This window comes from Amborella trichopoda, chromosome 9 (assembly GCF_054954075.1).
Source record: "Amborella trichopoda isolate Santa Cruz 75 chromosome 9, AtrichopodaSantaCruz75HAP2 v2.0, whole genome shotgun sequence".
NCBI lineage: Eukaryota > Viridiplantae > Streptophyta > Magnoliopsida > Amborellales > Amborellaceae > Amborella > Amborella trichopoda.
This window is the reverse complement of record NC_142344.1, coordinates 52,434,939-52,496,049: the sequence shown is the minus strand read 5'-3', so window position 1 is coordinate 52,496,049 and position 61,111 is coordinate 52,434,939. Positions and strand designations below refer to the sequence as shown.

The 61,111-nt window shown below is 34.6% G+C and overlaps 2 protein-coding genes across 5 annotated transcripts in view; both read right to left on the bottom strand.

Moving 5' to 3' along the window:
* Positions 1-2,768, bottom strand: part of LOC18441582 (protein yippee-like At4g27745) — a 2,828-nt gene extending 60 nt beyond the window's left edge. The window contains exons 1-4 of the mRNA XM_011627762.3: positions 2,681-2,768; positions 1,108-1,364; positions 892-1,013; positions 1-494 (exon numbers count right to left, since the gene is read on the bottom strand). The exon at positions 1-494 is cut by the window's left edge and continues 60 nt beyond it. Coding sequence (XP_011626064.1) covers positions 267-494; positions 892-984 — 321 coding nt within the window. The 5' untranslated portion in view covers positions 985-1,013; positions 1,108-1,364; positions 2,681-2,768 and the 3' untranslated portion in view covers positions 1-266. The remainder of the gene's footprint in view (positions 495-891; positions 1,014-1,107; positions 1,365-2,680) is intronic.
* A 47,926-nt stretch (positions 2,769-50,694) lies between these two features.
* Positions 50,695-56,719, bottom strand: RS31 (RNA-binding (RRM/RBD/RNP motifs) family protein). 4 transcript variants are annotated; one of them, XM_088846141.1, is made up of 6 exons: positions 56,631-56,719; positions 55,558-55,673; positions 52,967-53,079; positions 52,179-52,408; positions 51,323-51,577; positions 50,695-50,950 (listed from the first exon to the last, which is right to left on the bottom strand). In XM_088846141.1, exons 2-6 carry the CDS (start codon positions 55,661-55,663, stop codon positions 50,920-50,922), a joined length of 735 nt encoding a protein of 244 aa, XP_088702267.1. In that variant the 5' UTR covers positions 55,664-55,673; positions 56,631-56,719; the 3' UTR covers positions 50,695-50,919. The 4 variants fall into 4 exon arrangements, with proteins under 4 accessions (XP_088702267.1, XP_088702268.1, XP_011626070.1 ...); XM_088846142.1 differs by having other exon boundaries at positions 55,558-55,694; positions 56,687-56,719; XM_011627768.3 differs by having other exon boundaries at positions 56,687-56,719.
* Positions 56,720-61,111: the final 4,392 nt, after the last annotated feature.

Sequence of the window (61,111 nt, the reverse complement as noted above, 5' to 3'; positions counted from 1 at the left end):
AAGCAAATACACAATTTGATAATCACATTCCTATGGAGAATGACCCATAAGATTTCACATGGAGAATGAAAAAGAACTTCCACACACGACCCAATTTCTAGACATGGTTGTATAGGCAGGACACAACCATAAAGCCAACCAAATTTTGAACAGATTCATATCTGTACACACTGGACACATGGCCACACTATCCATCGCAGATGTTGGCTAGCATGGAACAAACACATGGAGATATGGATTTACAGCAATAAGAAGAACCACAGAAGCTACCAGTTTTCCTTGACGATTTTTGACTTCTCGAGAATGTACTTCCCTTCTTTATACTTTTGGGTTTCTTCGTAAGCTCTCTCATATTTCCAGCCCAACACCTCTCGGCACTCGCAGCATGAGATATCGGCAACTGTGTGCAAACCAGTCATGAGGTGGCGGTCTTCCTTTGGCCCTATGATTATATTCATTGCATGGCCAAACAGAAAGGCACGCCCATTTCTTCCCTGGCAAAGTGGTAGGAAATTCAGTTCCTTCCATTAGTGTCTTAAACATAAATTCAATTTCAAGGTAAAATTTCCAGTTCCCACAATGAAAAACAAACACTGGTTCGCTTTCAAAGGGGCCAATAAGCGGAAGCAAGATAATCAACAGAGCATGAGAAACATTGAGACTCCCAACTTTTCTAATCAAAGGGCACAAAAGGAAGAAAGATTAGTAAATACTGATGGATGAGTTTTTTGTTATTGCAGAGCACCTAGAAATCAAAGCATAATTCCATTAAGTACGTCACCGGAGATCCTAAATTTAACATCAACCATCAAAAGAGAATCAAGAAGAGAGAATATTACTTCATGCAAAATTTCAAATCAAAACAAAGTGAAGCACGAAGGTCAGAAATACCTGGAAAGCTTTAGAAATTATGTCATCATGAAAAGAAACATTGTTTCGACAATTACAGCAACTGTATATTCGAGGCCCAACTAATTCTGCCATCAAAACTGCTCCAAACCACACAAAGAAACCTAATCACAATAAAGAAGCAAAAGTTACACTAAACCCACTTCAAATATCCACTTCAAAAACCATAATTCAGCAAGATAGTGGCTAAAGATGGACCTGAGGAGACAAGGTGAGTCTTGCTTCTCACAGAATCGACCCTTTCTTGGAGAGAACACCCACTGTGGCCCTTTACACAATCCCCGTATTGCAAGAACCCTAATGATTGGCGGTTGTTTTCTTAACTCAGGATTCAACTTTAGATTAACAATTTGCAAAGGGGTAACGCCAATGGTCAGGGCAAAAGAATCGACGAAAAAGACTTGAGAGAATGGGTCATAAGGATATAGAAATGGGAAAAGAAGCTCTCTGTGGTCCTGAAAAAGACAACAGGTACATAGAAAAGTAACAATCAGAAGATTAAAGACGAGAAATGAAAGAGAAACACGCCATATCTTTCATCGATGTAAAAACCCAATATTTCAACTAAAAAATAGAGGGAATCAAAAGAGAAAAGGGTCTGTTTTCTCTCTTAATGTACCCAAATTCCCATAGAGAGGAAAAAAACAAATATCCCATCTTTTTATATACTTTGTTCCTCTCTCTAAACACCCAAAACACCATGTAAAAAACACAGAGCATAAGACAGAGAGTGAAAAAACAAGAAACCCATTGCATATATACTATTCTCTCTCTAAGCACCCAAATTTCCACACAGTACACTGAAAGTTCTGTGCAACGACGACTGGTTAAAAGTAGACAAAACCATACACACATTTATTATGCAAATATTATGATAGGATATACCACAATTCACTTAAGAGTTTAATGGAAAATGATGCGGATCTGACCTGTATTGTACAAGAACGGATGAAATTTATCCTGGGTTATAAGTGTAAAATATATATACATATATATATATATATATATATATATATATATATATATAAAGCGAAACTCTAATGCCGCACCTACCCCAAAAGAAAAATAAAAATAAAAAATAAAAAATAAAAATATCGTCTAATGCCTTGCTTGTTGCTTGGGTCAAGTGACTTTAAAATGGCTTTCATGTGATTCAAATGCGTGAAAAAGAAGCCTGGTAAAAGTAACAGAAAAGCTAAGGTACTTGCCCAAAAAAATTTAAGGTCAATTCGCATCAGAACTCTTTGCAATAATTAGGGCTAGGTTTTCTTGCCTAATTCCCTAGCTTCTGATCATGGACATGAAAATGCCTTTGCTTTCGCACCAAACCTAATTCCTCTGCTTGTGATCATGGACATTTGAGAAAAGCCATGGTTTTTATTTCAACGACAAAGTTAGGTGAACCAAATCACCAACCAGTTCGCATAAAAAGATGCAATTATTAGGGTTAAATTCTGGTTTGGGTTCGTCCTGATGCTTTCAGCTTCTAATCATGGACGTAAAATCGCTTGCAAAATTTAGAAATTTTCAAGTGCAAAACTCATGAAATATGCACAAAAACCAGTTCCCAGTGCTTATTGTGAAATTAGGTTAGGGTTTTCCCAAAAAATCTTCACTTCAGATAATTTCACAAGAATGGATGCAGAAAGATTAGGGTTTTGCCTCAAACTGACCTGGTCGAATGCAAAATTAATAAAACTCTCAACATGATTAAGGGTTCTCTGATCATAACCAAGAAATTAGTTCAAGAAATTAGGGTTTCGAAGCAAACCTAGCCTCTCTAGAGAGAGGATGAGAGAGAGAAGTCCAGTAGTTTACTCAAGCTCAAGGTCTAAAACATGCTTCCTCTGACTCAGAATAAGATCTCACCCTTCATTAAATGGCTTGTTTCGTTTGTTAAGCTAATCAAATGCCACGTGTCAAAGCGGGGATCCAGAGTCACTGCTTAGTCTGCAGCAGCATAATAATGCGCACTAGTAGTATCCAAGACAATTGAGCAAGGGAGTGTGTACTATGATCCATGGACAATAGAGATTATATAGTCATGCGTGGCGTCGTTACAGAATCAATGGATGGATGGTGATAGAGCGAGAGAGGGACTTGGCACTCTCTCTTTGCTGCTGTCGATTTAGTAGACGGTGATGACACTCTTTTTGCTATTGTAAGTTTATTACACAGTCATGGCATGTAACATCATAGTGTCTGTATGATCACATGATCATAACACATTTTTTAACATGTTAATGGCAGAAATGGCACATTTTTTCACATGTTAATGACATAAATGGAAGTTTATATATTAGTGTGACACCGTCACCCTCACCACCCAAACCAAAAGTCCAGTCTTGCATGATTGTAATATGTTATGAGCGGGCCAGGTGGCTTGTCTTGTGTACAAGGGGAAAGCCTTATGTGCAAAGTTAGGGCTCATCTAAAGTGGCTCAACGGGCCCGGCTTAGCTCGGTCCTATGTTCAGTGGTCACAACCTTCTTAGCTCTATTGGCTTTGCCAAAGAAGAAAATTGTTCCATACCCGCCCCACTTATACATAGATCTTATAGACCATTTTATAAAACAGATCGATGACCCAGATCACCCCGGCCCAATTTAGAAGATCGGTAGTCCGCATCGGGGATAAGGCCAAAAGAATCGACCAATAAAAATTCAAAAAAATAAAAGTGGGGCCAGCCATTTCATAAAGGGAACCCGGAGATTCTTGATATTTAGCAGGAACTGGGTTGGGTTGACATACTCCCTATCTAGATCGGCCAGTTCCAGTCTGAATCACCATTTTTGCTGTAGATTATAGCCCTTGAGATTGTGCTTGTCCATTTTATATACTAAAGGGCAGCACATTAGTCTCGCTTCTTGTAAAATGGTGGTGGCGAGGTATTTTAGTTTTTAATACATGCAACTAGATCAAGGGGTGACAACGGGTCAGGTCAGGTCCGACACAACCCAAATCCGGGCTGGAAAATTTTTTTTATGGGACCCAAAATCCAAACCCGAAGTTATCGGACCTAGACCTGACTGTACCCAAACATGTACCCTACCCAAAAATAAAAAATATAATATTATGTTAAATAAATATAATATCGGATCCGGTCGTTGGATCCCGGGTCCATTGCCATCCCTAGTCTAGATCTCCGAGCCGATGTTTTAAAACTCAGAAGCAAGTTTGAGTTGGTCACCTGCTGAACTAGGTCTCGACCATTTAGATCGGTCTGATAAGTTTGAGGGTAGTGATCTAATGCAATAGTTGTATCATAGTATAATGCAACTACATTTATAGAAAAACCATGTTTGCGGTATTGGTATGACCCAAATTTTATAATGCAACCACACTTATATGTATGACCTAAAATTTTACACATACACACACTCTTTTCATTTCAATAATAAATAAATAAACCTATTTTTCAACCTATATATATTCAAAATGAGTCCCCTCCAACAGTGAATCTAGATCATCCACTTGATTAATTTCAAGATCTAGGCCTTTATGAATTCAAAATCATTTTAGTTTTATATAATGATAATAAAGTTATATAAATATTTGGAAAGAAAAAAAAAAAAATTTCTAAAGCCTAAATCTAAGCATCTCACCAAAATGGACGGCTTACCGTCCATTTGATTAATTTCAATATCTAGGCCTTTATGAATTCAAAATCATTTTTTTTTATTTTTTAATAGTGCTAATATAATGATAATAAAGTTATCTAAAATATTTGGAAAGAAAAAAAAAAATATTTCTAAGACCTAGATCTAAGCATCTCACCAAAATTGACGACTTATGTTAATTGGGCTAAAAAAATACTTTCTAAATTGCATTTTCGAATTTTTAGAATGAAAAGAGCGTATATTTTAAATTTTGGATAAAATAAATGGCCCTAACATGATTTTTTTGCATATTGTTGCATTATATTTCTATACAACCGTTGTATTAGATCACTACCGTATGTTTGATGTGTAGAACGACATAACATAAAAAAAAGAAAAATAAAACCATAAGGAGTCGAGCGGGTTTCCCTAGACTTGCATGACCACTCCTTCACCAACCACTTCCGGGTCCAACACGGCTCTATTCTAGTTCCACCCATTGATTTTTAGTGCAATTCTCTCATCAAAACAGTATGATATCCATTTTGCATCATTGGATAAAAAAGTTGTAGTGCTATTTTCTTTTCTCTTTTTCTTTTTTTATATTTTTTTTTATTTTTTCTTTCAGTGAATGATTATTCTATCAATATGAGTGTTTTATGTCCGATAAATTCCCAAATGCTCGTTTTGAAACCATCGCTATTAATGTAGTGGTAGAAAAAGTATATTGTTGTGCTTGGACTTCAAACTTTAGTTTTGACCATACACATGGTCCTACGTTATTGGATTCGTCAATAAAGAATCAAATTTGCTTTACAATTAGTAAAGGAAAAGCTTTCTATATTTCCTACAACATAGAAATTCTATGTTCCCCTATCCAACCGTCCATTTTTTAATGGAGGACTAAGATTGGCCCAATCACAATGTCACGTCTTTACACTGTTTTATTTTAAATTTTTTTTCTATAAACTGTTTTGACACTAAATTTTGGATCCCCATTCCTCTATTAAACTCACACTAACGAAAAATATAAAAAAAATATTTTTCAATAAAACAAAACGACCAAAATACCCTTAAAAATTCAAGGGGTATTTTGGTCATTAGTTTTTATCAAAAAATTGTTGTTAAAATTTTTTTATAGGTGCGCCCCAATGAGAAGTTGATGTACCAAATTTCATATTAAAAAAAATTATATTAAAAAGACTAAAAATAAAATACTTTGAAGCATCAGATCTAAGACCAAACAATGAGTGGCTCTCTTGATAAAAAATAGATGGCTAGATGGTAGGGGGAACATAGAACTTCTATGTTGTAGAGGGAACATAGAAAGCTTTCCCATTTGTAAAAGAGGAAACATTTCCGAAAACAAAATCAAGTCAACCTATCGTGTTTATAATAAGTGTGTGCTTTGTATAAGGCTTAGCTTAAACAATCAAAGTAAGGCGCACTTATAAATAATGTCGAAAGATGTTGTTTTATTACTAAAAATATTTATGATTGCTTGAAAGATTATTTTTATCTTTAATTATAAAATTTAAAGCTGCAAAAATAGTATAGATTAAGCAGATCTATTAACATTTAAAAATTGACGGTCCATAAATATAATACAAATTGTACTATTTTTAAGACTTGAAAACCTATTTTTCTCGTGTCCATACATTTTAAAGTCGAGATGTTCAATTTGAGAACTTTTGAGCATCAGAACAACCTCTCAGTGAATTGAATTTTTGATATGTGCCTTAATTTGATTGTTCCAGCCTCACCTTTACATAAGCTTTTTTCTTATAATAATGGTTAATCTTATAACAACGGGGCATCGTTGTCCCCGAGGGGTGCTATAAGTCACGTCTAATCGCCCGTATTCACAGTGGTTTAGTTGAGCCAAGCCAATCTGCACCGTCAATCTGTGGGCCCAATTGATCTCCACCGTCACACAAGAAAGCGTGTCTCTTACATAAGAAAGTGTTACGCCTAAGTCATACGTTAATTAATCATGGGCATCTTCATAATTTCCCAAAAATGTATCAAATTGAAAAGGATATATTATTATTGTTGTTTGCCTCCTTCTACACATCCTAAAAAAAAAAGAAAATATTATTTTTCTTGACATGTTAACGGTGGGAACGGAGGATGGGACGTTATGTCGAGGCATCGGCCCTATAAGGCCTTCACGTGACAATAATGTAGGCCCTTTATTGCCATGAAGAGTCAAAGAATCCGTCAATTGTTCGAAATTCAAATGAGAGTCCTACCATTTCCATTACGCCTCGCAAATGAGCGTCCTACCATTTCCATTAACTCTCAAATGAGCGACCAACCATTTTCATTAACTTAAACCGTTGTTAGTAGCATACATTCGTCATTTGTAAATACAAAAAAAAAAAAAAAAAAAAAAAAAAAAAAAAAAAAAAAAAAAAAAAAAAAAAAAAAAGGAGAAAAGGGGAGAGTTGTTGGGTAATTCAATAGGGAAGACAGATCCCTACATTTTTTTTTTTTCTATTGAAATAGTTTAGGAGTTAGTTTTTTGAAGATGTCAATAGGAATGGTGATTGTGAAAAGTCTTAAGTTTCTCTGAAGAGACTAAGTGTTCATTAATTGATATGAATATATCAGACTTGTCTTTTATAAACAAATTACAAATGACACTAATAGAAATTAAATCATAGACACCTAAACTATACCAAGACTTACTATAAAATACATGAAACAATAACATACCCTTCCCATATTTACTTATTACAATATACGCCATTTATATTAACTGGATATACAATATATACTTTTATTTCACACTCCCCCTCAAACTTAAGATGTTATGAAAGCGAGCAGCTGGAATTTGAACACCAAATTGTGGAAACGAGTAGTTGGATCTTCAAGTGCATACTCAGATTGCTTGATCAACAAACACATAAAGGTGATGAATCAACAAGCTTCAAGAACATATGACTTCAAGAACTCTTGGAAACATGACACAATATCCTACCCTTCTCATATTTACTGATTATAATATACACACATTCTATATCAATCGGATATTCAATATATACTTTCCTTTTAACGTGATTGAGAAATGGGGGTGCTACCACCACCACCACCACAACCCAAGCCCAGGCTTAGAAAACAGACCATATGTATAGTGATCATGAAGATGTTTCCGGATAAATTCACTATTTAATGAAGGTCATGTAAACTATTTTATGTTCGACCTGACCTAGATTTGATCTGTTTGTTGGCCTACTTAAACTTCTTTTTTCACAATTTTTATATGGAAAAGGATACTATACGAATCAATTTCTAAGAAACTAGTGGCTTAAGCATGTTTAGGCTTTCTACTACATTTATTTCAATTCTTTAGATGCTCCTAGATCACCACAATATTATATACAATAGCTCTTTGAAAGCTTTTCATTTTCCAAAACTTTGGGGGAAAAGAAAAAAAAACGAAAGTATTCCTCATTGTGCTTCATGGACATTTTAAAATGCTAGTAGGGGATAGATTGTGGTTTGAGCATTTCAAAATTCGAAATCAAGCTCCGATTCTATTGGTTTTCCCATTTTAACTCGAGTGATTTTGAGTTGACCAAGTTATACTTAACAAAAGACATGAAAACATCGAAAAACTAAAAGACTCCGGCAATTTGAAGGGCTGTGACATTAATGTACGACTATAGATTCTAAACAATAAGACGAGTGAAAAGTTATATTATGATGCAATGGACCATGAAAACCAGAACCAATTTAAAGAATGGAATTGGGGCATCGGTGTTTAGGGGTGGATGTCTCAACATAATGCCCTACCCTGCATTACCATAATTAACAAAAAGAAAAATAGAAACTTCTAGATTTTTTTTGATTAAAAGAATAAAAATAAAATAAATAAGTAAAAGGAAACCAAAACATAGCCAGTTTAGTGATGGATGGTGACTAGGAGCGAGTGGAATCCAATAGCGATATCATCTTGGGGTGGAACCCACTCTCATGCCATTATTTTAAGGGACAATGAGGACCCATTGTCCTATAAATTTCCCCGTATTTTTTCCATGATTGATTCATCTGTATGAACTTTCTCTTCAACAAATCCCTTGCCCAAAGTGCCCATGTTTCTCTCACATTTGAGAGCTCTATACACTACAGTATTAGAAAATATGTGCTCTGTGCTCCAGTGTAGGTATATGGTACTCCAAAGGTCACCCGCTGTTACTCCCGATAGCGGAGGGTGGAGATTAATTGGCTGGGCACATCATGAAATTGTAGTAAGCGTCAACGATGCATTCATTTATTTGTATCCCCCGAGGGATAAAACATCCAATTTAAGCATTACTGCAAATGCGTTGTCTTCCAAAAAGTTAAAACCGATGACCTAAATATCTTCTTCATAAAATTATCATTTTTAACAGTGTAGATCGAGCAATGTGGTTGCAATACCGGAAATCTTTGTGATAGCCTTAAAATTATCATTTTCAAATAGTGTCGAGAAATGTGGTTTCATTACTGGAAATCTTTGTGATGGCCTTAAAATATATTTTCATCTTTAATTATAAATTTAAAGATTAAAAAATAGTGTAGATCGAACATATCTATGAAAACTTGAAAATATCAAAAATTGAAGGTCTAAAAATAATTAACAAGATGTACTATTTTCAAAATTTGATATCCATTTTTTTTTGTCGTGTTCTTGATGTTGAGATGATCAATTTGAGTATATTTAGGTATCAAAACAACCTCTTCTAGTAAAATTTTTGAGGTGGGCTTTGATTTGATGGTTTAGAGCCTCGGCTCTATATAAACTTTTTCCTAAAGATTAAGCTCAAAATCCATCTCAAAAATGAATTTAGGTGGGGACTCATTTCAACACATGAGTCTTAGAACTCATAGAAGAACACGGTTCTATGAGTCCATGTAGAAATGAGTTCCCTCTTAAACATTTATTTTTTAGATGGATTTTTGGACCTATTTTTTAATTACATATAATCTATAACATGGAGAATCATGAATATGAAAAATAAATATATTTTAAAGAGATAATATATATATATATATATATTAAAAAATAAATATCTTTTAAACATGTGTACCTTTCAATCTTTAGAGAGATGAAAGGAAAATGAATCCATGATATATATTGCGCACTAAAATAAGGAAAAATATTATTATGGGGCTTAAATTGGTTTACAATATCATTTAAAAGCTCAAAAAATCTATTTTATCACTTAAAAGTTATTTTTAAAATTCCATTTCATAAAAGCTCCTCTTAAAAAATTAAAAATTTCCTAAATTAACCTTTTTGAGGGCTGAAAATCCCAAACAACTAAAGGCATTTCGATAATTTGGCTCATTTAAATGAATAGAGGCAAATTATGAAAATACCTATGGTATTTCGGTTGGAATCATAAAACGAAAATACGATCATTTCTAACCCTAAATTATTAAGCTATTTTGGTCATTTGGAGCTTTTATTTTTCCAACCCTGAACAACTAAGGATAGTTTTTGTAATTTAGATCAAACCATTGAAGTAAGGCAAAATTGCCAAATGCCTCTACTTGTTTAAGATTCCCAATGTTGAACAAAGACAATTTTGAAAGTTTTGAATAAATTTTTAGAGAAGGTACATTTATAAAATAAAAACTTAAAAAATGAGTCATGCAATGATTATTTTGAACCTTTTCCATGAGACGTGGACGAGCCCCAGTGGATCCAATAGTTGAATCTAAGCCTGAACGTAGATAGAGTCGGATCCACGGGTCAATCAGAACTGCTTACCGCCGCTACCTCTTTCTCTAGAGTAAAATTTGGGCGATGAATGCATCAATGCAGCGAATTTAGTGAAACAATCTCATCAACCTGCTAGAATAAAAAAATCTACTATTTACTATATATATCCATGCATGAAACAAATGTTTCTTGTACTAACTTCGTGTTGAGTCGTCAGAATGGGGTTGAGGTCGTGGTGGTAGCACCACCTGGCTCTCAGATATCGGTTTATGTTTTTATTCCCACTGAAAACCACCATCTATCTTTAAAAACAAGTAGTAGCATGTATTCGTCACTCAAAAAGAAAAGAAAAGAAATAAGAACGCTGGGAGCCCATAGGGACAAGGAGTATGATTGGTCAAATATAAATAATACAATAGGCCGTTTAGGCCGAACATGGCTTTTGATTCATTTTAAAGAGAATTATTAGGAATATTTGGTTATTTAGAATGAAAAATGGCATGGTCTTTTCCCCTAGGGCCACATGCTTTCTTACTATGGTGCGCCCACCGAGAACATGTATGTAAGATTTTTCTCATTCCATTGAGTGCTATGCCTAATTTTTTCTATTTTTTTTTTTTGTTAACTGCACTTATGCTATTTTTTTTTTTTGTCCCCCCCCTCCTTGAAACTTTCATCTCTATTAGTCTATTGGGTTCACTAAAATGCCTTGCACCTTCTCAAGTTTAAAACTTTGGGACCATTACCCCTTAATTATGTAAGGGAAAAGTTTATATGAGGTTGCAACTTTAAAATGTAGAATTACAGATGCACCTCAAAAATCTATCGAAAAGGTTGTTTTAATAATGGAAACCCTCTATTTGATCATCTCAACATCGAGATCTATGAATATAAAAAAAAAAAAGTTTTTGAGTCTAAAAAGTAGTGCATCTTGCAAGACATTATCCAGACCGTCCATATTCAAGATTTTCATATGTTTATAGATCTCCTTGATTTTAACTATTTATGGAGTTTAAAAGTTTATGATTAGATATGAAAATAGATTTTAAGATAATCCTAAGAATTTTTTACAACAAAATTACATGTTATGATAAAATTTGGAGGTGAGCCTTAATTGGATTGTTTAAGGTTGCAACCTTATACAAACCACACCCATTACGTTTTTCTTTGTTTTTTTTACAAATTTGATTTTTTTTATTTTATAAAATGGCAAACCCATACATTAGCCATCTGTATATTTTTTTTGTGACTTGATATATAAATTTTATTGACGATAATAATAATTATTTTAATAATTATAATAACAACTATAATATATTAATTGTTAAATAATTCATCTCTTGCAGGTATTTTGATAAAAATATTTCAATAAATGAATAAATAAATAATAATAATAATGCATTAACAATGGTAACAAATATCTTGATTAATCATTTTCCAAGTTCAAAAGATATTGATGCAATTGTAAAAAAAAAAAAATCATTTTCTTTTCATGTCTAAATTTATAGAGTGGGATCTATGGAAGTACGATTGGTTTTAGGCAACGGAAGAGAAAGGGAAGGTAGCATTTTGTAAAACAAAAAAAAATCAAATTTGTAAAACAAAACAAGAACAAAAACACAATTAGGGGACAAACAGTCCCAAAATTTTAAACTTGAGGGGGTACAAGGAATTTTGGTAAATCCAATGGGCTAATAAGAATGGAAGTTCTGGGGAGGGGGTAGAGATCATTTTCTCTATTTTTTTATTGATACATGAAGAACCACCATAAGATATACGTGGGGCACAATTATTTTCTCAAAGTGTTCTTCTCTCTCTAAATTTTTCAAACTCCTCTTGCAATCAAGTAGCTAATATCTTCATCAAGCCTTTGCCACGAGATGTTTTCGAGATTTTTGCTTCAAACTTGGGCTTCAAATGCCTCATCAGCCGAATTTGAATGGGAGTAATTGAAGCAAAATTCAATTAATATAAGAAAGTATATTGTTTTTTCCTTTTGAGAGGAGAATATAACAAGATACGAAAACATATATTATATGTAACAAAATAAGAAAGTGTACATTACACTATTTAAATACCATTATATATACAATGAATAACCGTCATAAGATGTATGTGGGGCACAATTATTTTCTCAAAGAGTTTCTCTCTCTCTAAATATTTCTATAACATATTTTGTTCCACTATGAGATTTCCTATTTTTCTTGGTAACTCCCTTAACTCCCGATAGAGTAAGAAACAATAGTTGCTCGATCAATTGCCAAAGTTGAATGCCGTGCACGATACTACTATGAAATTATCTGGTTTCGCCCTCATCTATTCTACGTAATAATGAAAGTCCTATTTAAATAGCTTACAATGATAAATTACATTAGTGAACGAGGCACATTAGAATAGGTTGTCATTTTACTTGCTATCATGTTTTACATGGGACCATTACACTTCTTTTTGTTTTTTCAGAATATCACTTCATTGATCTTCTTACAAAAGACTCTTCCTATTGAGTATTTTTGCTACTTATTATTCAAACTCTAGATGCTCTCATTCAAGACACTTAAGTCGGAAAGGAGATACTTGAGTCTAAAAGGAAATATATTTTTTGAAAATACATACAATTTGTACAATCCGATCCATATATATATAATTTTTTGGTGCAGATATTGGCAATCGGTTATATATAGCAAAGTCTTCTATACCTCTTGTATATTTATATCACTTCGTCTCTTCATCTGTCAAAGAAATAAACAAAAATTCTCTACCTCTCTTAGCATTATCAATACGCACCAAAAATGGGGCCAACATATGTCCCCTATTCTTGCCAAATGCTACCTAAAATTGCCTCCTATCATTCAATCTAGGCAGCCTCACCTGTACAGTTTGAAAAACCTTCGTATCAAGCATCTCAGCCTTGACAATTATGGATAAAAAATGAAAAAAAGAATTTCAAGCTTTAAAAATAACATAGTTGAACCATTCATGTTTAAACCTTCAACCCACTTAAACATTTCATAAAAAGCTTCTAATGACATAACTGAAATTTCCAGCAAGGTTCAGATTTACCTTTTCTTTTGAGGAGATTAGGCCTTATATAAACGAAAAAAATTTATAAAAGTATGAGGCTCTAAACAACCAAATTAAAATGCACCTAAAAAATTTAACTGCAAGAGCTTGTTTTAATGCCCAAAAAACCTCAAATTTGATCATCTCGACCTCAAGATGCATAGACATAAAAAAAAATAAAAAAATAAAAATTTTAAGCTTTGGAAATAGTGTATCTTGAATGCATTTTTGGACCGTCAATTTTCAAGATTTTCATAAATATGCTCGATCTATACTATGTTTGAAGCTTAAATTTTATAATTAGAGATGAGGATAAATTTTCAGACTTTCTCATAGATTTTCAATATTAAAACCACATCTCTCGAAACAATTTGAAGGTGCACCTTACTTTAATTGTCTAGAGCCTCGGACTGATACAAACCCCATCCTATAAAAACTGCATCCTAAGTTAATTTTATAAAGAGAAGACTTATTGTGAGAGGATTTTCCTTTTCTTTTGTTCGACAAATTGTGGTGGTAAACGTCTTCTTCGTGAGGGGTCACTTTTGTGGTAGCGTTTGCCTCCCTCTCTCTCTCTCTCTCTCTCTCTCTTTCCTCCACAAAAAGGGTAACCTGTTCACACTTCACACAAGTGCCTCTCTCTCTCTCTTCCAAAAACGGTGCTTTGCGCGCATTTCACACATGTGCCTCTCTCTCTGCTAACAAACGGCGCCCTGTTCACATTCTCTCTCTAAAAAAAAGTGCTGTTCATACCAATGTTGTCGTATTCGTGCTTCGAGTTTTTTTTAGTTTGGTGAAAAGTTGAAGCAATTCTACTTTTCGGTTGATTCGGGGGAAAATTTCGGATTGTTATTATTTATTTAATATAAATAAATTAGATATTTATATATATAAATAAATTTTTCAAAAAAATAATAATATAATTTTTATATAGTATTACTTTGCTTGGGCCAAAAAAGCCGAAGCTTCGGCCCAATCTACCCGAAACAGTCATGACTCGACTCGAAACGGCCCAAATCTGGCTAAATCAACGGCTCGCTTCTCTTCGATTTATGCCTTTATCTCCAAAAACTTTGACCTCTTCAACTGAAGTGAAACGAATTTGACAACACGTTCACACTTCACACATGCCTCTCCCTCTTTATAAACGGTGCCTTGTTTCCTAAAAAAAAATCTATACCAAAATAATAATTGTTTTGTGCGGGCTCGACCGTATTTCTACAGTATGCGGTCCAAGGGCATAAATCATTTACTTTAAAAATGTATGGAAATAGATGGTCCATTTAAAAATAATTGTAATTAACTGTCTAAATATTATTTTAATATAATTATTTTTTTTAATTTTTTCATATTCATAATCTCTATGTTAAAATTATATATTCTCTAAAAAATTAAAATCAAATTATATTTAAAAATATATTTATTACCGATCCCACATTTAGAAAAGTGTTAGCTTTGGCACATGCTAAAAACCATGCTCTCTCCTCTCTCTCTCTCTCTCCCTTCTTGAACTCTTTGCCACACAAAGGCGAACAAACAAGACCGCGGTTTCATTTGTCATAAGCCTCACCATTCCCAATATTTGTACCCAAGGTTATTCAATCTCTCTTCCTCCTCTGTGCAAAAAATTTATATAAGCTTACAAATACAAAATGTGGAATTTAAGTTCACCAAAAAAATCTACCAAGTTCGAAAGTTTCCACATATAGATATATAAATATGAAAAGAAGAAAAGATTCCAAATCTAAAAAGTAATGCATTTTGCACCGCATTATCTAGACGATTCATTTTCAAAATTTTCACATGTCTGAACCAATTTTAGAATCTAAAATTTTATAATTAGATATAAAAATAGGTAACTCGTCCTAAAAAAAAAATACACTACAATAATATCTTATAATAAAATTTAAGGGTACACCTTGCTTTTGATTGTTTAAAATTGCAACTTTATACAAACTATACCCCTCCTCCTCCTAAAATCCCCCTTGTATACACTCATAGCCTAACCTTCAACTCTCTCTCTGGAAGCATACACCCAAAACAGGTGGAATTGGCCCAAAATTTTTTCCTAAGTAACAAATACAACACAAAACATTAATAATAACAATTGTCCAAAATTCATCAACCCCAATGTCAATTAATACTAATTTTCCGGGCTGTAATACAATAGCACCCAAATACACAGTTATATAGAGAGAGAACACATAGAGAGAGAAAGAAAGAGAGAGTAGAGAAATCGTACTCCGCACAAACCCAATCAGCTCTCCATAACTCCCTGAATCTCATGGATTAGAGCTTCTTCGAGCAAACCTTGAGCCTCTCTCATGAGATCCGGGCTTAATCTCACCATTAAAACGCAAAACTCTTGCTCATTCAAAGCTCCATCACCGTCCGTATCTCCCTCTCTAACCATGCCCATGAGTTCTTTATCGCTAAGACCATCTAAGCCTAGAAGAGCAGAATTCTTTTTCAAGCTCTCAAATGTTATCAAACCCTGCACCGGGTCAGCCAAAAGCTTGAATCCGTTGCAGAGCTCCGCCATGAAAGCATCGGCTTCCAGCTTTTCGGCCATGATAGGAAGCAAATCTTCGTATTCCATTGGCTGGTTATGGCCGTTTTTTGCCGTTTTATCGCCGGTTTTCGCCATTATTTCACCGGAGAAAGAATAGGGTTCTTAATGGCGTTTGGTCGAAGGGGACGTTTCGAGACGGGAATTATACGAGCGGGGGAAGTATTTTATTGGGGATTTGGGCTACATTGACCTTGATATTTGGGCAGGAATATCTACTGTGCCATTGCTCTTGTGAGCATCAATTAATTAGTCACACAAGCCCTAGCAAAAGCCCAAAAGACAGAGAAGTTAGGCCCATGATCTATTTTTTTGGGGATTTTATGTTAAGCAGATGTTTTTTTTTTTTTAATTCTATACTATGAAATCATTTATCTTTGGTATAAGAAAGTCGTAGTTATTTATGATTGTGAGATATAAAATACGACTGATTGGGTTGTTTTATAAAGTTCAAAAGAAATATTTTTGATCCAATAGTGTAAAGTAAATGATCTTATATTTATACTTTTTTTTTTTTGTAAATATAAATCTCCAGTCCATCCTCTTTCTCTAACACACAAATATACCGTCTTAGCTCTCATTCTTCATATGAAAAGTGCCACCAGCATAATTCAAACAGAGATCTTTAGATGCCTAGATGGGGGGTAAAGTCCATTTGATCGCAGTTCCCTTTCTCTTCGATTTTTAAACACTAAAGTTGTAGGTTTTATTGATTCTAATATTTTCAATTAATCTAACCAAGTCCATTAAAAAATGGGTTTAAAGTTCGAAGGTTAAAATACAAAGCACCACATCTCAATATCTTGAGTTTTATTTCCGCTACAAATAAATAACTTTTTGTCTACATGACTACCAAAAAAAAGAAAACAGGACATCCAGCAAGGGTATTATAGTGATTGACCTTATCCCAGAAGTTTTGGAGGGTCTCTTAGATATAAAGATTAAATTCAGGGGTTTTTATCAAGATGCACCTTCTTGTGGGTTTCCAGGTGACCCACATCACATGACAACGTCCATTGCGCCCTTTCCTCGAACTTTCTCTCTCTAACGGCTTCTTTAATTTGTTTCAACAAAAATGACGAAAATGACCTTCAATAATTCCAAGAACCCCTCTACAACTACGAGGACAAATCCGAAAGTCCCAGCTTTTGATTGAAAGCGCCTTGTTCCATATTCTCTACCCTTTAAAATTGTTTATGCACAATTAATATTATCAAATGAGTTTTTAAAACATTTTTTTATTTCAAAAAGGACGGCAGATGTATCTCTTGTTTTCTCATAAATTGTAAATTTCAAAATTTAACGTTTGGGGAAATAAACTTAAACATCCCTTATTATAGAGATATTAAAAAATTGTGATTGTGTACCATGAAATTATTTATCTTTGGAATAGTGAGGTCACAATTATTTACAATCATCCAACGTGAAACAATATGAAATATTATAGTTTGAGTGTATCATAAAGTTCGAAAAAAGTTTTTTTTAATTTTGAGCTTGATCAATAAAATAAATGCTGCAACCCAATTTCACATCCAATGGTTAATAAAAAATTACAGATTTTGAATTTGATAAAGTTATCTTTTTACGACGTTTTTTCTTTCTCAAAATGGTCTTAAGTAAAGTTGTAGCCTCGCAATTGTAACAATAATATTACATACTCGTGGTATCGAACATTGTCTTGGCTCAATATATTATGGGCAAGCTTAGCATGAAACTTATATGCTTCCCCTTATCCAACCGTCCATCCTAAATAGACGGTTGAGATTGCCCCAATCACAATGTCACGTCTATACATTATTTTATTTTTAATTTTTCTATACAAATTATTTCCACAGTAAATTTTGGGCGTCCACTCCTCTCTTAAACTCGCACTTATAAAAAATATTATCAATAAAATAAAATGAACAATATACCCCTGAAAGTTTCTAGGGCTATTTTGGTCATTACATTTTATCGAAAAATTATTTTTAATATTTTTTGTAGGTGCGCCCCAGTGAGAATATGACACGTAGTAAATTTCATATTTATACAATTTGTATAAAAAAGTTAAAAATAAAATATTGTGAGGCGTCGGATCTAAATCAAACTGTGAGTGGCTCACTTGATCAAAATTGGACGGCTAGATGGTAGGAGAAGCATAGATTTTCTATGTTATAAGGAAAGTATAGAAACCGTTCCCATATATTATTCGGTACTATGAGAACTGAACAAAATAGTGTCACACTTATTTTTCTTTCTTTTTTCTTACAAAATCAAGTTCGATAGTCAAAATATTGAATTGATTTTTTTAAAAAAAGATAAAGATTTTGTTCACAGTAAGAACTTGATTATGTAAGATAAAAAACAAGGATATGTTTAGTACTGAAAATATTGAATTGGTTTATATTTAAAAGGAAAATATTATGTTTAGTACTAAGAGCAATAAACAGCACATTAAGACAATGTTAAGTACTCGCAATACCTAACATTATTTTTGCAGTTGTGAGACTACAACTTTAGTTTGGTACCATAAGTATTGAACTTAATAGCATTTTATAAAGTACGAGGTTTGTATAAGTTGTCAACCTTAAACAATCAAAGTAAGATGCACCTGTAAATCTCGCTAAGGTGCACTTCTAAATCTTGTTAAATATGTAGTTCTGGTATTGAAAACCCTTATGATAGACTAAAAATATATTTTCACCTTTAAATATAAAATTTAAAACTTAAAAATGGTGTAGATTGAGTAGATCTTTAAAAATTAAAAAGTTTTGAAAATGGATGGCCTAGATAGCATGTTAAAAGATGTACTATTTTTTGGACTTCAAATATTCCATTTTTATATCCATACATCTCAGTCAAGATGATCAATTGTAGGGCTTGAAACAACCTTTTCAGATCAATTGTTGAGATGCACCAATATAAGGTTGACATCTTATCTATAGCTTTTCCTTTTATGAAAAATTAAAATATAAGTTAGAAAAAAAGGGTCATATTCATGAAATTCAAACTTTTTGAGATATTTTCTAATTCCTAAATAAATATGTTTACATTAATTTCCTACCATTCAAGGTAAAAATAGTACTTTATTCAATTTTCCTCAGAATTCGTTTCCCTATTAAAATTTAGGAAATTATATGAAATATACCTTAATTTTCGTTTAATTGAAGAAAAAAAACCCTCAACTTTCATAAACCTTGCCCACATTATTTTTCCTCATTTTTGGTATTTTTTTATTAAACTAGCCTTCATGGTATTCATATTACCATAATGCTTAGCTTAGTCATTACGGTACTTAAGTATTACAATACTTAAGTACCGTAATGACCAAGCTAAGCATCACGATACTTTAAAGACCGTAATGCTCACTGAGTCTCTTTCTCCCTCATTTGCCACGTTTGAACATTATAGTCTTTAAAGTACCATAATTCTTAGTACGGTAGTTATTACGGTAATATGACTGCCGTAAAGGTTATTTTGGTAAGAAAATTGATAAATAAAAAAATGGTGTAGATGAAGTTTATGACACTTAAAGGTTTCTTTCAATTAAATGAAAATTAAGGTATATCTCTGATAATTTCCCTTAAAAATTTAAAGTTTATAAACCTTTAGAGCTTAATAGGAAATTAGGATTGAATTATGGAGTTTAAAGTCTTTCACTTCTTCTAATTGTAATTTTTATTGAAATACAAATACGTTTTTACTTAATTGGGGAATTTCATGTTGGCCACGGAAGAAAGTGCCTTCACCCTTTATTTAGATAATCTCTCTTTTTCCGTATCCAATGTTTTTTCACCATCTTTGAGAGGATCCAATTCTCAAGTCTCTATTCGTTTTTTTCTTTTCTTTTCTTTTTTCATTTTTTTGGTTGGGTTGTTAAATAGTATTTTTTTCGTTTTTTTTTTTCAGTTTGTTTGTTGGGTAGTTCAATAGTAGGAATGAAACTTGGGATATAACATTACCTAAGGTCAACTACTAACCACTCAAGTCTAGCTATTGTTCAGTCTCACACCATATTTCTTTTCAACGAAAGAAAATGAAGCTCACCATATGAAGGTTCGAAAAATCGCCAGAGTCGACTTATGCCCAATGGGAGCTTTTATCAATATTTGATCCAATGCTTTTTAACCTCAAAAATTTAACACACTACTTTTTATCTACATCTAGTTCATTTGGATCGATTTGATATTTTGAGGAGGGTTTGTTTCTTCCACCCAAAATATCATATATTCCGATTTCTGTCTCGATTCATAACAAAAATAACTTGAAATTTGTTGTGAATTAACCGTGTTTAAGTCCTCTATCAAATCTCCACATCAATTTGTTGGATAGAAAGCTAAAATAAGAAAATTCAAGATTCTAGATTTTGGGGCTTTTCATTCCTGAAATTGAAAATCTTTGATTTCTTTCTCATTCTTTCACCAAATTTATTTAAATTTGTCCCAACATGTTCCTATCACATTGATCTACAAAATCCCTAATGAAAATCAAACAAAAAAAGAAATCTCAAAAACCATTTTTTGGTTAATTTAAGCCCATGTATAAGCCATTTTCTTTCTACAATTATTTGTTGATTTTTTTTTTATTTTGATGTGTGACTACATAATACAATTTTCAATACTTGGTTTTATGTATACTTCATATTTTTTTGGCTGTTTTTCTCCTTTTTGTGTGTTTTGCTTTTATAATATTGACATCAGCGAAGCCGACTTGCCGAGTCAAATCATTCGACTCAGACTTAGCGGGCACTTGGTTCTGGTCCCCAAGCCGGGTTTAAAAACATTGTGTACGACTGCTTCATGCCTTCACAATTGATAAAACAAATATAAAATATGGAATTGTATAACAATACGAGTTACATTTGGTACAAGATTAGTCATAATCGTCCTCATCCCTCATAGGCAAAATATCTTGGGCTCTGTCATAAATTTAGAAAAAAAATTGAACAACTTCGGAGCTTAGGTCAATGGCATACTCACAACCTTTCGATTTTATATTTAATGGCTAAGAGTGATTTTAACCTCTTTGTAACCCAAAAAATTGGGAAAAATACTTTTAAGGGATCAAAACCATTTACATAATCATGAAATAGTTGGAGAAAATCTCAATTAGTATCAAAGAGCTTACTTTTTATATTGGGAAAATTACAAAAACCCTTGAAATGGACTTTTTAGGCACTTTACCCCAACTCAACTTTTTCTAGCAAATACCCCTATACAAAAGTTTATTTTTTTGTACGAAAATACCCTTCCCTCACATAACGAATTGTTTTCTTTGGAGAGGCCGGTACGGTGATTGTTTTTGCTGGAATGGCCGGTCCGGCGTTTCATAGTGGCTATCGGGCGATTATTTTCTACTGGAATGGCTATCGGGCTATCTGACATTTTGAAGGGGCAGTCCGGCATCGGTCCAACGTTTTGAAGTTGCGGTCTGACATTTTGAAGGGGCAGTCCGGCATTTTGATATGGCGGTCCGCATTTCGAAAGGGCAATCCGGCATTTTGAAGTAGTAGTCCAATGTTTTGAAGTGAGCAATCTGGCGTTGTACAAGTGCGGTCCGGCATTTTTTTTTATTGGGATCTGAAAATGATTCGTTACATGGGTATTTTCGTAAAAAAAAATTAACTTCTTGTATAGGAGTATTTGTTAGGAAACATGGTTTTTTGTGGGATGTTGCTAAGAAAAGTTGGGTGGGGTAAAGTGTGTAAAAAAATCCATTTTGGGAGGTTTTTTTTTCAAATTCTCCTTCTATATTCAAGTACCTCCTCAACAAATAACTTCAAAAATACCCAAGTAGCCCTTGTTAAAAAAGGGGAACTAGAACAAGCATGAACATTTCAACCTAAGGGGAACTAGAACAAACATGAACATTTCAACCTACCTTGAAGAAGCAAAAATACAAACATTATTTGGTTGAGACTTCTTGGGTAGGTCAAATTATTAAAATGCCTATGCTTTATTCAAGGTTTTCCGACCTTAAACACGTACAATTTTGGTATGTTTGAAGACATTTATGAAGGAATTACCTAAAAAAAATTAAAATTAAAATTAAAAATACACTCTAATGTTGACTCAAATATTTATTCATTAAATTATGTTATTATGTCTTTCATGAAAGCTTCAAAAATCCTTCGGTCCATGTTTTTTTTTTTTCTTCTTCTTTTTCTTTCATTTATAGAGGAAGCTCAACTTTTGAGGCGATCCAACTCGTCGAGTTTTTCAAGTTAAATTCGAGTTTGAATTACTATATGGTACCCAAACTAGGCGGGCCTTCATCTTTTACCGATGAATGACACTAAATGTTAGATAAAGTTGGGTGAATGTTTCACCCCAAAAAAGGAAATGTGTAAAACTAGAATATTTATTGTTGCTACAAAGAAGTCATAATCATCATTCACTATTAAATTTGAAATTAGATAGTTAAGGATGTGTCATTGTTTCGGCACAAAGTCAAAAGTAAAATTTATCAAATGTTGTGATATCTTTCATCTATTGGATTTCACATCTAATGGCTAAAATTAATTTTGGCTTTCTTATATAAAAAGTAAATGATCTCATAATATACAATCCCTAATTGGATGAATCTCCCCATAATCACGGTGGTTAATCTCCACTATTCGCCATCACGATCGATGGTGCCATTGGAGTACAACCATACCAAACTTGCCAATTTTCTTGCTTTCTCATTATTTGCGTTGTTTTTCTCTATGTTGGGAACTTATTTTTTCCCACTCTCTAAATAATCTTTTTGTTTTCTATTTTTCTCTCTCTCTCACCCCTTGCCTAGGCGATTTCCTTTCTCTCTCTCTCTCTCTCTAACTCCTTGCTTTCACAATTCCACCAGTTACCCCTTCCCTATTATCTTCCATGATAATTTTAGATGTTTGTATATTCTCTCTCCTAATTTTAGATATCTGTATATTCTCTCTCTTAATTTTAGATATTTGTATACTCTCTCTCTTGTTTCATTTCTGCTTTTTCTGTTTGTCGGTTGCAAAGTTTTTTCGACTTGCAGCTTCAGTGCATGTCAATGGTCCACTACACATGTTACAAATATGCACTCTATTTTCCATAATGACCCAACCCACTTGTAATTCACAATTCCATTTTTCACTCTATCAATATCAACTTACTAAAAAACAATAATAATAAGACGTAGTGGTCGGCCTTCATTTTAAAACTGGGACACATGTTTGTCGTGACTTGTGATGACCTAAAGCAAAGCCGGCACGTAGGGGTGGCAATGGATTGGACCCACTTGGGACCGGAGGGATAGACCTGAATCTTAGTACGGGTATGTGTCCAAAAATTGGACCCGGTGGGTCGAGTTCGGATCTAAATCTTGGATCCAAATACTATTTGAGTCTCGGTTTGGATAACGTCAGGTCCAAATCCGGATCTGGATCCCATATCATTTTTGAAGTCCGGGTCTAGGTCCGGCCAAACCCTGACCCGACCCATTGCCACCCCTACCGGCACGGCACACCTCTCTCTAAATGGGAGCCATCACTTTGTAAAAGTTAGGCTCATAAAATATATTTTTAAGTTAGGTTCATAAAATATATTGTTTAGTTAGGTTCAAAAAATATAAAGATATCTTAAAGAGTGACTCATCTTTCTATAGTTTGATTTGTTAAGTAGTTAAACTCCATTTTTTCATTAAGAAAATATCGTATAGAATCCGGACTTTCAATTTTATTTTATTTTTTGCACTAGCCACTCTCAATTTTTTTGTTTCAAGCGGCAATAAATTGCTCTTAAATTATCAATGTAACCCCCTCATCCCCTGCCTCCTCTTTTCTTCCTGTTTCTTACCAAAGGTTTGATATCAACAATTTCTTTTATACCACATGAATGCGAGATAGATGCCTTTGTGGTAGAAGAAAAAATATTGACGTTAAATTTCATGTAAAAAAGTGAGAGAGGGGAGAGAGGGGATTCCTTTACAGTTTTAGGGGAAATTTAATACTGCTAAAAAAAAAAAAAAAGGTATATAGGGCTATGCTCCATTGTAGCTATAGTAGATGACTAATGAATTTCTAGTTTATGAAAATCAAACTTTATAATTGAAAATTAGAATGGCTGATCATAATTAGTTGGAAAAAGGCTTTGACGATGATGATGACATGAAATAAGTTATGATACTTTCACTATAGTTATTTGAGAGATCAAGATTTATGAGTATTTTCTCAACCATTTATTGGGAGATTTTTTTTATCAATTACAAACTCATAGCAAATTGTCTTTTACGTTGGTTAGGGGTTAAACTCAACTATCAAAACATGACTTAGATTCTTTGTTTTTTGAACAGCAACGTACGAATTATCATTAATTCATATGTGAAATACAAAATGTTCAAGCAAAGATATAAGATTACAGAAATGAAGTAACCAACAGAGATGAAGTAAGAACTGTGACCTAGATTCTTAATCTCCTTGAAAATCAATGAACATCATTCTTGAGATTTTGAGAACTTTTCGAAACACAAAGTCTAAAGGCAACTCTGGTTAACTAAGAATACTCGATTCCAACTGAGTTTCGCAACGGTTAGCATTTGCTTTGCCCACACATTTGATGGGAACCTTATTCCTAGTCCATGGCAAAGCAAGTTTACAATGTTCATCCTCGAAAGCTGTGTTGATCGTGCTTTTGCCTCAGTTGAATACAACATAGCGAGCATTGGCCAACTTTATTACATGTTTTGGCTATAGAAATATACACAACTAGATCATTTACTTTCGATACAAAGAGGTCACAATCATTATTGACTGTTACATGTGAAATAAGATAATTGGGGATGTATTATTAATTAGGCACAACGTCCAAAACAAAATTTCTTGAATATTATGACACACTTCAATCTATTGAATTTCACATGTATTGGCTAAAAGTGATTGTGACCTCCTTGTACTAAAAATAAATGGTATCATATTATATAAGAGTAAGGTTTGTATAAGGTTGACATTAAACAATCAAAGTAAAGTGCACCCCTTAACGATGCTGAAAGATGGTTTTTTTAAGGTAAAAAATTCTTGTGATAGTTTGAAATTTTATTTTCTTATCTGATTACATAATTCAAAGCGTCAAAAATAGTTTATCTAGCAAATCTATGAATATTTGAAAATCTTGAAAATGGGCGGTTTTGATTATACAGTATACAAAATGCATTATTTCTAGAACTTGAATTTTTTCTATTTTTTTTTCACACTCATGTATCTCGATGTCGAGATGATTGATTGGAGGGTTTATTGGGCACAAAACGACCTTTTTCCGGGAGTTTTTGATATGTGCCTTATTTTATAGTATAAAGTTAACATCTTATATAAACTTTTTCCACATGTAAGCCCTTTGACAAATCCATTCAAAACTTTATAATCTTGTATTAAGACTTTATAATCTCGTAGATGTCAAAGCCTCACTCCACAATACCAATTCCTATTTCCAGGTTAAAGATTAAAAGCATGAGCTTGACCGGCATTGAAGTTCTTCTAGTGCTCAGTCGATTTCTACTTTTGGTCCGTTAATTTAGGATGAATCGTTCTTAATGCCTACATTTTAAGTCAAGGGAATGAAATTTTCAAATCAATGGCAATAATTTCAAACTCACCTGGGTCGTCTCTTAAAGCAAAAATAGATTAGACAAAATTGAAATCGGTGTTGAAACAAAGGGACCCAGTATAAGTAATTTCGAAAACACGATATTTGAAAAAACTTTAGACTTTGATGATGATGACAACAATAATATTTGACACGGTATTTGAAAAAACTTTAAACTTTGATGATGATGACAACGATAATATTTGACACGATATTTGAAAAAACTTTAAACTTTGATGATGATGACAACTATAATATTTGAAAATTAAGCGTTTAAAACACGATGGAACTTGCCAGAGTCCCTTCGGTCCGACTCTAGCGAGACATGAGTCGGACCAAGTATTTTTGGGGAAAAAAGACTTACATTCCCCTCTTCGTAATTATAATCCCTATGGGACTAATGGGAAAGTATATGGATCCTCTCCACGTTAAAGAAAATAACCTTTAGACCCCTTCTCACTTTTTCATTTTCTAAATTACGTCGTTTACTATTTTCCAGTAATCTCATCATGTGAATGGAATTTGAGATGCTTCTGTTTATGAGATGTGTGGTTCATAAGATGAGAGAGAGATTCATGAGTGAAGAATAGAGAAGAAGAGAACAAGAGCTTTTACACGGTTTGGATGATAGGATCATCAAAAAATAAATATTATAATTTGGATAATGTCAACATTGACTTCTTTTAACTTGGTTTTGTTTGGGATTGTAATTACAGAAAGGGGGCCAAATATCTTCTATCTTGTTTTTATTTTTATTTTTTTTAACTTTTATAGTGCTTACATTATTTATATATTGAAGATTGGCCTTCAATGGCCAAAGTTTAGAATTGTAAAGTGCCACATAGAGTTAAGACTTTTCTTTGGCTTCTAGGCCTTAGGAGGTTCCTCACTATCGACCGGCTTCGTTGAAGGGGTATGATTCTTATTAATATTCGCCTTCTCTGCAAAACGAATGAGGAGTCCATTGATCATCCATTCATTCATCCACTACCCCTTTATTGTAGCTATGTGGGAAATGTCTAGTAACTGGATTGGGCCTAGGCATAGGGATGTTCATTCTCTGCTACAGCAGCTATCGGCTCCACTTTTCTCGCCCTTGAGAACCAAACTGTGGAGGATTTTTGATGCAGCTCTGCTATGGAACCTCTGGAAGGAACGAAACTTGAGAACTTTTGAAAGTCGCAGTAGAGATCTGCCATCCTTCCTCTTAGCAATCCAGCGCTCTATTGTGGCTTAGGTCTACTCTTTCCTCCCCCTTAAAGGTGTACCCAAGGGCTTCATGCATCATAATTACTAGATGCATTTCAAACCTAGGCGCATCTCCTTGCACTTTGTTTGGAATCCTTCATCGGAGGGATGGGTTAAGCTTAATTTTGACGCCAATGTGAAGGGTTAGGTCGTTGCCTATAAACGCATTCTTCAATATCACCTTGGGTCTACAATTTGGACCTATTATGGGAGGCTTCATCCTTGCGATATTTATGAAGTTGAGTTATGGGCCTTGAAGATGAGAGTAACTAAATTGGACCATTCTTTCACTTGAGTTGTCATTGAAGGTGACTCAGCAAATATGATTAGCTGGCGCCTGCATTCAGATACCACCTCGTGTGGCTTAGTAGTCTTATGGATGAGATCTTAATCCTTCTAAGGGATTTTGAAGTTTCCTTCCTTCATGTGGTTCGTGGTTTCAATTGGGAGGTAGATTTTTTGTCTAACAAGGCCACGTCTTAAGTAATTGTTCCACGTCTTAAGTAATTGTTCCGCCTCTTTCTTTTCTGGCCTTCTCTTTTCCCCTTCCTCTCCCCTCCTTGAAAGGACTTTATGATAATACATGGTTTGTATATTTTTTAAAAAAATTTACCCCTACACCAGAAAGATCACTTACAATGTCCAATTATAATCAAACCACTCTTGAAATAAATAAAATCGATTTTCAATTGCTACCTCTTCAAATACAATTATTTATTCAAGAACAAAAAGTAGACTTTAATGTTTTATAGGAAGAGAAATAAATATTTTAAAAAGTAAAATTACCAGAGATTACTTCAACAGGGTTTAGTACACCTTACACTGAATCTCCTCCTTCCGATGGTGCTCATGATCTATGATCGGTATGTTGATTTCCCTACTATGGCAAAAATCTACTCAATGGTTTATATTGATCAAGCCTCTTAACTTGATTTTAGAGAGATGGGAGATGAACATGAAGAGAAAGGGATATATCTACTATCATGATATTCCACCCCTTTGCCACCCATAAAGAATAGAGGTGGTGCGTACCACCAAAACATAATGCAACTTAAAGAGAGATAAAATTGGGGCATGCCTCCCCTTTAGAAGAGAGAGAGAAGTGTTAAAGAGAAAAGATAATACGTATTTCATTTTATAAGGGAACACTTTCTTTTATAAATTTTCTATGTCATAGATTTGCCTCAATTCATAAGGTCAAATCTCAACCGTCGATCTAAGGAGACTTGTGGGGTGAGAGATTTGAGCCATCAATCTCTTTGATCCACTATGAAGATTCAAAGAGATGAACGATCAAAGAGATGAACTAGAGCTTTATCCTCCATTTCCTAAATCTATTCCTATCAAATAAGAAAAACGTATATTTTAATATATCAAATCCTTAATTATTAGATCAATCAATATCTCAAATATTCAACCTTAATTTCAAATATTCAACCTTAATCTCAAATATTCAACCTTATCATGGTTATACCTAAAAAGATAAGTGAACCAAGAGGATAAACATTATTCCCAAGAATGTTACCTGAATGGGTGGGGGCGTGCCGGCCACGTGTGGGCCCCACCTAATCCACATCTTTTTAAATTTTGAGCCCCATATTTTATAAAGGTCTTAAATACTTTTAAAAAATATTTTATTTCATATTTACAATTTTTAAAATCTTATATTTTCTTTAAAACATTGAAAAATTAGATTCTCTTAATTTATAAATTCAAATAATAAAAATAAAATATCAGAAGATTCACAAAAATTCAAATAAACATTCTAAAAATCACATAACATAAAATTAATTAATTTTGATAGGAATCGGATCCGTTAGATCTAGGAAATTATCAATACATGAGAGCACTTCATTTTCAATTGTGAATCACGATCCGCCTAGCTTTCTCAAACTGACCCAGCAGTTCCCATGACCCACAGTCCACTGCAGGGTTCATGCTTAGACTACCAAAGTCAGTCAATAGACTAGGGAACATAATCTCAATTTATGGATTTCAGGTTCTCCCCTAGAGATAAAAATCATGGTCTTCCAAACCATGATGCAACCATGACTCTATGGTACATAAGGATAATCTCACACACATGTACACGCTTCACCCTCATTAGTGAATCTCAAAACAGCTATCTATGTACATGTTGTATGATGATAAAACGATGAGGTTTTAGCCCTGTCTCTAAAGGCTATTTATCACACGCAAGGGTCACATAGTCCATTGGCTCTCATCTAGGCATACTCTCACCTCCTCAAGGGATAACCCACTAAACCCTTCTCTGTAGATCCATATGCTCAGGTATCTTGGGTTTTTTCAAACCTCGGCTGGTCAAAGCTCGTTGAGTCTAGTCCGAGTATCAGCAAATAACATTTGCCTAGTATGGTCAACAAAATGGCCACACTCCCACTAAGTTTATGTTCCACCATATAAAATATTCATACAAGCTCTCATAAGGCCTTTAAATGCCACATAAACCCAACACTCCCCTCTCCTCCCCCCCCCTCCCCCCTCGCCGACTCTTTCTAGGTGCTTTCTTTTTTTGGATTTTATTTTGTTATGTGTTAGAAACTATAATTCTGTATATTTAGGCCTTAGGATGCCATGGAAGATTATTTCAAAAAACTGCAGAGAAATCTCCCTTTATTGATTAATAAAGAATATAAAAGATCCCGCATAAATATACGGCTAGTAACAGTTCTAGATAGACGCCAACAACTATTGATAATTACGAAATAATCTTGCCTAGATGCTTAATCTTATCAAGAGATATACACCTATACTTACATACATATATATATATATATATATATAATGATCTGTATCCATAATGATGTATATCAATACTAACACGAAATATCCATATCCATACTGATATGAGATATCCATTTGCTCAAACTCAAGATGCTTTGACACAAACCACTGGAGTTTGAATAATACTAAGTTGCCAAAAAACAGTAGTGATCTTCAGATTACTCAGATTGCTGGAACAACAAGTACAGATTGTTTGAGCAACAAACACAGATTTCTTGAACAACAAGCACTAATTGCAGTGGCGGATCAACAAGCCTCAAGAACAATCTTGAGCCATCAGACAAAAAAACTCCACATCTTCACCAGAAAAACAGTCAAGACAATTGAGAAAACAAAATGCTACATTGAAGAGCCAACAGATTTAGCAATTCGCAGATAACTCAAGCAACAACAGACCAACAGGCCTTCGGAATATATGGGATCAAGCAATGGAAAACTTGATCATTAGACGAGATTGAGTAACGAAAAACTCAATCATCAGACATGATCGAGTACCAGAAAACTCGATCATCAGACAGGATCGAGTAATAAAAAAACTCGATCATTAGAAACGATTAGATCAGGGTGACTGGCAAGGTTTTAGATGTATCTAGACCAAATATCAAGATCTAGGGACAAAAAACAGATAGAGAGATGGCAGAGAGCGTTTTTTTTTTTTTAGATGGGGCAGCTCAACTGTTTTCAGGGGCCATTTTTCATAGGAGGCAAATAACGGAGGGGCTTTCAGGCTCACGTATCAAATTGGTAGCAAATCTTAGAGGAGGAAAACAACAGTAGGCGGCAGTAACAAAAACCATATCACAGCTTTATATTGCATCTAACCATCTTTATAATTGCAAAATGGTTGAGGACGGTAATGCCTAGATCAGGGGTTAGATTGTCAGCTACAGATCTTGCAGGTTTTGCACGGGATCCTTCAAAGTGCAGTAACCAAATTAGAATTGCAAAGTAGCAAAGGGGTTCACAGCGGTTTCACAAAGTTGGAAAGCAAATGAATTTTATGAACACGATGGCGTAAAAGATGGTGCAAGGGGGACTTTCCAATAGATGGAACAAGGGTGATGTGCCAATATAATGGTGCAAGGGGGACGTGCCAATAGAAGCTTGGAAAGCAAACTTGTTGGAAAGGAAATTTTTGCACAAGATGGGTTTCACAGTCTGGAGAAGTGAAGCAAAAATTCAAAGATCACGCCGATGAGTCTAGAGAGAGAATGATATACTAGCGAGAAGGAACAGATCCTCAGATCTAAGGTTGGCAAGCCCAAATCTGAGATTGAAGAGTCTATGGCTTTGATACCATGTTAGAAACTATATGTCTGTATATTTGGGCCTTAAGCCCCCATGGAAGATTATTTCAGAATACTGCAGAGAACTCTCTTTATTGATTAATAAAGAATATATAAGACCCCGTATAAATATACGGTTAGTAATAGTTTTGGATAGACACCAACAGTTATTGATAATTACTAATTAATCTTGCCTAGACGTCTAATCTTATCCAGAGAAATGCACCCATACATATGCATATCCGTACTGATATGTATCATTATGATACATATCTATATCCATATGTTAACACTCTTCGTACTTATATGTATCATTATGATACATATCCATATCCATACGTTAACATTGTGTACTTTAATTCATTATCTTAATGAAGTTTGCACTTTCTCAAAAAAAAAAAATTATTAACTCATACTTATAGGAAAGAAGATGGAGCCCAACGTTCCTTTTCTTCACAGATCTCTACGATGCAAATTCCCAGATCTCACAGATGTTTATCCACATCTCACATGAACGTTAGAAAACCTTGAGAAAATAATTAGTTATTTATATATTAAATTTAACAAAAATCCTTTAGCAATGGATAAGCATAAATGTACATAGGATTCCTCCCATAAAAAATAGTGAGGCCAATAAAAATAAGCAAGGCAATGTGAGACCTCATGGTCACACGTGCCAACGTTGACCACCCAAGCCAAAGCCCAATTACTGTTAGTCCAAGAATTCTTTAACAAAGAAATTAGAATCAGTTTTAAATAATATAGGTATTCTTTAACAAAGAAATTAGAATGAGTCTTCAATAAGTCAGTCTAACTAGTTTGGATTTGGATCAGTCTAACTAGTTTGAATGTGGAATCAGTCAAACTGGCTGGTGCTAGAATGGTATGGGTCCTGACCAAGTTTTCCCCTAAAATCCCCCTTTTTTATTTTTTTATTTTTCCTTTAAGCTTCTCTAATGTTTTCTGTGGTCCCCCAAAATCCCCACCCTAAAAACCTATATTTTAATTTTAATTTTATTTATTTCTTTCTTTTTAAATCATCAATACATACAATTCGAGAACAATCCAGCCGATCTAGCCTATTCGAATTGGTATTGGGGGTAGACCAACTGCCCCATTGATCTTCTTTTTTTTAACATTTGAATGTAGTGTTGAAAGCTGACAACATCATATCGAATTGGGAGGTAAAGTAGCTGACTGGGCTTCGGTGAATAAAACTTTCTCGAGTGTGGATAGAGATTGTTTGATACATAAAATAAAAGAGGTTTGTACTATAAAACAAACAAAGAAGAAGAGATAAAGAACTAAAACTATTAAATGTTCAAAAAATTTTAAGAGAGAGATGAACTACTCGACACATCAAGCTCAATTTTGGCGATAGCTCTTATAGCAACCTGCTCAATTTTGACGATAGCTCTTATAGTAACCTCGAGCAGGCTGGGATACAAGAAATAATTTAGGAACACGAAGGAAACTTGTTGGTACAATTTTCAGATCCAGGTGGGTTCGTAAGAGAGAACGAGGTTAAGTTGAGGCCTTTGGGGCAAGCGATGGTCCTTGCAATGGAAATGGGGCATAAAAAAACAAGGAAAGTGTACCATGAGCCCTAAAGTTTTTATGGAGAGAGGTGATAGATTTGTACATGTTGGGAAGTGATGCCTATTGTTTATACATGAATCAAGAAGAAATATCAAAACTCAAAGAAATAAAATTATGTAAATTTGTTGGAAGTTAGAAACCAATCATATCACCAAGATTTACATAGAAAATCCTTCAAAGAAGGAAAAACCCACCAGGCACACATATATGAAACCCAATATGGACTCTCTTTAATTTTTTCTTTTAGTTCACCGAATCCTAAAAAAAAAAAAAAAGCCTCTTTTTATTAAAAAAATTAAAAAAACTAATTATAATTTTTCTCTATCTAAAAATTATCGTTTTAAAAATTTTCATTGCACAAAAGTGGCCCTACTAGAATCCGAAATCTCAAAAAAAATAAAAATAACTGAATAAATGAAAATGCCCGTGACAGTACAAGGATTGTGTTATTAGCTTTGAGCATGTGGATAGGGAAAAGCACACCCTTTGTTTTTTAGTTTTTTGGTGTGGATTGTATTGTATTAGGGAGTGTTGAATTTATGCATTGGGGATCGTTTGTCCGTCCAAAGTGCCTAAAAATGTTGGATCGTAGAGAATGTATTAATGGAAAACAGAGATGAATAGGTTTCGTTTACAATCAGAGTCGTTTTCCAAACTATTTGGAGGGTTTTGTTTATATATTTTCTTAATCTTGATTCGGTTATCAACTTCGAATTATTTTTAAAACCTTGGTATCTTCTTCTAAGATCCTTGTTGTTGTTGTGCGTGGATGAGTTGATTTTTTGGCAAATAAAGTACGAAAAAAAGAATCGACAAATACAAGCAACAAGCAACAAAAATAAAGCAGAAAATAAATAACAGAAAAAGAACACTAGGATTTACGTGGTTCGTCACAATTGTGACTACATCCACGGGCGAAGACGATCGATGTTTTCACGAAATCAAAGAAAAAAATTATAAGGTAACTTACTTGAGAACCGGAGACTTAATCTCCCACAAAGCCTTTTCTCCCCCAAACGTTTCCCTCTATTTATCTCTATACACTTTTTCTCTATGCAAGTGAGGACAAACCCAAAAGTACACCTATATATGGCCTACTTTTCCACACATTCTTTCTCTCTCTAGAAAAGCATCTTTATTTATAGAGAATAAAGCCCTAAAAACAAGTACGAATCAAACAAATCTCAACTTTCATAACTTTATCAACAAGAAACTTTATCCCTATCCATGTGGACCTAAGGCTCTATCCTAATCCAAGTAGGATTTATCCATAAACTTAGATCCTAAATAATAGGCTCCACCCAAATACATATGAATCCTAAATTAGATGAAACCAATCCCTTAAACTTAAGGATTCAAGAATTCAAGATAAATATCAATAAATTTCCACCTTAACTTGAATTCCAAAAGAAATTCTCATCGACTGTCTTTTCCACACGGGCCTCCACAAGAGCTTACGGAGGCAACACATTAGTCAAGTCCAAGCATAGCTTGAACTTTTGTAATGGAACCGGCTTTGTCAACATATCTACACCATTATTCTTGGTGTCAATCTTCAGTAACAAGATATCACTTTCAACTATGAGCTCACGAATAAAATGTATTGCACTCTGACTGTAACAATAAATGACAGTCACATCCTATTACAAGCCCTCTAAGCCAAATGGCTTCTTTTACTGCCTCAGTAATAACCATGTAGTCTGCTTCAATAATAAACAAGGCAACAATGGTTTGTAGCATCGACGTCCAACTAATTAGAGCTCCTGCAAGTGTAAATACATAACTTGTAGTAGATCTCCTATAATTTAAATCACCTGCAAAGTCAGCATCAACATAACCAACAACCTTGTCACTAAATTTGCTATCTCTATCAAACATCAAACCTACATCTGATGTTCCCTTTAAGTAATGCAGAATCCATTTTCCCGCATGCCAATGCTTTTTTTCTGGATTAGCCATATACTTGCTAACAACACTAACGGCATGAAAAATATCTGGTCGAGTGCAAATCATTGCATACATAAGACTTCCAACTACACTCATATAGGGAACACATGACATGTATTCCTTCTCAGTATCTGAACTTGGAGATAATGCTGCCGACAATCTGAAATGTGCAGCAAGACGAGTACCCACGGGTTTTGAATCTTGCATCCCGAATCGAGTGGGGAACTTCTTAATGTACTCCTTCTGAGATAGCCACAATTTACCCAACTTTCGATCTTTACGAATCTCCATACCCAAAAATTTCTTTGCTGAACCTAAATCTTTCATTTTAAATTCTCTAGCAAGCTGAGTCTTCAATTTACTAATTTCTAAAGAATTATTTGCAGCAATAAGCATACCATCTACATAAAGCAATAAATAGATGAACGAACCATTAGTAAATTTCTTAAAATAGACATAATTGTCATACTTACTTCTGACATACCCGTGTCCAATCATGAATGTATCAAAACATTTGTACCACACTTCTTAGGAGACTTTTTTAGGCCGTACAACGACTTCTTCAACTTTCACACATGGTCCTCATTTTCTTTAACAACAAACCCTTATGGCTGAGTCATATAAATCTGTTCTTCTAACTCTCCATGAAGGAATGCAGTCTTGACATCAAGCTGCTCTAACTCTCCATGAAGGAATGCAATCTTGACATCAAGCTGCTCTAACTCTAATTCAAACAATGCAACCATGGCTAGTAAAACCTGAATAGAAGTATTCTCACAATAGGAGAGAAAATCTCATTATCACCAACACATTCTTTCTGCACATAGCTTTTTGCAACCAAATGTGTATTAAATCGATCACCGCTAGTCTCAGGTGACCCATCTTTCTTCTTATAAACTCATTTACAACCAATGGCTCTCTTGCCTTTAGGCAACTTCACGAGATCCCAAGTACGATTCTTTTGAAGAGATTTTATTTCTTCATCTGTGGCTTCACTCCACTTGCTACTATCATTATCCTGTGTAGCTTCCTTAAAAGTGGATAGCTCTTGGCTTTTAACAGTCAATGCATAAGCCACCATGTCCTCAAACCATACCACACAACTGCCTTTTTATTCTCTTTTCATTTCCAAATTAAAGCTATTCCTCAGGTGGAGTAGACACAACAACCTCCTCATAGTCAATATCTTCTTCTACTCTCTCCTAGGGAAATTCTGGCACATAATTTGAAGTATTTTCTAGAGTTAACTCCACCTCAACTGCATCACTATTACGGCAATTTTTCTTTTCTGCACTATTCTTAATATGCTTTAACACGGCAGATTCATCAAACTTAACATCACAATTGATAATAAATTTAAGTGACTTAGGATCTGGGCACCACATTATATAGCCCTTAACCTCATTCGCATAACTAAGAAAAATACACTTCTTTGATCATGGACTCAACTTATCATCCTTCACATGAACATAAGAAGGACAACAAAAAATTCTTAATCGAGAATAGGCGACAAGTTTACTGGACCATACTTCTTCTAGTGTTTTGTAATAAATTGATGTAGTGGTGACCTGTTGACAAGGAAACATGCCGTATTGACCGCCTCAACCTAAAAGTCCTTTGACAAAACTAACATTACTCAACATGTTGCGGGCCTTCTCTATAAGTATCATGCTCATGTGCTCAGCAACTCCATTCTGTTGTGGTGTCTTCAGAGTGGCGAAGTGATAAATAATTCCTTCACTCTTGCAAAAATTCATAAACTCCGTTGAAGTGGAGAGTACACCATTATCAGTCCTCAAGTATTTGACCTTCTTTCCAGTCTGTCTTTCAACCATTGCTTTCTACTGCTTGAATGTGTTAAATACATTTGTCTTTTTCTTCAAAATATGTAAATCCACACCTTCTTAGAGAAATCTTCTATGACAGAAACAAAAAATAGAGATCCACCTTTTGAGACAACCTATGCAGGGCTCTAAACATCTGAATTAATATAGTCAAGAATACCTTTTGTGGTATGTTCTGACATGCGAAATTGCACCCTACACTGCTTACCATAAACACAGTGCTCACAGAAGTCCAAGTTACACTTTTTCATGCCATTGATCAATTAGTGTTTGCTAAGTTCTGCCAAAGCTCTCTCACCCATGTGGCCCAATCGCATATGTCACAACTGAGTCAAGGCAGAATCACCATTATCAGATACGAAAATTGTTGTTTTATCAATGATAGTATTCCCAAGCAGCACATATAAATTCAGTCTGATCTTCTTGCATTTCATCATAACCAGAGTACCCTTAAGAATATTTAGAACTCCACCTTCTCCAACAAATTTGCAGTCATTGGAGTCTCAGGTACTCAGAAAAATAAGATTTTTCTTCAAATCTGAAACATGTCTCACATCAGTCAGAGTTATAACAACTCCATCATACATCTTGATAGCAATTGTCCCAACACCAATGGTGTTGTACGCTGCATCATTCCCCATCAAAACTGATCCAGCATTGATGCTCTTATATGTGGTGAACCAATCCCGATGAAGGCACATATGATATGAATATCCTGAATTACGAACCCACGAGTCTTTAGAGTTGTCACAATTTTTCGAGACGACAACACAGTATATGTTCCACTTACCGAGCTTCCATCAACTATATCGGCTGCTTCAGAAGCTCATTTTCTTTCTCTTTGAGTGTCCAACAATCATTCTTAACATGTCCTTTTTCTTGTAATAATAGCAAAAATATGTATTTTTTTTTGTCTGGATTTGGATCTAGACCAACCCTATTTTTCATGTCTTAGTCCACTTCTCTCAACAGATCTCCCCCTAGCCACTAAACAATCTGCATGTGTCTGAGCATTATCATGTCTCTGTCTTAAATCGTTAGAGAGAAGAGTGGAAGCCACATCTTCCATTTCTTTGGTATCTTTTTCATAAAGCAATATTGTGACTAGATGCTCATACGAATGAGGGAGTGAGGACAACAAAATTATAGCTTTATCCTCATCATCCGTGTTAACACCAATATTCAATAATTCACAAATAATTTTATTAAAATAATTCAAATGATCATGGATATCTATACCTTCATTCATCGGTAGGGTATACAATTTTTGCTTCAAAAACAAGATTTGTGAGGGACTTCATCATATACAAACTCTCAAGCTTCGACCAAAGATTTGATGCTGAATTCTCATTGAGGATATTAAATAGCACTTCATTTGATAAATATAACCGAATAGTGCTCATAGCCCTCATATCTAAGTCTTTCCAGTCCTCATCAAACATGGATTTTGGTTTTTTCGACTTTCATTCGATAAACCCAACGGCTTTATTTTTTGACAAATAAAGTACGAGAAAAAGAATCGACAAAAACAAACAACAAAAATAAAGCAGGAAATAAATAACAAAAAAAAAATCAGGATTTACGTGGTTCATCACGATTGTGACTACATCCACGGGCAAAGACGATCGATGTTTTTCACTAAATCAAAGAAAGAAAATTACAAGACAATTTACTTGAGAACCGGAGACTCAATCTCCCACAAAGCCTTCTTCTCTACAGTTTTCTCTCTCTGCAAAACCCCCAAAAGTTTCTTTCTGTTTTTCTCTAGGAATTTTCTCTCTCTACAAGAGAGGACAAACCCAAAAGTACACTTATGTATGGCCTACTTTTCCACACATGCTTTCTCTCTCTAGAAAAGCATAGAGAATAAAGCTCCAAAAACAAGTACGAATCAAACCAATCTCAACTTTCATAACTTTATCAACAAGAAACTTTATCCCCATCCATGTGGACTTAAGGCTCTATCTTAATCTAAGTAGGACTTATCCATAAACTTAAATCCTAAATAATAGGCTCTACTCAAATAAATAGGAAACCTAAATTAGGGAAAACCAATCTCTTAAAATTAGGGATTCATGAATTCAATATAAATATCAACAGTTATCTACATGACTTTAGTGGTGGGGGTCCATAATAATACCATCTTTTTTTCTCCTCTGCAACTGGACTGGAATCTACTTGTCATTCTTTCCCACTCCAATTCATAACAATTACATTACCATGTATGGACAACTCCAAAAATATCTGGCAGTTTAAAGAGAGAGGCGAACGAGGTTTAGAGGGCCACCAACATTACTAATTGTATCGTATATTGTAAGATCATTTATTTTTTATACAAAAATATCACAATTACACTAAGCCATGGGATGTGAAATTTGAAAGCTTAAATTGTGTCATATAATTTGAGAAATTTTATTTCAAACTTTCGGCTTACTTAATGATAAACCCCTAGCCACCCGATTTTACATCTAGTAGTCAATAACGCTTGTGACTAATGCTAAAAATAAATAGTCTTATTGTATTTATTTCTTTATATTATATAAAACTTCGACTAGAAAGATCATTTTACTCTACCTTCGGCATATGGACAAAAATAGATCAGTCTATAAGCCTTTTTCATTATCTCTCAGAGTTCTATTCAGACCCACCCTAGGTTCCCAAGAGAGCTGCCATTAAAATTCAGCTTAATAGAACCAACATGTGGTATAATCCAATGTTCTAATCTCTGGTTCTTCCTATTGCTTGCTTTTATTAGTTCCCCAAAATTATTGACAATGTCCACTCTAACGATCCTTTTACATTCCTTGGTAGCATGAGTCCAATCAACAACTGTCACAACTATTCTCGACTTCATCATTTCAATCCTGTACAAAATTTATTCTATTGTGTTCTTTCCATAGGTGCCAAACCGGAGCTGTAGAAGATATATTGAACCATAACACTCTTTCCACATGACAAAGGATAAGGACTAATCAAAGAGATGTGTCATTGCTTTTGAAACAACCCATTGTAGTCTAATTAACTGCAATACCCAAATCCGAAGCTTCCCATTGAAGTCTAATTAACTGCAAACCCAAATCCGAAGCTTGCTCGTAAAGCCGCAGTGTAGAACAGGTGATTCATATCTTCTTTATTTTCTTTACCCCTTAAGTATCGACCAGTAAAAATTTCTCCCTCTTAACATATTTGCAATGAGCAGTTCACCAGGATCTAAGATCCAAGCAAAGCATTGCATTTTATGAGGAGCGGGAAGTTCAATGCCTTAGTAATTACAAAGTTAAAAAGTTTGGGTTTCTCCTAGTACATCAACTATTATGCTAACTTCATCTAGAACTCACCATCAGAGGTGATCCCCCAACTTGTTTCATCTTTTTCACCAGACACTAATAGAAATGTTGCATCCACTCCTTCAGCCACGCAACCTGTGGAATGAAGGGGTCACTTATTCTTGGATACCTAGATGGGATTGTGTTCATCCCCTAGCCTTTTTCAACATAATTAATTGTTACTTGATGGTTGGAAAGCATCAGAAGAATCCGACTTACAGAGCTTTGTCTCCAAGCCACTTATGGAACAAGAATAGAGTGTCATTCCCTTTACCTATCAACTTTCTTGTGTTTCTTTGAAATCAGGCACTATAGTAAACAATACATTTCCAAACTCTCGAAGATTTCAACTCATCTTAGTCTGCCAACTCCCAATTGATGGCCATATTTACTTTCTACCACCCGCTTCTAGAGATGAGTCCAAATCATTTTTTGTGAATCAATAGTAAGAATCGAATCAAGATGTAGCATTGCCAAATATCAGCTGCTAACCACTCAAGTTCAAGTTCAATTTCTTTAGAAGACCAGCCTTTTTTTTTGGGTAAATCAATGGGGATGACGAGTCCTTGTCCTTTTTCTTTTTTTTTAGCTGAATCACAAAGATATTACATGTACAAGCATCAAATTGCCCTTTGAAGGGGGATGTTGGAAATTTCATGCGACTTTACAGGGCTTATAAAATCTTGGGTGGGGGGGGGCACGCTAGTCATACCGTTGCTTCTATTATACTGCATTTTTTGCCAAACAGCCGGCAACTGCATTTGCCTCCCTCAAGACATGAAAGATCTACAACTAATGCTCTACAAAAGAGGAGAGCTTGGCCCTGCAATTTGACAAAATTATGTGCAGCTGCCATGGGGATCTATTGCATAGGTTCAAGGAATCAACAAGCAATTTGGAGTCGCTCTCAATGATCAAGGGTATTCAATGTAGTTCCTGTGCCAGAGAGATGCCTAGGTCCAGAGTTTGAAACTCAGCGAAGTTATTGGAGGTGGTACCCAAGGGGATTGCAAAGGCTACAACGAAACCACCCATGTCATTTCTAATTATTCCCCCACAGCCTGCTGCAACAAGATTTCTAAAGGAAGATCCGTCTATGTTGAGCTTGAAGTGATCAGTGGGAGGAAAAGAACATGCAACTTGAATTGGGGTAAGGGGGCGCTCTACACACCATTTCATATTGAGGTTGGTGGTGATGTTACTTTCAGATGGATGTAAAGTCCTACCCTTCCCTTCTGCAAGCTTGCTGACTAGGTGGATAATGCGCTGAAAAGGGTGCTATCTAAAAGTCTTCCTCCCTTCATGGATGCGTGCATTGTCCTCAGCCACGGACATCAGATGGTGATGGAGAAAGAAGAGAGCCAGACTTTTTTCATGTTGATGGATTATGAAATGAAACTTGATCCACTTAACCATCATCATCATAACTGATTGCTTGAGCAGTATGAGTTTGCCAAATCTCCAAAGTAGAGATCTCCAGAGGACCTGTGAGAAACACACTACATAATAATATGGTCAGTCGTCTCCTCTTTTTGAAGGCAAAATGGGCAAATACACCAAAGGTAGGCCCCTAGATTGGAGCCTACCTATGGTAGGAAATTGTGAATGTAGCGCAAGTCATGTGAACCATTTTCCTTTAGATTGAGAAGGGGTTTTTCAGAGGGCCTTGAAAACTGGTTGAACAGGAGTATTATGTCATATGTGATCCCAAGCGCTGCCCATTGAGAAGACACCATCAGCAGAATGGATCCAAACCAAGTGATCTTGTAGGGGGTGTATAGGTAACACATGCAAATGCACCTCCTCCCAAGCAAAGCTTAATGAACCAGAAGGGGGAGGACAGAAGAGCCCATTTCTGCGGTGAACCCTCGATGTCATCAGAGACCTTGGGCTTTGCCAAATTTCCCAAGGTTCTATGCACTTCTACACTATATTTCTCCCATAGAGAACGTTCTGACAACCACAGATCAGCCCAAAAGTCGATGAATTTTCCATCGCCAACTATCCATGTCACATTATATTGCAATCTATTTAAGCCCAAGGTTACCCCTCTCCATGCATGAGAGCAACTTTTGAGCTGGGCAAAACAAATTGAAGAATATCGAAAGCATCTATGCTTGAAAAACCTGAGCAGCAGGAGGAGGGTTTTGAGGTAATTCTTCATGCTAGCTTCATCATTCCAGCCATGTTGAAGTCGTGAATATGACGAATTCCAAGCCCTCTTTCCTCAGCCTTTCGACATACAATACCCCAATTTACTAAGTGCAGCCCTTGTTATCTGAACTCCCTACCCAAAGAAAATTCCACTAGAGTCGTTCAAGACTATTACATGTGCCGCTAGGGAGAGAGAATGAAAGTATCCAATATAGTTCATAACCATTGAGGATCGATTTTAAAAGTTGTGGCCGCCCTGCAAAATATAGAGAAAGAGCTTGCCAAGAAGCAATCCGAGATATGGTCTTTCCAATTAGGCTATGACATTGTGAGTACCTCAGGGGTCCATGAAAAAGAGGGAACCCAAGATCTTTAGAAGGAAGGTCACCTATCCAAAACTGGAGGATATGAAGCACTTGAAGTCTCAAAGTTGTGACGACCCTAAAAAACATAGCTTTGCTCTTGTTGTAATTTAGTTATTGCCCCATCACCATACAAAAAACATCAATCATGCATCTGATAGTCGATGCCGCCTTAACAAAGGCCTCGCAGAAAATAAGGGCATCATCCACATAGAGAAGATGATTGACCTCGTAGTTACATCTCGACGAGAAAGCAGAAAGGAGGTGCTTATTTACAATAGTCGCATCAATCATCCTGCTAAGGTAGTCCATGACAAAGAGGAAAATGTATGGAGATAGAGGGCTTTTTTTCCTTTAAAAAAGCCTACCAGAGATCTGTTGTGCAAGATAGAGAATAAAGGGGTAAAGATGCAATGCTGGACCCATGTTATAAACATATCTAGAAAGCCTATGAGACCCTATCATATGCACTGCTAAGGTCCAATTGAAGGCATATTTTTGGCTTGGCTAAGTTCTTATGGCATAAAGAAATTAGCTCATTGGCTATGAGAATATTATCGGCAATTATCCTTCCCCTCAAAAATGCTGCTTGGCATGGATGAATTAGTCGATCAAGAACCATCCTTAGTCTATTGGCCACTATCTTACCGATAATCTCGTAAAAGACATTACACAGGCCAATGGGACTAAAATCCTTCATTGTGGTATGGCAGTGCACTTTAGGAATCAAGCACATGAAAGCTAAGTTTACCTCCTTCAAGAACTTGCCTTTCAGTCCTGAATAGCATGGAAGAGATCCCCTTTGACTGGTGTACGCGGAAGCTCTAAACCGGACAGGTCAATTTTTGGCAAATAAAGTACGAGAAAAAAGGATCGACAAAAAGCAAGCAACAAGCAGCGAAAATAAAGCAGGAAATAAATAACAGAAAAAAAACACCAAGATTGACGTTGCTCATCACTGATGTGACTACATCCACGGGCAAATACGATCGATATTTTTCACTAAAAAAAATTTTGCAAGGCAGCTTACTTGAGAGAACCAAAGACTCAATCTCCCACAAAGCCTTATTCTTTACAATTTTCTCTCTCTACAAAAACCCTTAAAAGTTTTTTTCTATTTTTTCTGAATCTATTTTCTCTCTCTAAATAACCCTATATATATATATATATATATATATATATATATATATATATATATATATATATATATATAAACCCCAAAGAGGTAGTACGTGACAACGAAGAGCTTTATCCTATTTTCCTAACTTTTTGGAAATGACTTTATCCATATCCACTTATAGACCTAAGGCCCATCTTAATCTAAGTATGACTTATCCATAAACTTAGATTCTAAATAATAAGATCTACCCAAATAAATAGGAAACATAAATTAAAAGAAACCAATCCCATAAAATAAGGATCAAGAATCAAGACAATTATCAACAAATCTCCTTATTGGCTTGAATTCCAAAAGAGATTTCCATCGACCGTCTTCTCCACATGTGCTCTCATAGGTACTTATTTTGGCAACATATTAGTCAAGCCCAAGCATAGTTTGAACTTCTGTAATAGAACCGGCTTTCTCAACATATCTGCAACATTCTTCTTGGTATCAATCTTTAGCAATAAGATATCACCTTCAGCTATGAATTCAGGGATAAAATGGTACCTGACATCAATATGTTTCTTCCTTGCATGATATACCTGGATCTTCGTCAAATGTATTGCACTCTGACTATCACAATAAACAACAGTCTCATCTTGTTGTAAGCCCAAATCGCTTACAAGTACTCTAAGCCAAATGACTTCGTTTACTGCCTCAGTAACAACCAAATATTCTACATCAATTGTAGACATGACAACCACAGTTTGTAGCATCGACCTCCAATTAATCGAATTTCTTGCAAGTGTAAATACATAGCATGTAGTAGATCTCCTACAGTTCAAATCACCTACAAAGTCAGCATCAACATAACCAATAATCTTATCACCAAACTTGTTATCTCTATCCAACATCAGACCCACATCTGATGTACCATTTAGGTAACACAGAATCCATTTTACGGGATGTCAATGCTCCTTTCCTGGATTAGTCATATACTTGCTATCAACACTAACGGCATGAGAAATATTTGGATGAATGCAAATAATTGCATACATGAGGCTTCCAACTACACTCGTGTAGGGAATACGTGACATGTATTCCTTTTCAGCATTTGAACTTCAGCCGATAATATAAAATGTGCAGCAAGAGAAGTACTCAGGGGCTTTGAATTTTTGTCTTGAATCTAACGAGGACATTTTCAATATACTCTTTTTGAGATAACCGCAATTTACCCAACTTTCAAACTCTACGTATCTCCATGCCCAAAATTTTATTTGTTGAACCTATATCTTTCATTTCAAATTCTCTGATAAACTGAATCCATTTACTGATTTCTGAAGATTTCTTCGCAGCAATAAGCATATCATCCACATATAGTGATAAATAGATGAACGACCCATCAGCAAATCTCTTAAAATAGACACAATTGTCATCCTTAGGACATACCCATGTCCAATCATGAATGTATCAAAGCGCTTGTACCACTGCCTACGAGACTGCTTTAGGCCGTACAATGTCTTTTTCAGCTTGCAAACATGGTTATCCTTTCCTTTAAAAACAAACCCTTATAGCTGAGTCATATAAATATGTTCTTCTAACTCTCCATAAGGAAATGCAGTCTTGATATCGCGTTGCTCTAACTCCAAATCACACAATGCAACTATGGCTAGTAATACTCGAATAGAAGTGTGTTTCACGACTGGAGAGTAAATCTCATTATAGTCAACGCCTTCTTTCTGTGCATAGCCTTTTGCAACCAAGCATGCTTTAAACCGATCACCACCAGTATCATGTGCCCCATCTTTTTTCTTATAAACGCATTTACAACTAATGGCTCTCTTATGCGACTTATCTGGGCACCACATTCTATAGCCCTTAATTTCATCCGCATAACCAAGAAAAATACACTGCGTTAATTTGGGACTTAACTTGTCATCCTTCACATGAACATAAGCAAGCCAACCAAAAACTCTTAAATGAGAATAAGCAATAGGTTTACCAGACTATACCTCTTGTGATGTTCTGCAATCGATTGTTGTAGATGGTAACCTGTTGCCAAGGTAACACGTCGTATTGACTGCCTCTTCCCAAAAGTCATTTGACAAATCAACATTACTCAACCTATTGCGGACATTCCCTAGAGGTGTTATTTTCATGCTCTCAGCAACTCCATTTTGTTGTGACGTCTTCAAAGTGTTTAAGTGACAAACAATTACTTCGTTCTTGCACAAATTCACCAACTCCGCTGAAGTTTACTGTCCACCATTATCAGTCCTCAAGCACTTGTCTTTCTTTCCAATCTGTCTTTCGACCATAGCTTTCCAATGCTTGAATATGTTAAATACATTTGCATTTTTCTTTAGTGTGTAAATCCACAACTTCTTATAGATTATGAAGGAAACAAAGTATAGACATCCACATTTTAAGACAACCGATGCAGGGCCCCATACATCTGAATGAATATTAGTCCTTCTTGTGGTATGTTCTGACGTGCGAAGCTGTACCCTACACTGCGCTCCATAGACAGTGCTCACAGAAGTCCAACATGCACTTCTTCATGCCTTTGATCAATTGACATTTGCTAAGTTCCGCCAAAGCACTCTCACCTATGTGGCCCAATCATATAGGCCACAACTGAGTCAAATCAGAATAACTATCATCAAATATAGAAACTAATGTTCTATCCGTGATAGTATTCCCAAGAAGCACATATTAATTCAATATGATCTTCTTGTCTTTCATCACAACCAGAGCACCATTAAGAATCTTCAGAACTCTACCTTCTCCAACAAATTTGCAGCCATTTGAGTGTAAGGCACCCAAAGAGATAAGATTCTTCTTTATATCTAGAACATGTCTAACATCAGTCAAGGTTCTCACAACTCCATCATACATCTTGATAGTTAGTAATTGTCCCAATACCAATAGTTTTGCATGCTGCATCATTCCCCATCAAAACTTATCCACCATCAGCGTTCTAGTATGTGGTGAACCAATCCAAATGAGGACACATATGATAGGAACATCCTGGATCAAGAACCTACGAGTCTTTAGAATTATCACAATTTATCGAGACTGACAACACATTATTTGTTCCACTTACCGAGCTTCCATCAACTATATTGTTGTTTTAGAGGCTCGTTTTTCTTTCGCTTTGAGTTTCCAATAATCTTTCTTAATATGCCTTTTTTACTTGCAGTAATTACAATAAATATTATATTTTCCTGATCTGGATTTGGATATGGATCTACCATGTCTTTCATGTCTCTTTCCACTTCTTTCAACAGATCTCCGTTTAGCTACTAAAATATTTGCATGTTGTTGAGCATTATTATGTCTCTTCCTCAAATCATTAGAGAGAAGAGTTGAAGTCACATCTTCCATCTCTATGGCATCTTTTCTATAGAGCAATGCTATGACTAGATGCACATACGAATTAGGGAGTGATAACAAAATTATAGCATTATCCTCATCATCCATCATCCATTTTAACACCAATATTCAATAATTTACAAATAATTTTATTAAAGTAATTCAGGTGTTTATGGATATCTATACCTGCATTCATCTGCAGTGTGTACAATTTTTGTTTCAGAAACAATCGATTTGTGAGGGACTTCGTCATATACAAACTCTCAAGCTTCGACCAAAGACTCAATGTCGAATCCTCATTGAGGATATTAAATAGCACTTCACTCGATAAACACAATAAAATAGTGTTCATGGCCCTCAGATCTAAGTCTTCCCAATTCTCATCAGACATAGATTTTGGTTTCTTTGACTTTCCTTTCAAAGCTTTATGTAGACTTTGTTGCCCTAGCAAATCCCAAACATTGATTTGCCAAATTCCAAAGTTATTTTTGCCATCAAATTTATCTACCTCGAACTTTGCATTAAAAACCTTTACCACCATACCAACAACCCCAAACCGGGCTCTGATACCACTTGCTGTGCACGAAAGCTCTAAACCCGTATTCAAAACCTCTACCATCATACCGACAACCCCAAATCGGGCATTCAAAACCTTTACCACCATACCGACAACCCCAAACCGAGCTCTGATAGCACTTGTTGTGCATGGAAGCTCCAACCCGTCGGGTTTAGAGTTTCTACGCACAACATTGACGACATCCCAACTGAACTTATAGAATTCCACCCCAAACCCATACCGACAACCGGTGCTCCAACCCATCGGGTTTAGAGCTTCTAGCACAACATTGATGACTTCGCAACTGAACTTATAGAATTCCACCCCAAAACCATATCGACAACCCGAAACCGAGCTCTGATAGCACTTGTTGTGCATGGAAGCTCCAACCCGTCGGGTTTAGAGTTTCCATGCACACAACATTGACGACATCCCGATTGAACTTATAGAATTCCACCCCAAAACCACCAGGACGACCTCATATCCCACACAAACCATCAAGACGACCTCATATCCCATAAAATTCTTGATTTTTCCAGCCTTAGTTACAGTGAAACCATGAATACAAACATAGAAAACTTTTATTCTTGATTTTTCCCAGCCTTAGTTATAGTGAAACTATGAATACAAACATAGAAAGCTTTTTTTTAGTAGTCAATAAAAATAGCATTTTCTACCTTTGATACGAATAGAACTCAAAACGTTATGTTGTGGCGACCCACCACTCTGACCAACTAACCTTGAGTCCAAACCCACAAACTAAATTGAGCAAAAAAATTCCCGCCTATTGTTGATGGAAAAATCAACACCGCTATTGCCCTAGTCTATTGTTTAGTTGTTCCATTGACTAACGGTTGAATCAAAGACAAAACGGTCAGTAGGAAGTCCCAAACAATCATGTGATTTCGACGATTATTTGCTTTAATTTCACATTTCAAAAATCAAAACCGATTTAAGACAACGAAGATGTGTGTATGCGTGAGAAACAGACACCCGAACGAGGTTAAATGGTCCTGTAGAAAAGATCTGCAAGTCACTTGGTGTTTTGGATGCTGTTTGGACCAATTACATACCACATCATTACATGAAGATAGCAGGAACAGTAATATAATAATGTTGCCAAGACAAAACCTGAAATTCGGAAACACAATGATTATAAATTGTGACAAATTCGTAACAACATACGGGCTTATGACAGCCTTAAATTTTATTTTAATATCATCAAATTTTAAATTTAAAAAATAGTGTATAGATCAAACCATTGTTTAAAAAAACGCCGAGTCGAAACGGGCCCGGTTCGACTCGGAAATCGCCATGGACGGATCGAATCGGCGAAAAAAATGGGAATCGTGGATTCTGTACAGTGACTCGCCAATTCACTGTACGGGATCAGCGAGTCCGTATAGTGAATCGACGAGTCCCGTACGGAACCTTTTTTTTTTTTTTTTTTTTTTAAATCCATGATAGATTTTTTTGTAATACTTGATCGATTTTTTTGTAATCCATGATCGAATTGTTTTTTGTTTTTTTTTGTAATCCATGATCAATTTTTTTATTATTATTATTTTTTTGTAAACCATGATAGAATTTTTTTGTAATCCATGATCAAATTTTTTGTAATCCATGATCGAAATGTTTGTTTTTCTTTCTTGTAATCCATGATCGAATTTTTTGTTTTTTTTTTTTTTTTTTTGTAACCCATGATAAAATTTTTTGTAATCCATGATCGAATGTTTTGTAATACATGATCGAAATGTTTGCTTTTTTTTTGTAATCCATGATCGAAATGTTTGTTTATTTTTTTGTAATCCATGATCGAATGTTTTGTTTTTTGTTTTTTTTGTAACCCATGATAGAGTTTTTTGTAATCCATGATTGAATTTTTTGTAATCCATGATCGAATTGTTTTTTTCTTTTTTTGTAATCCACGATTGAATTTTTTGTTTTTTTTTGTTTGTTTTTTTTTGTAATCCATGATCGAATTTTATGTAATCCATGATCGAATTTTATGTAATCCATGATCGAATTTTTTGTAATCCATGATTGAATTTTTTGAAAATTTGTGATTTTTTTTTTTTAATCCATGATCAAATTTTTTTTTGTAATCCATGATAGAATTTTTTGAAACTTTGAGATTTTTATTTTTTAATCCATGATCGAATTTTTTTTTGTAATCCATGATAGAATTTTTTGAAAATTTTTTAATCTATGATCGATTTTTTTGAAAATTTATTATTATTATTTTTTAATCCATATTATTCAAAGAGAAAATGAGAGAGATGATGATTATGAGGCTCACCCTATCCCAGCCATATTATTCACATATCGAGTCCCAACAGCAACAGTGTAGGTGAGCATGAAGGATGGACAATCTTCGGGGATTTTAGATTGGGAACAACAAAACACTACCACTCAGGGATTTGGGAATAGTCAGACGCCTGTTAATATCAATGATTCGTTTTTAGATCGAATCAATGAATTGTTAAACAAATTCAATCAATGGCACCAACGTGACCAAGAAGAACAATAATGTCGTCTATCATTTTATTTTTAGATCATATGTTACTAATTTTAGGCTTTATTGTAGTCCATGTATGTTGATATACTTATTCCATGATAATTCTATGTTTATCCTTTTGTGTGATGTAAATTAAATGCTGAATGGCGGTTCATGCAGGGAAAGAACATATCAATATTCGCATATTCATTCAAAAACATGAAAATTCTTAATGGAGTACCTTCATTTCTTATTGAATTCCTAAAAAACAATATTTATAATGAATTTTAATAATTTTTTCGGATTTTTTTTAAGCTTTATTCTGACCGATTCACCCGATTTCCGATCCACATCGCCGATTGACCGATCCGGATCAATTTTTTGGAAGCCCGATCCGAGTCACCGATCTGTTTTTTAAACTGGATCAAACAGATTTATGACCATTGAAAATTGCCGATATAGATAACACATCACAAAGTGTACTATTTTCACGACTTTTAGTCATTTCTTTTTAATCCATGCATCTGAAAGTTAAGATTATTAAATTTGATCATTTTTCAATATCAAAAAAAATTCCACTAGACTTTTGAATTTCACCTTAATTTGAATGTTTAATTGAATTGCGCCTTAATTTGAATGTTTAATTGAATTGGAACTTGCCGTTTATATAGAGCCTAGACTCTAAACAATCAAATTAGAGCCACCTTCAAATAGTGGTTTCAATACTGAAAATCTGTGTGATAGTCTCAAAATATAATTTCTCATTTATTTATAAAGTTTAAAAATTTAAAATTAATATAGATCAACAGATCTACAAACACTAAAAAATCTTAAAAATTAACAATTAAAAAATACGTTACAAAATACACTATTTCTAAAGCTTGAAATCCATTTTTTTTGACATATTCATGTATCTTGATATCGAGAAGATCATTTTGAAGATATTTGAGCACCAAAACAACCTCTCCTTGTGAAAGTTTTGAAGTAGGCTCAAATTTGATTGTTTAAAGCCTGATATAGAAACTTTACCCTTTTCCATTTCCATAAATAAATAGTTTATTCGTATACTTTGCTAAACATGACTAATCATATATATTCTTTCATTCTGAAATTTAAGAAACCACCTAAACATCACTAAATGATTATTTCTGAAGTACAAAACGAAGAGTATCCAAAACCACCATTTCATATTTCATGTCCCAATAGAAAACCAAATGAGTTCACAAATGATTTCATCTCACATCCAAAGACTATACAAAGATATCTAATCTTATACCTCGTATACTACAAAAACAGAAAAAAGTGGTAGTGAATAAAAAGATAATTGACATGTATAAGAAGAAACTCAGTAGCGGCGGCTTCTACAACCCCCCCCCCCCCCCCCCCTCCTTCCTCATGACCTCGAGCGTTTGATCGGCGATCGACTGTTAAAATGGAATACACCATCAGCAATGAAATCTTTAACTCTCAACGTGACAATTTTTCAAAATTTTCTGATTTCATGCAGATTGCTATGATTTTCAAAGAGAAAAACTGTTTTTCCTTTCATAGCTCAAAATAATATTCTCCGAAGTTTTCAGCGAATGGCCCTTTCATAAATTGAAACAAAAGAAATGTGGTTTTTTTAAATTTCCTGATAACTAGACAACACTCTTTCTGAAGACCTCTTTAAGCAGTAAACCACATAAAAATTCCATGATCAAAAACCAAGTGCTAACTAGCTATATATACTTTTTTAAAAGCGATAGCAAGCACAATCAAATTAAAACAAAGAGCCGGAAGGAAAGATCCCTGACCTTCGATAACTTCCATATTCAGGGCTACGGTTTCTCCCATATGCAGATGGAGCTTCATATCGGTCATAAACTGGACTTCGTGCCCTCCCATAATCAGGGCTTGGTCTTGCAGGGCCCTTGCGATAGCTAGGGCTAGGAGAGCGACCATAGAGCGGGCTTGCCCTCCCATAACCCCTTCTTGGACTGTCGCGCCTCTCTCGCTCACTATCATCCTTCAATGCATACTCAACTGACACAACCCTGTCAAGTATCTTGCTGCACCATTGCCGAGAAGTATGCACAGAAGCAAGTCAGAAACTAAGCAAAAAACCCAATAAGAGATATCATGAGATAGCCATAAACAGCCAGTGTATTGTGTAAGTGAATGGATCCAACAAAAAGTATCACTTATTCTTCTCCGATAATTGATCCAGTAAGAGTTATCCAGAAATCATATATACACAACTTGTATATATTGATATATAACATAGAAACCACTGTTCATTCTCACAATGATTGTGGAAACTTAGCTGAACCCAATTAGAGATAATTTCTTTATTCACATGAAATCAAACCATGGTTAGAAACTTAGAAGAACCCAATTAGAGATAATTTCTTTGGAAGAGAATCAAATACATATCCAAAATGTAAATCCATTTCATGAGAAATTCACATGAAATCAAACACAAAACTACCAAACTGTCGGAGATCAAAGATTCTCTTCTTTTTTTTGTTCCGTTTTTTCTGTGTGGGGAGGGGGGGGAGGGGGCAACTACTTTTATTATGTAAAACTGTTGTACAACTGTTGCTTTTTGGAGATCAGGAAAGATTCATAAACCCAACTTCATAAGATATGCACATGTTCCAGGTTGCTTACCTCATGTTTGTACTCTCGAGAGCTTTGGTGGCTTCTTCCTGTGTTTCAAACTGAACAAATGCGAAGTTCCTTCTGATCCGCACATGCAAGACCTTTCCATAAGGTTCAAAATGCCTCTCGATGTCCCGAATCCTTGTGTTGATGGGATCAAAGTTTATCACAAACAGTGTTTTCGTGGGCCTCATGTTCACAGCGGGCCTAGAATCACGATACCTACCACGATCTCCATGCTGAAGATGAGAAAGTTAATTAGACCTTCGCATATAATTGAGGAAAGCTTATCGAACATGAACATGAACAGGAACAGGAACAGGAACAGGAACATGAACATGAACAGGAACATGTACAGGAACGTGAACGTGAACGTGAGCTCGTAATAAAGGGAAAGCCTACAATAGTACAACAGACTTTGACTATAGATTTGGAGAAGCATCCATCAGGTCATGCCCATTAAATTAAATGATTGGCAGAGAGATGGACCACAGTTGGGGACATCTCCAAATCTCACAGATCACTGTCACAGACCACACAGTCGGAGAGATGGACCACAGTTGGGGACCTTCAACATATGCCCCTAACAGATTTTAGCTTTTCATAGTCCTCTATGGCATACTTTCCAATAAAACTTTAAAAAAAAAAAAAAATGAAAAAGAATAATAAAAACAGAACACCAGGTTAGGACTACCAGATGTTAGCTTTCCATAGTCTTCTATGGGATACTTTCCAAAAAAAATGGAAAAAAAAAGAAAACAGAATAATAAAAAGAGAACGCCAGGTTAGGAATTCACCCTCGCCCACTCCACAGAGAGCCTGCGCCTGTGGTACCCAAAAGGCAGGTCATCAAGATGACGGATGGCATCAGCTGCATCATGCTCATCCTCAAAGTAAACAAAAGCAAACCCTGCAACACAAAATAAAAATTACAAAAAGTTAGAAATGCACCCTGCAAAAGTTTTGGCATATTTTATCTTGTTCTCTTCCATTCTTTATGAATCAATGAGGGAGTCTAGCAAATAAGGACTTGCTTCCCAGATAGCAACAGAAGTATACAACACCTGCTTATATGAGAAGGCCTGATGCACAAAGGATGAGGTAAGGAGAGGCCTTCCATGATGATGAACTAAATGGTATCATAAAACTAAAGCCGAGATGATAAGAGACAGGACATCGCTGAATATGTGTAGCCATTCATGAAGCTTTTTTATTTTACGAACAATAAGGAGGCATGATGATGGAACCAGTTCCTCAGTAAAGTCTGTCATGGCAACTTTTCACCAATATGGTTGAATTGAACTAAGGTTGTGGATTATGGATGATTCAGGTGAAAGAAATGCAGAATGCCATTGAATGGAAGAAGATGAAGGCAGATGTGCTGGCGTAATGGTTTGCTTCAGTGTGGTGGGTGGTTTTGGTAGGGGCACTGAGAGCTCGGTTGCTCTTAAGTGTTCCTGCGTCAAAACAAACATTTAATACCAAGATTTTGATAAAAAAACCCTTGAAATTTCTTCTTTTTTTTTTTATCGTTTTTCACATGGCTTTTAGCAGACACTGTATATGGATATGAAGCACAGAACGGACACCAACTTCATTCCAACAAATGTCCTTGCTGCAAACCCAATCCTAAAAAGCCATAGATGGGTGACTCTGTCCATTGAGGTGGCAGTTTTTTTTATATATAAAAAAAGCAATAGCATTTTCAAGTATAGTACTATAGTAAAAGTCCTTGACTCAAAGAAAGACTGAGGACTATAAATGAAGTCTTTTTATGATACCGAAACCTTAAAACCTACTTAGGTTGCATTAAATATAAAACAAAAGCAAAATTGAGTAAAAACAAGTAGCACACTAATCACTAGCAATCTATTGTGCTGTTGATGGAAGGATTTGATAGAAAATGGCATGGTGTCCGATCAAAATAACAGTTCAAAAGCCTCAATGAAAAATGCATTTCAGAATCAATAGGAAAGAGACAAATCTAGTCAAATATTAGCAAAACAGAAAAAATACAAACTCATTAATTTGTGAAAAAAATCCATTTCCGATTTTTTGGTAAATAAGAAATAAACGCATTTATATAAATAATTTATAATAAATAAATTCATTTCAAAAAGCTAGGACGAAATAAAAAGAAAACAAAACAATTCATCAAGATCTCCATAAGGTAGAAATAAATATAGTGTGTTGAACCTTACATTTTATATAAATAAAAATTTCATAGCGCTTTTGACATTCCAAACTCTCATTAAAACACATTAGAAAGCGACGAAAAAAAAAATCTCTCTCTCCTGTTTAATTAACCACGCACATCTACGCCAGAACCACAATCAAGAAACTGACATTTCAATGGGATGTATGTTGCCTGCCTGTCTGACACATGCAGGCACACATGCAGGCGTACCCGCATGCACAGAGTACAACTTTGAAGATGGCATCGAACAATATGGCATATGCGCATCCCCATCATGCACTGGGTAATTAGGATTGGAAGCAAATATCACATTAGGATCATGGTAGGGAAGTAAAATCAAGAGAAGATCACAGTAGCTCCATCACCACTTGGGCTTTAATCCTTTAATTGATTCTGGAGGGATTTTGGATGCTAATATAAAATAGCAAGTCCCTTGGGTCTTCATGGTGCATTGCGTCATCTGATATCACCATTTTCCTGGCTGTCCTGCCTTGCGATTCTGTGGCGTTTAAACTTTGGCCACCTCCTCATAGGTCATACATTGTTTCTTAGTTAACAAATTTCATTGCCAATTAAAAAAAACAAGAAATACAGGTTTAACTGGAAGTTCAGAAACCGCAACAGCACATTGACATTTTCCTCAGGTTGTTAGAATCTCAGTTTTGTTCAACCTCAACATCATGTTTCAAAAACATTTAGCCAGAACATGATTTAAAAGTAAACCACAAGCCTTTACCATGAAGTGCCAAAGCATTTGTCATCCAAAATGGGCTTCAAAGTGATGTAACAATAATCTAATCCGCTACAGGTAAAGGATTTAATTTTCCACCTCACCCCAACAAAGTAAGGACAAATGATAAAATATACATGAAGGAGAATGCAATCTCCATGTATTACATTCCAAATTAAACAGTCCTCAAAGAGACCAATAGTAAATATCAGGCACAATTTCAACTCCGAATATTTCAAAAGATTAAAGCGACAGGCACATTTATTAAAGGCTTTTCTTTTCTTGATGATCCACAGCTATTGGAAACTTAAGACAAGTGCACTATCAAACTTGTAACCGTATATGCTTTGACAGGAGATTATCACCAACAGAATTAGTAAGAAACATGAAAAACCAACATAGCCACACAAAGGACCAGAATTGAGCCCCAATTAATCAGCAAAAAGGGAATAAACTGCTACCTGATTTCATGTCGACACGTTCAACCCTTCCATACTTGGAAAAAAGGCGCTCCAGCTCAGAGTGGCGAGTTTCATGGTCAAAATTACCACAAAAGACAGGCCTCATCCTCGGAATCCTGAAATGAAGAGCAACTAGCCTAAATAGAAGAATCAGAGTATAAAACGAAGAGACAAAATTACAAAAATAAATAAATAAATAAACACATGCAAGTAATGAAGATCACGGAAGTGATAACTGTCAAATAAAAAATAAATAAGTAAAACTGAAGAAAAATAAAATAAGCCAAATTATTCAATGAACAGTTTGTTTCCAAGAGCATATACAGTAAAACAAAACAGTGAATAATTGGATGTAATCATAGTTCTTCTCAAGGAGCCCCTAGTCCTCCTAAGAAACCCTAGAACTTCAACAATCAAATGAAGCAATACAAATCGACAGGCTATACCATGAGGACCTCCTAGACAGTAACCGTAATAGTTCAGTACATGAGGTCCTCCTAGAAAGTAACGGTAATGGTTCAGTGAGAAACCCTAGAGAACTCATAGATCAATAATGAAACCCTAAAACAAAAAATTTAATAGACCGAAACCAGTTCAATAATGAAACCCTAAAACATAAAATTTAATAGACGGAAACCAGAGCTAAGGGCTCTTTAAAGGAAACCCCATAAGTACAGAACAACAAAAAAAACAAATAAATACAAAACAAGCCCATCATTTGAAGCACCCAAATAAAGAAAACCTGATTTCTCCACAAGAAACCCACAATAACCCATAGATCAAGAGGGAAACAGGAAAAGAGAAACGCCAAAAGACCAAACCCAGGGTTCTGAAAAAAAACACCCCAATGTTTAAGAACCAAACTGGGAAAAGAGAAACCAAATACAAATACATGAAACTCGAGCAAACCCAGAGTTCTGTAAAAAAAAACACTCCCTAATGTTTAAGAACTAGATTGGAAAAAGAGAAACCAAATAAAAATACATGACACTCGAGCAAACCTAACCAGTGTCGTGAGAGAAAACCACAACGATTAAGAATCAAAATGGAAAGAGAAAAACCTTACAAAATACCTGAATCTCAAGCAGACAAGAGACTGAACTGAAACTAAGAGAAACCCTAAAAATACCTGAAAGTCGAGTCTAGCAAATCTCTTTCGTGTTCTTAACGAATCTGAGAATAGGGTTTATATAGAGGATGGACAATGCCCTAAAATGACGCTAAGTTAACGGGGCTAAAACGCGTAGATTAATTACTCTTAAAGAATAATTATGCGGACTAGACCGCATTAATACAACGCTAGGCCACATTTATACAACGCGTTGATACAATGTGTAATATCATCCTACAAGAATGATCCCCATCAAATTTAGCACACATCTTTAAAAAAATCAACTCTCATACTCATCTTATAATTTTTCTAAAAGTATTTGTCAAATTTAATGATGATTTTATAACATCCTACTCACATGGGCATAAGAGGAGTATAAAAAAAAACAATTAAAACTAACACATATAAATGCCTTTTTAATATAATTATTATTTATAGTTTTAAATTTCTTTTATTTATGGGTGCGGTTTGTATAGAGTCTTGCTCTAAACAATCAAATTAGAGCCTACATTCAAATACTGTTGAGAAATGTAGTTTCAATATTGAAAATATTTGTGATAGCCTTAAAGTATATTTTCATCTTTATTTATAAAGTTTAAAGCTTAAAAAATAATGTAGATCGATAGATCTATTAAAACTTAAAAATCTTGAAAATTGATGGTCTAAAAATGCATTACAAAATACACTATTTTCAAAACTTGAAATCCATTTTTTTCTCATATTCATGCATCTTGATGCTGAGATGATCAATTTGAATATATTTGAGCATCAAAACAACTTCTTCTAATGAAATTTTTGTGTTAAGCTCAAATTTGATTGTTTAAAGCCTCTGCTCTATATAAATTTTTCCTGTTAATTATTCGTATGCATGATATCTATGTTAAAGATTATATATTGTCTACAAATTAAGATCAAATTTTATTTCAAATATAAATTTATTGAGAGGCATGCATTTCTATATGTGCAGGCTTCCTGATATTTCTTAATTAGTTCTGTCATTGGCCCATAGTGACGAAATGGTTTATAAGGAGATGCACTCGATGTGAGGAAAAGTAAAGTACGAGCCAAAAGGCACAATGATCCTGCGGGAGTATAACTTTGATTTACTCCCTCGGCTAAAATATCATGTTAACTAATTTTAGGACCTCAAATTTTTGGTGATATAACCACTTTAATTAATAAATTAATCTTAATAAAAACGTTCTAATTGCACACTTTGTGCACCTGAAAAGAAAAGCTCAATAGAGATTTTCCAAATTTTAAAAGGTGATATCTAAGTGTTAAAGAACTCAAAATTTGGTTTTTTTTTAAATAATTACCTAGTAATTCTTAAGTGGTTCTCAAATTTTCATATTAAAATGACCAGCGAGTAAATCACCATGGTAGTAGGGAGTAAATCCATATTATCACCATGGGAGCACCGCATACTGTCCAAATTAAATTCGTAATTTAAGAGAGTGCATGGGAAATGGAGATTAGTGTTTTCTTTTATATGGCTTTTAGTCTCTTGGTCTATTATACCAAGAGGAATAATCGATGTAGGGTTTTACAGAGGTAAAGTTATGAAATCAACATGGAGAGATGCATTATTAAATATTTTATTTTATTACAAATCGAAAAATTTCCGTCTCAGCGGGTCAAAGTAAGGTGTTGTTTGGCAACTGAAACTTGAAATCTGAACAGGAGATTTTCAAGTCTGAAATATAGAAAGCATAAAATCGGTTACCTGGTAATAGAAAATGCTACCAATCTAGAATTATGGATATTTAAAAATATATATATTTAGTGAGTTCTGAAAATTAGCCAATTTTAAGTGTTATTAAAATTTTCATTAGTGAGATAGTAATGTTTATTAAATGAATGAATTTTCACTATTATAGCTCATCCATGTCCAGCGCAAAAGACTTTCTCTATTACATAAAAGAAAAAAAAAAAATCAGATTAGGCAAGAGCTTGTGTAAATATTTCAATTTTATTTTGTTTTCTAAACATTGGATTGAGCTAAAATCTTGGGCACATATGGTTGTCCTCCTCAAGCACTTAAGATATAAAATATTTTGAAGAAAAATAGAATAACAGAAACACCCCTGAAACTCCACATTATAGATCACCTAAAACACTATAATATCATCTGTCAAAGCATATTTTGATTTTTTTTTTTTGTATATATGCGATGGATTCAAATTTCCAATTGTTTGTACATCTAAATAACTTGTACCTATAAATAACATTTAAATAAGGGTGTGGTTTGTATACAGCCTAGGATCCAAACAATCAATTTAGAGCCTACCTTCAAATAGTGTCGAGAATGTGGTTTTAATACTGAAAATCTTTGTGATAGCCTTAAAATATATTTTTATTTCTATTTATAAAGTTTAAGCTTAAAAACTAGTATAGATCAATAGATCTATGAAAACTCGAAAATCTTGAAACTTGACAGTCCAAAAATGCATTACAAAATACACTATTTCCAAAACTTGAAATCTATTTTTTTCTCTTGTCTATGCACCTTGATGTCGAGATGATTAATTTGAAGATATTTGAGCATCAAAACAATAGAAAACCCTAAAAGCAATCCACAAAAACAATAAAGAATAAACAAACACAAAAAAAAGAGACAACCAACCACAATATAAATATATACGTGGTTCGGCAACGTGCCTACGTCCATGGGAGATGAGAGCTTATTTACTGGTAATGAATAATAGGGTTACAATAGCTCTCTTTCTCATACATCTCTGTTTTATTTTATTACAAAGAAATCTAAGTTTTTTTTTTAATCCTAGAAAAAGAATTATCTTTTATTACAAAGAAATCTACGTTTTTTCTTTAACCCTAAAAAAGAACCCCCATCGCCAATCCCAGGTAGATGGCACAAATTATCAAAATACCTTTTTACTTCACATTTGGTAGATATATTTCCTCATAATACAAGGTATCAAGGCATCAATCCTCAACAAAAACAACCTCTTTTAATGAAATTTTTTAGGTAGGCTCAAATTTGATTGTTTAGAGCCTCGACTCTATAAAAACTTTTTCCTTTAAATAATAGTTTGTGAAAACAAAATGACCATTTTGCCCTCAAAACTTTGAGGGTAGTTTGGTCATTTTATTTAATATAAATTATTTTTTATATTTTTATAAAACCTATCCAATTAGGCGCACATATACCCTTCAAAATTCATCTTGATCTGATTTCAGAAGAAAAAAAAAATTAAATTTTGTAAATATTTTCAAAATGATGAAATGAGCCAAAAAATGAGAAATATGTATTTCCCATTTTTCAATTTCCACGGTTTCGGTAGAAATCCACATTTTCATTACTTGAGAAATGTGAACTTCCTTTCATTTTAGCTTTTCCAGCTGCCAATTTGGGAAATGCTTTAGTGTTTGAGAAACTTTGCGTCTAGCAACCAAATTTTGAGATGCCAAACAAGAAGGGGAATTTATCAAACTACACCAATGATTTTAACTATTTAACATTTTAACCATAATTTTTTACCAAATTTCAAATTGCCCATCTTTCTTTTCATCGAATTTCGAATAAGCCATCAAATCACACATCAAAATAGGTTTTGCAATTTGTCAAAATACATTTAGGGTAAAATGTTAAATAGTTCAAAATTTGATCTTCAAATATTAGGTGTGTATTGATAAATTTCCCGTATAATAATTTTTAAGAAAACCAACATGAGGTATAAATGTTTCTCAAACTATCTTAAACCACCAACGTATGTTATTGTTATTATCCGAACTGTCTCAATTTGAACATTTTATGTTATTCTTTAAATTTTTTGTCACCAATAAGTTATCATGTGATTTTATATGGTTGAACAGCAATGTCTCATTAAATCACGCATGGGGATATCGTTAGTTTCCAATTACAGTATCTCAAATGAGTCAAGTTTGAGCAAGATATATGTACGGGATTTTCTATAGTTCACACCAGCGTTTTAAAAAACGCCGAGTCGAACCGGACTCGCCCGGTTCGACTCGGAAATAGTGAAAAAGGAACCGGATCGCCCCGAAAATCGGAAATCGTCCGGTTCTAGAGAGAACCGGACGATTCTATACAGTGAATCGCCGATTCACTGTACGGAATCGGCGAGTCCGAACAGTGAATCGGCGATTCCGTACGGAATTTTTTTATTTTTTATTTTTTATTTTTATTTTTATTTTTTTTTATTTTTTTTTTTTATTTTTATTTTTTTTTTTTTGGTAATCCATGATAGATTTTTTTTGTAATCCATGATCGAATTTTTTGGTTTTTTGTAACCCATAATAGAATTTTTTGTAATCCATGATCGAAATGTTTGTTTTCTTTTCTTGTAATCCATGATCGATTTTTTTTTTTTTTTTTTTTTTTTTTGTAACCCATGATAGAATTTTTTGTAATCCATGATCGAATGTTTTGTAATATATGATCGAAATGTTTGTTTTTTT

Coding starts and splice junctions, on each gene's coding strand:
- RS31 (XM_088846141.1), bottom strand. CDS start 55,663: ATGAGGCCTGTCTTTTGTGGTAATTTTGACCATGAAACTCGCCACTCT. Junction 53,080..55,557: donor ACGTGTCGACATGAAATCAG/GTAGCAGTTTAT, acceptor TTTGTGTTGCAG/GGTTTGCTTTTGTTTACTTT. Junction 51,578..52,178: donor CTCGAGAGTACAAACATGAG/GTAAGCAACCTG, acceptor GCAATGGTGCAG/CAAGATACTTGACAGGGTTG.